This window comes from Salvelinus fontinalis, chromosome 6 (assembly GCF_029448725.1).
Source record: "Salvelinus fontinalis isolate EN_2023a chromosome 6, ASM2944872v1, whole genome shotgun sequence".
Lineage (NCBI taxonomy): Eukaryota > Metazoa > Chordata > Actinopteri > Salmoniformes > Salmonidae > Salvelinus > Salvelinus fontinalis.
Window position 1 is genome coordinate 69,696,810 of NC_074670.1, and position 72,089 is coordinate 69,768,898.

The window sequence follows — 72,089 nt, forward strand, 5'->3', positions numbered from 1 at the left end:
AACTTTCTGGATACCATATTCACTCACAGTAAAGAAGGCATCAATCTAGCAGTAAAAACATCAACTATATATTCAGGCAACGGAAAAAGAAGCACAACTGAAATGGATAAAAAACAAAAACAAAAAAGACCACAGATGACAACTGGTTTGATGCAGATTGTAAAATTATAAGGAAAAAACTTAGAACACTATCCAACCAAAAGCACAGAGACCCAAATAATGGTGAATTACGCCTTCATTACTGTGAGATTTAAAAACTCTATGAACCTACACTCAGAACCAAAAAAGCACAGTACAACAGCAAGCAGCTGACACTAATTGAGGTGTCCATAAACACAAACAAATTCTGGCAAAATTGGAAAAAAACAAAAAATATCGAAGCGAGGAATTAGCGATACAAAATGGTGACATATGGACAACCCATTTTAAAACACTCTACAACAAATTGACACAAACGCAGAGCAATGCTAAATTCATGAGAAGTTGAATGGATTAGAAAAAGCTATAAAGGACAATCAAAATCATTTGTGTGAACAGTAACCTGGGGAAGGTTTTCTGTAGTATTATAAATGTAAGAGTTCTAAACTTCTTTAATAAGCACAATGTCTTGAGTAAAAGCCAAATTGGATTTATACCAAAACATCGCACGACTGATCATATTTACACCCTACACACCCTGATAGATAAACATGTCCACCAAAATAATACAAATATATAAGCTTGCTTTATCGACTTCCAAATAGCATTTGATTCTATTTGTCATACAGGACTGTTCTACAAAGTTATTGAAAGTGGTGTAGGGGGTAAAACATATGACATAATTAAATCAATGTATACTGGCAATACGTGCAGCATTAAAATCGGCAAGAAAATAACAGAATTCTTTAACTAGGGGAGGGGCCTTCGCCAGGGTTGCAATCTGAGCCCGGCACTCTTCAATATTTACATCAACGAATTGGCCACAATTCTAGAAAACTTCTCAGCCCCTGGTGTTAGTCTCGACAATTCAGAGGTTACATGCCTACTCTTCGCAGATGACCTATGCCTGCTGTCACCCACAGCACATGGCCTACAGCAGAGCCTGGACCTGCTAGAGCAGGACTGCCAGACCTGGGCCCGGACAGTAAACCCCAAAAAGACTAAAATAATGATTTTCCAGAGAAGATCCAGATCTCAGGGAATTAGACCAAAGTTCTCAATTGGTACAAAATATAAAGAGTACTGCACACACTACAATTACTTATGTTTAAAAATAAACTCAACTGGACACCTTAATGATGCAGTGAATGAACTGAGGGAGAAATCACGCGGGTCATTCTACGCCATTAAAAAACAAATTCAAATTGAAATACCTATTAAAAGTTGGATTGTAACGGGTGACGCTCTCCTCATCCTCGGATGAGGTGAGGAGAGAAGGATCCTCAGACCAAAATGCGGAGTCAGGGAAATAAGCCATCTTTATTTAACAACGATGATGGCAACACGAAACGAAACAAAACACTTTCAAACTACAAAACAAGAAAACGACGTTGAACGAAACCTGAACATAAACTTACATAACTAAACATAAACTTACGTACAGGAAACGGACGACATCGAAACGAAACAAACAAACGCTACAGTCCCATGTGGTACGAACATACATACAGACATAGGAGACAATCACCCACAAACAAACAGTGAGAATGCCCTACCTAAATATGACTCTTAATTAGAGGCAAACGCAAACCACCTGCCTCTAATCAAGAGCCATACCAGGCAAACCGAAACCAACATAGAAACAGATAACATAGAATGCCCACCCAACCTCACGTCCTGACCAACTAACACACAAAAACTAACATAAATAGGTCAGGAACGTGACAGTACCCCCCCCACAAGGTGCGAACTCCGGACGCACCAGCACAAAGTCTAGGGGAGGGTCTGGGTGGGCATCTAACCACGGTGGTGGCTCAGGCTCCGGGCGCGGTTCCCACCCCACCATAATCCATCCTAGCCCCCTCCCTTCAAGAATGTCCACCCTCTTACTTCCCCCACAAAATCCTCCTAATAACAAATCTAATAATGACAATACCGGGACAGAGAGATAAACCAAGACAGAGGGATAGATAAGACTATAGAGGTAGATAAAGATAGAGAGGGAGATCAGGATAGAGGGGCAACTCCGGACTGAAAGGCAGCTCCGGACAGAGAGACAGCTCTGGACTGATGGGCAGTTCTGGGTATCTAGCCTTTTCAGGCTGAAGGGCAGCTCATGGCTGACTGACGACTCTCGATGCTCATGGCTGGCTGACGGCTCTCGACGCTCATGGCAGGCTGACGGCTCTCGACGCTCATGGCAGGCTGACGGCTCTCGACGCTCATGGCAGGCTGACGGCTCTCGACGCTCATGGCAGGCTGACGGCTCTCGACGCTCATGGCAGGCTGACGGCTCTCGACGCTCATGGCAGGCTGACGGCTCTCGACGCTCATGGCGCTCTGACGGCTCTGGCTGCTCATGGCGCTCTGACGGCTCTGGCTGCTCATGGCGCTCTGACGGCTCTGGCTGCTCATGGCGCTCTGACGGCTCTGGCTGCTCATGGCTCGCTGGCGGCTCTGGCTGCTCATGGCTCGCTGGCGGCTCTGGCAGATCCTGTCTGGTTGGCGGCTCTGGCAGATCCTGTCTGGTTGGCGGCTCTGGCAGATCCTGTCTGGTTGGCGGCTCTGGCAGATCCTGTCTGGTTGGCGGCTCTGGCAGATCCTGTCTGGTTGGCGGCTCTGGCAGATCCTGTCTGGCTGACGGCTCTAGCGGCTCCTGTCTGGCTAATGGCTCTAGCGGCTCCTGTCTGGCTGACGGCTCTGTAGGCTCATGGCAGACGGGCGGCTTTGCAGGCTCATGGCAGACGGGCGGCTTTGCAGGCTCCTGGCAGACGGATGGCTCAGACTGCGCTGGGGAGACGGATGGCTCAGATGGCGCTGGGGAGACGGATGGCTCAGATGGCGCTGGGGAGACGGATGGCTCAGATGGCGCTGGGGAGACGGATGGCTCAGATGGCGCTGGTGAGACGGATGGCTCTGGCCGGATATGGCGCACTGTAGACCTGGTGCGTGGTGCCGGAACTGGAGGCACCGTGCTAATGATAAGCACCTTCCTACTAGTGCGGGGAGCAGGGACAGGGCACACTGTATTCTCAAAGCCTACTCTATCCCTGATGCGTGGTACCGGCACTGGTGACACCGGGCTGAGGACAAGCACATCAGGATTAGTAGGGGGAGAAGATACAGTGGGTTCAGGGCTCTGGAGACGCACAGGTAGCTTAGTGCGTGGACCCGGAACTGGAGGCACCGGGCTAGATACACGCACTACAGGGAGAGTGCGTGGAGGAGGAACAGGGCTCAGGATACGCACTGGTAGCCTAGTGCGTAGTGTATACACTGTAGGTACTAGGCTGGGGCGGGGAGGTGGTGCCGGAAATACCGGACCGTGGAGGCGTACTGGCTCTCTTGAGCATTGAGCCTGCCCAACCTTACCTGGTTGAATGCTCCCGGTTGCCCGACCAGTGCGGGGAGGTGGAATAACCCGCACCGGCCTATGTAGGCGAACCGGAGAAACCATGCGTAAGGCCGGTGCCATGTATGCCGGCCCGAGGAGACGCACTGGAGACCAGACGCGTTGAGCCGGCCTCATGACACCTGGCTCAATACCCAATCTAGCCCTACCAGTGCGGGGAGGTGGAATAACCCGCACTGGGCTATGCACTCGTACAGGAGACACCGTGCGCTCTACTGCGTAACACGGCGCCTGCCCGTACTCCCGCTCTCCACGGTAAGCCTGGGAAGTGGGCGCAGGTCTCCTACCTGCCCTTGGCCCACTATCTCCTAGCCCCCCCCCAAGAAATTTTTGGGAATTACTTACGGGCTTTTTTGGCTTCCGTGCCAGACGCGTTCCCTCATAGCTCCGGTTCCTCTCCCCGGTAGCCTCTGCTCTCCTCCGTGCCTCCAGCTCAGCTTTGGGACGGCGATATTCTCCCTGCTGTGCCCATGGACCTTCTCCATTCATTATCTGTTCCCATGTCCAGAAATCCTTGTTTTGTCCCTTACTCCGTTTCGTTTTCCCTTGCCGCTTGGTCTTAGCTTGGTGGGTGATTCTGTAACGGGTGACGCTCTCCTCATCCTCGGATGAGGTGAGGAGAGAAGGATCCTCAGACCAAAATGCGGAGTCAGGGAAATAAGCCATCTTTATTTAACAACGATGATGGCAACACGAAACGAAACAAAACACTTTCAAACTACAAAACAAGAAAACGACGTTGAACGAAACCTGAACATAAACTTACATAACTAAACATAAACTTACGTACAGGAAACGGACGACATCGAAACGAAACAAACAAACGCTACAGTCCCATGTGGTACGAACATACATACAGACATAGGAGACAATCACCCACAAACAAACAGTGAGAATGCCCTACCTAAATATGACTCTTAATTAGAGGCAAACGCAAACCACCTGCCTCTAATCAAGAGCCATACCAGGCAAACCGAAACCAACATAGAAACAGATAACATAGAATGCCCACCCAACCTCACGTCCTGACCAACTAACACACAAAAACTAACATAAATAGGTCAGGAACGTGACATGGATAAAACGAATTGAATGTGTCATTGAAATAATTGCACTTTATGCCAGCGAGGTGTGGGGTCCACTTGCAAAACAAGATTTCACCAAATAGGACAAACACCCAATTGAAACCCTGCATGCAGAGTTCTGTAAGATTCTCCTACATGTCCAGAGGAAAACTACAAACAATGTATGCAGGGCAGAATTAGGCCAATATCCACAAACAATAAAAACTCAAAAAAGAGCAATTCAGTTTTGGAAACATCTAAAATACAGTGACCCCCTCTCATATCATTACCAAGCCCTGCAATGTCAAGTGCTGAGCAAAGAAAATAGTACCCTCATCCAGCTAGTCTTGGGGCTTAGTTCACAAACCTGTTCTACTAACACACTGAAGCCTCAGGACCGGAACATCCAATCAATCAGAATAAAACTACATTGCTTATTGGGAAACACAAGCACAAAGCAAAATGCAGTGCTATCTGGCCCTAAATCGACAGTACACCGTGGCTAACTATTTGACCATGGTTACTGATCAAAACCTTAGAAAAACCTTGACAAAGTACAGGCTCAGTGAGCACAGCCTTGCCATTGAGAAGGGTAGACACAGGAAAACCTGGCTCCCTGTAGAGGAAAGGCTGTGCAACCACTGCACCACAGCAGAACCTGAGACAGAGTTGCATTTCCTGACAAAATGTCAAAAATATAAAACAATTAGAGAATGTAATTTTCCCAAATTTGAAACGCTTATTCAAGGTTTCAAAGACCTCTCTGATGAGGATAGGCTACCCGTCCTGTTGGGGGAGGACGCAGAGAGCTGTGGGTTGGCAGCGCACTGCAATGCTGCTTGCCATAAGATGAGGGACAGTGTCTGACAAACTAATCAACCTGCACATGTCCTCTACTGTATGCTTGTTGTTATTGTTGAATGTATGGTTATTTTGACACTTGGTTATTGTTGTTACTGTTGTACCGTTGACAATTTTGATTCTTATTATCTTAATATCTTAATATCCAAAGTATGCTTTGGCAATATGCACATTGTTACATCATGCCAATAAAGCAAATTGAATTGAATAGAATTGAATTGCGAGAGAGAGGTAGAGAGAGATAGAGACAAAGGGAGAGAGGTAGAGAGCGGTAGAGAGAGAGGTAGAGAGGTAAGAGAGAAAGAGAGAGACAGAGAGAGAGAGAGAGAGAGAGAGAGAGAGAGAGAGGTAGAGCCAGAAGAGGACTGGCCACCCCTCATAGCCTGGTTCCTCTCTAGGTTTCTTCCTAGGTTTTGGCCTTTCTAGGGAGTTTTTCCTAGCCACCGTGCTTCTACACCTGCATTGCTTGCTGTTTGGGGTTTTAGGCTGGATTTCTGTACAGCACTTCGAGATATTAGCTGATGTACGAAGGGCTATATAAAATAAACTTGATTTGATTTGATTTGATTTAGAGAGAGAGGTAGAGCGGTAGAGAGGTAGAGAGAGGTAGAGAGGTAGAGGTAGAGAGGTAGAGAGGTAGAGAGAGAGGTAGAGAGGTATAGAGGTAGGGAGAGAGGTAGAGAGGTAGAGAGGTAGAGAGTTAGAGAGGTAGAGAGGTAGAGGTAGAGAGGTAGAGGTAGAGAGGTAGAGAGAGAGGTAGAGATGTAGAGAGAGAGAGGTAGAGAGGTAGAGGTAGAGAGAGAGAGGTAGAGAGGTAGAGGTAGAGAGAGAGCGGTAGAGAGGTAGAGAGGTAGACTGGTAGAGAGGTAGAGGTAGAGAGGTAGAGAGGTAGAGGTAGAGAGAGAGAGGTAGAGAGGTAGAGGTAGAGAGAGAGAGGTAGAGAGGTAGAGAGGTAGAGAGTTAGCGAAAGAGAGGTAGAGAGGTAGAGAGGTAGAGAGAGAGAGGTAGAGAGGTATAGAGGTAGAGAGGTAGAGAGGTAGAGAGAGAGCTAGAGAGGTAGATGTAGAGAGGTAGAGAGGTAGAGAGGTAGAGAGGTAGAGAGGTAGAGAATGAGAGGTAGAGAGAGAGGTAGAAATGTGAGAGAAAGAGAGAGACAGAGAGAGAGAGAGAGAGAGAGAGAGAGAGAGAGAGAGAGAGAGAGAGAGAGAGAGGTAGAGAGGTAGAGAGGTAGAGCCAGAAGAGGACTGGCCACCCCTCATAGCCTGGTTCCTCTCTAGGTTTCTTCCTAGGTTTTGGCCTTTCTAGGGAGTTTTTCCTAGCCACCGTGCTTCTACACCTGCATTGCTTGCTGTTTGGGGTTTTAGGCTGGATTTCTGTACAGCACTTCGAGATATTAGCTGATGTACGAAGGGCTATATAAAATAAACTTGATTTGATTTGATTTAGAAAGAGAGGTAGAGCGGTAGAGAGGTAGAGAGAGGTAGAGAGGTAGAGAGAGGTAGAGAGAGAGGTAGAGCGGTAGAGAGGTAGAGAGGTAGAGAGAGAGAGGTAGAGCGGAGAGAGGTAGAGAGAGAGAGGTAGAGAGGTAGAGAGGTAGAGAGAGGTAGGGAGGTATAGAGAGAGAGGTAGAGAGGTAGAGAGGTAGAGAGAGAGAGAGGTAGAGAGAGAGGTAGAGAGAGAGGTAGAGAGAGAGAGGTAGAGAGGTAGAGAGAGAGATGTAGAGAGGTAGAGCGGTAGAGAGGTAGAGCGGTAGAGAGGAAGAGCAAGCGAGGTAGAGAGAGAGAGGTAGAGAGGTAGAGAGAGAGGTAGAGAGAGAGGTAGAGAGAGAGAGAGAGGTAGAGAGGTAGAGCGGTAGAGAGGTAGAGCGGTAGAGAGGTAGAGCAAGAGAGGTAGAGCAGTAGAGAGGTAGAGAGAGAGAGAGAGAGGTAGAGAGAGAGAGGTAGAGAGGTAGAGAGAGAGGTAGAGAGGTAGAGAGAGAGAGGTAGAGGTAGAGAGAGAGAGAGGTAGAGAGAGAGAGGTAGAGCGGTAGAGAGGTAGAGAGGTAGAGAGGTAGAGCGGTAGAGAGGTAGAGCGGTAGAGAGGAAGAGCAAGAGAGGTAGAGAGAGAGAGGTAGAGAGGTAGAGAGAGAGGTAGAGAGAGCGGTAGAGAGGTAGAGAGGTAGAGAGGTAGAGCGGTAGAGAGGTAGAGCGGTAGAGAGGAAGAGCAAGAGAGGTAGAGAGAGAGAGGTAGAGAGGTAGAGAGAGAGGTAGAGAGAGAGAGAGGTAGAGAGGTAGAGCTGTAGAGAGGTAGAGCGGTAGAGAGGTAGAGCAAGAGAGGTAGAGCGGTAGAGAGGTAGAGAGAGAGAGAGAGAGGTAGAGAGAGAGAGGTAGAGAGGTAGAGAGAGAGGTAGAGAGGTAGAGAGAGAGAGGTAGAGGTAGAGAGAGAGAGAGGTAGAGAGAGAGGTAGAGCGGTAGAGAGGTAGAGAGGTAGAGAGAGAGAGGTAGAGCGGTAGAGAGGTAGAGAGGTAGAGAGAGAGAGGTAGAGAGGTAGAGCGAAAGAGAGGTAGAGAGGTAGAGAGGTAGAGAGGTAGAGGTAGAAAGGTAGAGAGGTAGAGGTAGAGAGAGAGGTAGAGAGGTAGAGAGGTAGAGAGGTAGAGAGGTAGAGGTAGAAAGGTAGAGAGGTAGAGGTAGAGAGAGAGAGGTAGAGAGAGAGAGGTAGTTAGGTAGAGAGGTAGAGAGGTAGAGAGGTAGAGAGGTAGAGAGGTAGAGAGAGGTAGAGAGAGGTAAAGAGAGAGGTAGAGAGAGAGGTAGAGAGGTAGAGAGGTAGAGAGGGGTAGAGAGGTAGAGAGGTAGAGAGGTAGAGAGGTAGAGAGGTAGAGAGAGGTAGAGAGAGAGGTAGAGAGGTAGAGAGAGGTAGGGAGGTAGAGAGAGAGAGGTAGAGGTAAAGAGGTAGAGAGGTAGAGAGGTAGAGAGGTATAGGTAGAGAGAGAGGTAGAGAGGTAGAGGTAGAGAGAGAGGTAGAGAGGTAGAGAGGTAGAGAGGTAGAGGTAGAGAGAGAGGTAGAGAGGTAGAGAGGTAGAGAGGTAGAGAGGTAGAGGTAGAGAGAGAGAGGTAGAGAGGTAGAGAGGTATAGAGGTAGAGAGGTAGAGGTAGAGAGAGAGGTAGAGAGGTAGAGAGGTAGAGGTAGAGAGGTAGAGAGGTAGAGAGGTAGAGAGAGAGAGGTAGAGAGGTAGAGAGGTAGAGAGGTAGAGGTAGAGAGAGAGAGGTAGAGAGGTAGAGAGAGAGAGGTAGAGAGGTAGAGAGGTAGAGCGGTAGAGAAGTAGAGAGAGAGAGGTAGAGAGAGAGAGGTAGAGAGAGAGAGCTAGAGAGGTAGAGAGGTAGAGAGAGAGAGGTTGAGCGGTAGAGAGGTAGAGAGGGAGAGGTAGAGAGAGAGAGAGGTAGAGAGAGAGAAAGGTAGAGAGGTAGAGAGGTATAGGTAGAGAGGTAGAGGTAGAGAGAGAGAGGTAGAGCGGTAGAGAGGTAGAGAGGTAGAGAGAGAGAGAGGTATAGCGGTAGAGAGGTAGAGAGAGAGGTAGAGAGGTAGAGGTAGAGAGAGAGCGGTAGAGAGGTAGAGAGGTAGACAGGTAGAGAGGTAGAGGTAGAGAGGTAGAGAGGTAGAGGTAGAGAGAGAGAGGTAGAGAGGTAGAGGTAGAGAGAGAGAGTTAGAGAGGTAGAAAGGTAGAGAGTTAGCGAAAGAGAGGTAGAGAGGTAGAGAGGTAGAGAGGTAGAGAGGTAGAGAGGTATAGAGGTAGAGAGGTAGAGAGGTAGAGAGAGAGCTAGAGAGGTAGATGTAGAGATGTAGAGAGGTAGAGAGATAGAGAGGTAGAGAGGTAGAGAATGAGAGGTAGAGAGAGGTAGAAATGTAAGAGAGAAAGAGAGAGACAGAGAGAGAGAGAGAGAGAGAGAGAGAGAGAGAGAGAGAGGTAGAGAGGTAGAGAGGTAGAGAGAGAGAGGTAGAGAGGTAGAGAGGTAGAGAGGTAGAGGTAGAGAGAGAGAGGTAGAGAGGTAGAGAGAGAGAGGTAGAGAGGTAGAGAGGTAGAGCGGTAGAGAAGTAGAGAGAGAGAGGTAGAGAGAGAGAGGTAGAGAGAGAGAGCTAGAGAGGTAGAGAGGTAGAGAGAGAGAGGTTGAGCGGTAGAGAGGTAGAGAGGGAGAGGTAGAGAGAGAGAGAGGTAGAGAGAGAGAGAGGTAGAGAGGTAGAGAGGTATAGGTAGAGAGAGAGGTAGAGCGGTAGAGAGGTAGAGAGGTAGAGAGAGAGAGAGGTATAGCGGTAGAGAGGTAGAGAGAGAGGTAGAGAGGTAGAGGTAGAGAGAGAGCGGTAGAGAGGTAGAGAGGTAGACAGGTAGAGAGGTAGAGGTAGAGAGGTAGAGAGGTAGAGGTAGAGAGAGAGAGGTAGAGAGGTAGAGGTAGAGAGAGAGAGGTAGAGAGGTAGAGAGGTAGAGAGTTAGCGAAAGAGAGGTAGAGAGGTAGAGAGGTAGAGAGAGAGAGGTAGAGAGGTATAGAGGTAGAGAGGTAGAGAGGTAGAGAGAGAGCTAGAGAGGTAGATGTAGAGAGGTAGAGAGGTAGAGAGGTAGAGAGGTAGAGAATGAGAGGTAGAGAGAGAGGTAGAAATGTAAGAGAGAAAGAGAGAGACAGAGAGAGAGAGAGAGAGAGAGAGAGAGAGGTAGAGAGGTAGAGAGGTAGAGCCAGAAGAGGACTGGCCACCCCTCATAGCCTGGTTCCTCTCTAGGTTTCTTCCTAGGTTTTGGCCTTTCTAGGGAGTTTTTCCTAGCCACCGTGCTTCTTACACCTGCATTGCTTGCTGTTTGGGGTTTTAGGCTGGATTTCTGTACAGCACTTCGAGATATTAGCTGATGTACGAAGGGCTATATAAAATAAACTTGATTTGATTTGATTTGATTTAGAGAGAGAGGTAGAGCGGTAGAGAGGTAGAGAGAGGTAGAGAGGTAGAGAGAGGTAGAGAGAGAGGTAGAGCGGTAGAGAGGTAGAGAGGTAGAGAGAGAGAGGTAGAGCGGAGAGAGGTAGAGAGAGAGAGGTAGAGAGGTAGAGAGGTAGAGAGAGGTAGGGAGGTAGAGAGAGAGAGGTAGAGAGGTAGAGAGGTAGAGAGAGAGAGAGGTAGAGAGAGAGGTAGAGAGAGAGGTAGAGAGAGAGAGGTAGAGAGGTAGAGAGAGAGATGTAGAGAGGTAGAGCGGTAGAGAGGTAGAGCGGTAGAGAGGAAGAGCAAGAGAGGTAGAGAGAGAGAGGTAGAGAGGTAGAGAGAGAGGTAGAGAGAGAGAGAGAGGTAGAGAGAGGTAGAGCGGTAGAGAGGTAGAGCGGTAGAGAGGTAGAGCAAGAGAGGTAGAGCGGTAGAGAGGTAGAGAGAGAGAGAGAGAGGTAGAGAGAGAGAGGTAGAGAGGTAGAGAGAGAGGTAGAGAGGTAGAGAGAGAGAGGTAGAGGTAGAGAGAGAGAGAGGTAGAGAGAGAGGTAGAGCGGTAGAGAGGTAGAGAGGTAGAGAGGTAGAGCGGTAGAGAGGTAGAGCGGTAGAGAGGAAGAGCAAGAGAGGTAGAGAGAGAGAGGTAGAGAGGTAGAGAGAGAGGTAGAGAGAGAGGTAGAGAGAGAGAGAGAGGTAGAGAGGTAGAGCGGTAGAGAGGTAGAGCGGTAGAGAGGAAGAGCAAGAGAGGTAGAGAGAGAGAGGTAGAGAGGTAGAGAGAGAGGTAGAGAGAGAGGTAGAGAGAGAGAGAGGTAGAGAGGTAGAGCGGTAGAGAGGTAGAGCGGTAGAGAGGTAGAGAGAGAGAGAGAGAGGTAGAGAGAGAGAGGTAGAGAGGTAGAGAGAGAGGTAGAGAGGTAGAGAGAGAGAGGTAGAGGTAGAGAGAGAGAGAGGTAGAGAGAGAGGTAGAGCGGTAGAGAGGTAGAGTGGTAGAGGTAGAGAGGTAGAGAGGTAGAGGTAGAGAGGTAGAGAGGTAGAGGTAGAGAGAGAGAGGTAGAGAGGTAGAGAGGTATAGAGGTAGAGAGGTAGAGGTAGAGAGAGAGGTAGAGAGGTCGAGAGGTAGAGGTAGAGAGGTAGAGAGGTAGAGAGAGAGAGGTAGAGAGGTAGAGAGGTAGAGAGGTAGAGGTAGAGAGAGAGAGGTAGAGAGGTAGAGAGAGAGAGGTAGAGAGGTAGAGAGGTAGAGCGGTAGAGAAGTAGAGAGAGAGAGGTAGAGAGAGAGAGGTAGAGAGAGAGAGCTAGAGAGGTAGAGAGGTAGAGAGAGAGAGGTTGAGCGGTAGAGAGGTAGAGAGGGAGAGGGGTAGAGAGAGGTAGGGAGGTATAGAGAGAGAGGTAGAGAGGTAGAGAGGTAGAGAGAGAGAGAGGTAGAGAGAGAGGTAGAGAGAGAGGTAGAGAGAGAGAGGTAGAGAGGTAGAGAGAGAGATGTAGAGAGGTAGAGCGGTAGAGAGGTAGAGCGGTAGAGAGGAAGAGCAAGCGAGGTAGAGAGAGAGAGGTAGAGAGGTAGAGAGAGAGGTAGAGAGAGAGGTAGAGAGAGAGAGAGAGGTAGAGAGGTAGAGCGGTAGAGAGGTAGAGCGGTAGAGAGGTAGAGCAAGAGAGGTAGAGCAGTAGAGAGGTAGAGAGAGAGAGAGAGAGGTAGAGAGAGAGAGGTAGAGAGGTAGAGAGAGAGGTAGAGAGGTAGAGAGAGAGAGGTAGAGGTAGAGAGAGAGAGAGGTAGAGAGAGAGAGGTAGAGCGGTAGAGAGGTAGAGAGGTAGAGAGGTAGAGCGGTAGAGAGGTAGAGCGGTAGAGAGGAAGAGCAAGAGAGGTAGAGAGAGAGAGGTAGAGAGGTAGAGAGAGAGGTAGAGAGAGCGGTAGAGAGGTAGAGAGGTAGAGAGGTAGAGCGGTAGAGAGGTAGAGCGGTAGAGAGGAAGAGCAAGAGAGGTAGAGAGAGAGAGGTAGAGAGGTAGAGAGAGAGGTAGAGAGAGAGAGAGGTAGAGAGGTAGAGCTGTAGAGAGGTAGAGCGGTAGAGAGGTAGAGCAAGAGAGGTAGAGCGGTAGAGAGGTAGAGAGAGAGAGAGAGAGGTAGAGAGAGAGAGGTAGAGAGGTAGAGAGAGAGGTAGAGAGGTAGAGAGAGAGAGGTAGAGGTAGAGAGAGAGAGAGGTAGAGAGAGAGGTAGAGCGGTAGAGAGGTAGAGAGGTAGAGAGAGAGAGGTAGAGCGGTAGAGAGGTAGAGAGGTAGAGAGAGAGAGGTAGAGAGGTAGAGCGAAAGAGAGGTAGAGAGGTAGAGAGGTAGAGAGGTAGAGGTAGAAAGGTAGAGAGGTAGAGGTAGAGAGAGAGGTAGAGAGGTAGAGAGGTAGAGAGGTAGAGAGGTAGAGGTAGAAAGGTAGAGAGGTAGAGGTAGAGAGAGAGAGGTAGAGAGAGAGAGGTAGTTAGGTAGAGAGGTAGAGAGGTAGAGAGGTAGAGAGGTAGAGAGGTAGAGAGAGGTAGAGAGAGGTAAAGAGGTAGAGAGGTAGAGAGGTAGAGAGGTAGAGAGGGGTAGAGAGGTAGAGAGGTAGAGAGGTAGAGAGGTAGAGAGGTAGAGAGAGGTAGAGAGAGAGGTAGAGAGGTAGAGAGAGGTAGGGAGGTAGAGAGAGAGAGGTAGAGGTAAAGAAGTAGAGAGGTAGAGAGGTAGAGAGGTATAGGTAGAGAGAGAGGTAGAGAGGTAGAGGTAGAGAGAGAGGTAGAGAGGTAGAGAGGTAGAGAGGTAGAGGTAGAGAGAGAGGTAGAGAGGTAGAGAGGTAGAGAGGTAGAGAGGTAGAGGTAGAGAGAGAGAGGTAGAGAGGTAGAGAGGTATAGAGGTAGAGAGGTAGAGGTAGAGAGAGAGGTAGAGAGGTAGAGAGGTAGAGGTAGAGAGGTAGAGAGGTAGAGAGAGAGAGGTAGAGAGGTAGAGAGGTAGAGAGGTAGAGGTAGAGAGAGAGAGGTAGAGAGGTAGAGAGAGAGAGGTAGAGAGGTAGAGAGGTAGAGCGGTAGAGAAGTAGAGAGAGAGAGGTAGAGAGAGAGAGGTAGAGAGAGAGAGCTAGAGAGGTAGAGAGGTAGAGAGAGAGAGGTTGAGCGGTAGAGAGGTAGAGAGGGAGAGGTAGAGAGAGAGAGAGGTAGAGAGAGAGAAAGGTAGAGAGGTAGAGAGGTATAGGTAGAGAGGTAGAGGTAGAGAGAGAGAGGTAGAGCGGTAGAGAGGTAGAGAGGTAGAGAGAGAGAGAGGTATAGCGGTAGAGAGGTAGAGAGAGAGGTAGAGAGGTAGAGGTAGAGAGAGAGCGGTAGAGAGGTAGAGAGGTAGACAGGTAGAGAGGTAGAGGTAGAGAGGTAGAGAGGTAGAGGTAGAGAGAGAGAGGTAGAGAGGTAGAGGTAGAGAGAGAGAGGTAGAGAGGTAGAAAGGTAGAGAGTTAGCGAAAGAGAGGTAGAGAGGTAGAGAGGTAGAGAGGTAGAGAGGTAGAGAGGTATAGAGGTAGAGAGGTAGAGAGGTAGAGAGAGAGCTAGAGAGGTAGATGTAGAGATGTAGAGAGGTAGAGAGATAGAGAGGTAGAGAGGTAGAGAATGAGAGGTAGAGAGAGGTAGAAATGTAAGAGAGAAAGAGAGAGACAGAGAGAGAGAGAGAGAGAGAGAGAGAGAGAGAGAGAGAGGTAGAGAGGTAGAGAGGTAGAGAGAGAGAGGTAGAGAGGTAGAGAGGTAGAGAGGTAGAGGTAGAGAGAGAGAGGTAGAGAGGTAGAGAGAGAGAGGTAGAGAGGTAGAGAGGTAGAGCGGTAGAGAAGTAGAGAGAGAGAGGTAGAGAGAGAGAGGTAGAGAGAGAGAGCTAGAGAGGTAGAGAGGTAGAGAGAGAGAGGTTGAGCGGTAGAGAGGTAGAGAGGGAGAGGTAGAGAGAGAGAGAGGTAGAGAGAGAGAGAGGTAGAGAGGTAGAGAGGTATAGGTAGAGAGAGAGGTAGAGCGGTAGAGAGGTAGAGAGGTAGAGAGAGAGAGAGGTATAGCGGTAGAGAGGTAGAGAGAGAGGTAGAGAGGTAGAGGTAGAGAGAGAGCGGTAGAGAGGTAGAGAGGTAGACAGGTAGAGAGGTAGAGGTAGAGAGGTAGAGAGGTAGAGGTAGAGAGAGAGAGGTAGAGAGGTAGAGGTAGAGAGAGAGAGGTAGAGAGGTAGAGAGGTAGAGAGTTAGCGAAAGAGAGGTAGAGAGGTAGAGAGGTAGAGAGAGAGAGGTAGAGAGGTATAGAGGTAGAGAGGTAGAGAGGTAGAGAGAGAGCTAGAGAGGTAGATGTAGAGAGGTAGAGAGGTAGAGAGGTAGAGAGGTAGAGAATGAGAGGTAGAGAGAGAGGTAGAAATGTAAGAGAGAAAGAGAGAGACAGAGAGAGAGAGAGAGAGAGAGAGAGAGAGGTAGAGAGGTAGAGAGGTAGAGCCAGAAGAGGACTGGCCACCCCTCATAGCCTGGTTCCTCTCTAGGTTTCTTCCTAGGTTTTGGCCTTTCTAGGGAGTTTTTCCTAGCCACCGTGCTTCTTACACCTGCATTGCTTGCTGTTTGGGGTTTTAGGCTGGATTTCTGTACAGCACTTCGAGATATTAGCTGATGTACGAAGGGCTATATAAAATAAACTTGATTTGATTTGATTTGATTTAGAGAGAGAGGTAGAGCGGTAGAGAGGTAGAGAGAGGTAGAGAGGTAGAGAGAGGTAGAGAGAGAGGTAGAGCGGTAGAGAGGTAGAGAGGTAGAGAGAGAGAGGTAGAGCGGAGAGAGGTAGAGAGAGAGAGGTAGAGAGGTAGAGAGGTAGAGAGAGGTAGGGAGGTAGAGAGAGAGAGGTAGAGAGGTAGAGAGGTAGAGAGAGAGAGAGGTAGAGAGAGAGGTAGAGAGAGAGGTAGAGAGAGAGAGGTAGAGAGGTAGAGAGAGAGATGTAGAGAGGTAGAGCGGTAGAGAGGTAGAGCGGTAGAGAGGAAGAGCAAGAGAGGTAGAGAGAGAGAGGTAGAGAGGTAGAGAGAGAGGTAGAGAGAGAGAGAGAGGTAGAGAGAGGTAGAGCGGTAGAGAGGTAGAGCGGTAGAGAGGTAGAGCAAGAGAGGTAGAGCGGTAGAGAGGTAGAGAGAGAGAGAGAGAGGTAGAGAGAGAGAGGTAGAGAGGTAGAGAGAGAGGTAGAGAGGTAGAGAGAGAGAGGTAGAGGTAGAGAGAGAGAGAGGTAGAGAGAGAGGTAGAGCGGTAGAGAGGTAGAGAGGTAGAGAGGTAGAGCGGTAGAGAGGTAGAGCGGTAGAGAGGAAGAGCAAGAGAGGTAGAGAGAGAGAGGTAGAGAGGTAGAGAGAGAGGTAGAGAGAGAGGTAGAGAGAGAGAGAGAGGTAGAGAGGTAGAGCGGTAGAGAGGTAGAGCGGTAGAGAGGAAGAGCAAGAGAGGTAGAGAGAGAGAGGTAGAGAGGTAGAGAGAGAGGTAGAGAGAGAGGTAGAGAGAGAGAGAGGTAGAGAGGTAGAGCGGTAGAGAGGTAGAGCGGTAGAGAGGTAGAGAGAGAGAGAGAGAGGTAGAGAGAGAGAGGTAGAGAGGTAGAGAGAGAGGTAGAGAGGTAGAGAGAGAGAGGTAGAGGTAGAGAGAGAGAGAGGTAGAGAGAGAGGTAGAGCGGTAGAGAGGTAGAGTGGTAGAGGTAGAGAGGTAGAGAGGTAGAGGTAGAGAGGTAGAGAGGTAGAGGTAGAGAGAGAGAGGTAGAGAGGTAGAGAGGTATAGAGGTAGAGAGGTAGAGGTAGAGAGAGAGGTAGAGAGGTCGAGAGGTAGAGGTAGAGAGGTAGAGAGGTAGAGAGAGAGAGGTAGAGAGGTAGAGAGGTAGAGAGGTAGAGGTAGAGAGAGAGAGGTAGAGAGGTAGAGAGAGAGAGGTAGAGAGGTAGAGAGGTAGAGCGGTAGAGAAGTAGAGAGAGAGAGGTAGAGAGAGAGAGGTAGAGAGAGAGAGCTAGAGAGGTAGAGAGGTAGAGAGAGAGAGGTTGAGCGGTAGAGAGGTAGAGAGGGAGAGGTAGAGAGAGAGAGAGGTAGAGAGAGAGAGAGGTAGAGAGGTAGAGAGGTATAGGTAGAGAGAGAGGTAGAGCGGTAGAGAGGTAGAGAGGTAGAGAGAGAGAGAGGTATAGCGGTAGAGAGGTAGAGAGAGAGGTAGAGCGGTAGAGCGGTAGAAAGAGAGGTAGAGCGGTAGAGAGGTAGAGAGGTAGAGAGAGAGAGAGAGAGGTAGAGAGAGAGAGAGGTATAGCGGTAGAGAGGTAGAGAGGTAGAGAGAGAGGTAGAGCGGTAGAGAGGTAGCGAGGTAGAGAGAGAGGTAGAGCGGTAGAGAGGTAGAGAGAGAGAGGTAGAGAGAGGTAGAGAGGTAGAGAGGTAGAGAGGTAGAGAGGTAGAGAGGTAGAGAGCGGTAGAGAGAGAGAGGTAGAGAGGTAGAGAGAGAGAGGTAGAGAGCGATGTAGAGAGGTAGAGGTAGAGAGAGAGGTAGAGCGAGAGGCAGAGAGGTAGAGAGAGAGAGGTAGAGGTAGAGAGGTAGAAAGGTAGAGGTAGAGAGAGAGAGATAGAGAGGTAGAGAGGTAGAGGTAGAGAGAGAGGTAGAGAGGTAGAGGTAGAGAGAGAGGTAGAGAGGTAGAGAGGTAGAGGTAGAGAGAGAGGTAGAGAGGTAGAGAGGTAAAGGTAGAGGTAGAGAGGTAGAGAGGTAGAGGTAGAGGTAGAGAGGTAGAGAGGTAGAGAGGTAGAGGTAGAGAGGTAGAGAGGTAGAGAGTTAGAGAGGTAGAGAGGTAGAGAGAGAGGTAGAGCGGTAGAGAGGTAGAGAGGTAAAGAGAGAGAGATAGAGAGGTAGAGGGGTAGAGAGGTAGAGAGGTAGAGAGAGAGAGGTAGAGAGAGAGGTAGAGCGGTAGAGAGGTAGAGGTAGAGAAGTAGATAGAGAGGTAGAGAGGTAGAGAGAGAGGAAAAGAGATAGAGAGAGAGAGGAAGAGAGGTAGAGAGACAGAGGTAGAGAGGTAGAGAGAGAGGCGGAGAGAGAGAGGTAGAGAGGTAGAGAGGTATAGAGGTAGAGAGGTAGAGGTAGAGAGAGAGGCAGAGAGGTAGAGAGGTAGAGGTAGAGAGGTAGAGAGGTAGAGAGAGAGAGGTAGAGAGGTAGAGAGGTAGAGAGGTAGAGGTGTAGAGAGAGAGGTAGAGAGGTAGAGAGCGAGAGGTAGAGAGGTAGTGGTAGAGAGAGAGAGGTAGAGAGAGGTAGAGAGGGAGTGGTAGAGAGGTAGAGAGGGAGAGGTAGAGAGAGAGAGAGGTAGAGAGAGAGAGGTAGAGAGGTAGAGAGGTATAGGTAGAGAGAGGTAGAGAGGTAGAGAGGGAGAGGTAGAGAGAGAGAGAGGTAGAGAGAGAGAGGTAGAGAGGTAGAGAGGTATAGGTAGAGAGAGGTAGAGAGGTAGAGAGCGGTAGAGAGGTAGAGAGGTAGAGAGAGAGAGGTAGAGCGGTAGAGAGGTAGCGAGGTAGAGAGAGAGGTAGAGCGGTAGAGACGTAGAGAGAGAGAGGTAGAGAGAGGTAGAGAGGTAGAGAGGTAGAGAGGTAGAGGTAGAGAGGTAGAGAGGTAGAGAGGTAGAGAGGTAGAGAGGTAGAGAGAGAGAGGTAGAGAGAGAGGTAGAGAGAGATGTAGAGAGGTAGAGGTAGAGAGAGAGGTAGAGCGAGAGGCAGAGAGAGGTAGAGAGGTAGAGAGAGAGAGGTAGAGCGGTAGAGAGGTAGCGAGGTAGAGAGAGAGGTAGAGCGGTAGAGACGTAGAGAGAGAGAGGTAGAGAGAGGTAGAGAGGTAGAGAGGTAGAGAGGTAGAGGTAGAGAGGTAGAGAGGTAGAGAGGTAGAGAGGTAGAGAGGTAGAGAGAGAGAGGTAGAGAGAGAGGTAGAGAGAGATGTAGAGAGGTAGAGGTAGAGAGAGAGGTAGAGCGAGAGGCAGAGAGGTAGAGAGAGAGAGGTAGAGGTAGAGAGGTAGAGAGGTAGAGGTAGAGAGAGAGAGATAGAGAGGTAGAGAGGTAGAGGTAGAGAGAGAGGTAGAGAGGTAGGTAGAGAGAGAGGTAGAGAGGTAGAGAGGTAGAGAGGTAGAGAGGTAGAGGTAGAGAGAGAGGTAGAGAGGTAGAGAGGTAGAGGTAGAGGTAGAGAGGTAGAGAGGTAGAGGTAGAGGTAGAGAGGTAGAGAGGTAGAGAGGTAGAGGTAGAGAGGTAGAGAGGTAGAGAGGTAGAGAGAGAGGTAGAGCGGTAGAGAGGTAGAGAGGTAAAGAGAGAGAGGTAGAGAGGTAGAGCGGTAGAGAGGTAGAGAGGTAGAGAGAGAGAGGTAGAGAGAGAGGTAGAGAGGTAGAGAGGTAGAGGTAGAGAAGTAGATAGAGAGGTAGAGAGGTAGAGAGAGAGGAAGAGAGATAGAGAGAGAGAGGAAGAGAGGTAGAGAGACAGAGGTAGAGAGGTAGAGAGAGAGGCGGAGAGAGAGAGGTAGAGAGGTAGAGAGGTAGGGAGGTAGAGAGGTAGAGGTGTAGAGAGAGAGGTAGAGAGCGAGAGGTAGAGAGGTAGTGGTAGAGAGAGAGAGGTAGAGAGAGGTAGAGAGAGAGTGGTAGAGAGGTAGAGGTAGAGAGAGAGAGGTAGAGAGAGAGAGGTAGAGAGAGAGAGGTTGAGAAGTAGAGGTAGAGAGAGGGAGAGGTAGAGAGAGGTAGAGAGGTAGTGGTAGAGAGAGAATGGTAGAGAGAGGTAGAGAGAGAGTGGTAGAGAGGTAGAGGTAGAGAGAGAGAGGTAGAGAGAGAGAGGTAGAGAGAGAGAGGTTGAGAAGTAGAGGTAGAGAGAGGGAGAGGTAGAGAGAGGTAGAGAGGTAGAGAGGTAGAGAAGAAGAGGTAGAGAGGTAGAAAGAGAGGTAGAGCGGTAGAGAGGTAGAGAGGTAGAGAGAGAGAGAGAGAGGTAGAGAGGTAGAGAGGTATAGCGGTAGAGAGGTAGAGAGGTAGAGAGAGAGAGGTAGAGCGGTAGAGAGGTAGCGAGGTAGAGAGAGAGGTAGAGCGGTAGAGAGGTAGAGAGAGAGAGGTAGAGAGAGGTAGAGAGGTAGAGAGGTAGAGAGGTAGAGGTAGAGAGGTAGAGAGGTAGAGAGGTAGAGAGGTAGAGAGAGAGAGGTAGAGAGGTAGAGAGAGAGAGGTAGAGAGAGATGTAGAGAGGTAGAGGTAGAGAGAGAGGTAGAGCGAGAGGCAGAGAGGTAGAGAGAGAGAGGTAGAGGTAGAGAGGTAGAGAGGTAGAGGTAGAGAGAGAGGTAGAGAGGTAGAGGTAGAGAGAGAGGTAGAGAGGTAGAGAGGTAGAGAGGTAGAGAGGTAGAGGTAGAGAGAGGTAGAGAGGTAGAGGTAGAGAGAGGTAGAGAGGTAGAGAGGTAGAGGTAGAGAGGTAGAGAGGTAGAGGTAGAGAGAGAGGTAGAGAGGTAGAGAGGTAGAGAGGTAGAGGTAGAGAGAGAGGTAGAGAGGTAGAGAGGTAGAGGTAGAGGTAGAGAGGTAGAGAGGTAGAGGTAGAGGTAGAGAGGTAGAGAGGTAGAGAGGTAGAGGTAGAGAGGTAGAGAGGTAGAGAGGTAGAGAGAGAGGTAGAGCGGTAGAGAGGTAGAGAGGTAAAGAGAGAGAGGTAGAGAGGTAGAGCGGTAGAGAGGTAGAGAGGTAGAGAGAGAGAGGTAGAGAGAGAGGTAGAGAGGTAGAGAGGTAGAGGTAGAGAAGTAGATAAAGAGGTAGAGAGGTAGAGAGAGAGGAAGAGAGATAGAGAGAGAGAGGAAGAGAGGTAGAGAGACAGAGGTAGAGAGGTAGAGAGAGAGGCGGAGAGAGAGAGGTAGAGAGGTAGAGAGGTAGAGAGGTAGAGAGGTAGAGGTGTAGAGAGAGAGGTAGAGAGCGAGAGGTAGAGAGGTAGTGGTAGAGAGAGAGAGGTAGAGAGAGGTAGAGAGAGAGTGGTAGAGAGGTAGAGGTAGAGAGAGAGAGGTAGAGAGAGAGAGGTAGAGAGAGAGAGGTTGAGAAGTAGAGGTAGAGAGAGGGAGAGGTAGAGAGAGGTAGAGAGGTAGAGAGGTAGAGAAGAAGAGGTAGAGAGGTAGAGGTAGAGAGAGAGAGGTAGAGAGGTTGAGAGGTAGAGAGGTAGAGGTAGAGAGAGAGAGGTAGAGAGAGGTAGAGAGGTAGTTAGGTAGAGAGGTAGAGAGGTAGAGAGGTAGAGAGGTAGAGAGGTAGAGAGGTAGAGAGGTAGAGAGAGGTAGAGAGGTAGAGAGGTAGAGAGGTAGAGAGGTAGAGCGGTAGAGGTAGAGAGGTAGAGAGGTAGAGGTAGAGAGAGAGAGGTAGAGAGAGAGAGGTAGAGAGGTAGAGAGGTAGAGAGGTAGAGGTAGAGAGAGAGGCAGAGAGGTAGAGAGGTAGAGGTAGAGAGGTAGAGAGGTAGAGAGAGAGAGGTAGAGAGGTAGAGAGGTAGAGAGGTAGAGGTAGAGAGAGAGAGGTAGAGAGGTAGAGAGAGAGAGGTAGAGAGGTATAGAGGTAGAGCGGTAGAGTAGAGAGAGAGAGGTAGAGAGAGAGAGGTAGAGAGAGAGAGCTAGAGAGGTAGAGAGGTAGAGAGAGAGAGGTTGAGCGGTAGAGAGGTAGAGAGGGAGAGGTAGAGAGAGAGAGAGGTAGAGAGAGAGAGAGGTAGAGAGGTAGAGAGGTAGAGAGGTATAGGTAGAGAGAGAGGTAGAGCGGTAGAGAGGTAGAGAGGTAGAGAGAGAGAGGTATAGCGGTAGAGAGGTAGAGAGAGAGGTAGAGCGGTAGAGAGGTAGAAAGAGAGGTAGAGCGGTAGAGAGGTAGAGAGGTAGTGAGAGAGAGAGAGAGGTAGAGAGAGAGAGAGGTATAGCGGTAGAGAGGTAGAGAGGTAGAGAGAGAGAGGTAGAGCGGTAGAGAGGTAGCGAGGTAGAGAGAGAGGTAGAGCGGCAGAGAGGTAGAGAGAGAGAGGTAGAGAGAGGTAGAGAGGTAGAGAGGTAGAGAGGTAGAGAGGTAGAGGTAGAGAGGTAGAGAGGTAGAGAGGTAGAGAGAGGTAGAGAGAGTGAGGTAGAGAGGTAGAGAGAGAGAGGTAGAGAGAGATGTAGAGAGGTAGAGGTAGAGAGAGAGGTAGAGCGAGAGGCAGAGAGGTAGAGAGAGAGAGGTAGAGGTAGAGAGGTAGAGAGGTAGAGGTAGAGAGAGAGAGATAGAGAGGTAGAGAGGTAGAGGTAGAGAGAGAGGTAGAGAGGTAGAGAGGTAGAGAGGTAGAGGTAGAGAGAGAGGTAGAGAGGTAGAGAGGTAGAGGTAGAGGTAGAGAGGTAGAGAGGTAGAGGTATAGGTAGAGAGGTAGAGAAGTAGAGAGGTAGAGGTAGAGAGGTAGAGAGGTAGAGAGAGAGGTAGAGCGGTAGAGAGGTAGAGAGGTAAAGAGAGAGAGGTAGAGAGGTAGAGCGGTAGAGAGGTAGAGAGGTAGAGAGAGAGAGGTAGAGAGAGAGGTAGAGAGGTAGAGAGGTAGAGGTAGAGAAGTAGATAGAGAGGTAGAGAGGTAGAGAGAGCTGAAGAGAGATAGAGAGAGAGAGGAAGAGAGGTAGAGAGACAGAGGTAGAGAGGTAGAGAGAGAGGCGGAGAGAGAGAGGTAGAGAGGTAGAGAGGTAGAGAGGTAGAGAGGTAGAGGTGTAGAGAGAGAGGTAGAGAGCGAGAGGTAGAGAGGTAGTGGTAGAGAGAGAGAGGTAGAGAGAGGTAGAGAGAGAGTGGTAGAGAGGTAGAGGTAGAGAGAGAGAGGTTGAGAAGTAGAGGTAGAGAGAGGGAGAGGTAGAGAGAGGTAGAGAGGTAGAGAGGTAGAGAAGAAGAGGTAGAGAGGTAGAGGTAGAGAGAGAGAGGTAGAGAGGTAGAGAGGTAGAGAGGTAGAGGTAGAGAGAGAGGTAGAGAGGTAGAGAGGTAGAGAGCGGTAGAGAGGTAGAGAGGTAAAGAGAGAGAGGTAGAGAGGTAGAGCGGTAGAGAGGTAGAGAGAGAGAGAGGTAGAGAGAGAGGTAGAGAGGTAGAGAGGTAGAGGTAGAGAAGTAGATAGAGAGGTAGAGAGGTAGAGAGAGAGGAAGAGAGATAGAGAGAGAGAGGAAGATAGGTAGAGAGAGAGAGGTAGAGAGGTAGAGAGAGAGGCGGAGAGAGAGAGGTAGAGAGGTAGAGAGAGAGAGGTAGAGAGGTAGAGGTAGAGAGAGGTAGAGAGGTAGAGAGGTAGAGGTAGAGAGAGAGAGGTAGAGAGAGGTAGAGAGGTAGAGAGGTAGAGGTGTAGAGAGAGAGGTAGAGAGAGAGAGGTAGAGAGGTAGTGGTAGAGAGAGAGAGGTAGAGAGAGGTAGAGAGAGAGAGGTAGAGACGTAGAGGTAGAGAGAGAGAGGTAGAGAGAGAGAGGTAGAGAGATAGAGGTAGAGAGAGAGAGGTAGAGAAGTACAGGTAGAGAGATGGAGAGGTAGAGAGAGGTAGAGAGGTAGAGAGGTAGAGAAGAAGAGGTAGAGAGGTAGAGAGGTAGAGAGAGAGAGGTAGATAGGTAGAGGTAGAGAGGTAGAGAGGTAGAGAGAGAGGTAGAGAGGTAGGGAGAGAGGTAGAGAGGTAGAGAGGTAGAGAGGTAGAGAGGTAGAGAGTTAGAGAGGTAGAGAGGTAGAGGTAGAGAGGTAGAGAGGTAGAGGTAGAGAGGTAGAGAGAGAGGTAGAGAGGTAGAGAGAGAGAGGTAGATAGGTAGAGGCAGAGAGAGAGAGGTAGAGAGGTAGAGGTAGAGAGAGAGAGGTAGAGAGGTAGAGAAGTATAGGTAGAGAGAGAGGTAGAGCGGTAGAGAGGTAGAGAGGTAGAGAGAGAGAGAGGTATAGCGGTAGAAAGGTAGAGAGAGAGGTAGAGCGGTAGAGAGGTAGAAAGAGAGGTAGAGCGGTAGAGAGGTAGAGAGGTAGAGAGAGAGAGAGAGAGGTAGAGAGAGAGAGAGGTATAGCGGTAGAGAGGTAGAGAGGTAGAGAGAGAGAGGTAGAGCGGTAGAGAGGTAGCGAGGTAGAGAGAGAGGTAGAGCGGTAGAGAGGTAGAGAGGTAGAGAGGTAGAGAGGTAGAGGTAGAGAGGTAGAGAGGTAGAGAGGTAGAGAGGTAGAGAGGTAGAGAGGTAGAGAGGTAGAAAGGTAGAGAGATGTAGAGAGAGAGAGGTAGAGAGGTAGAGAGAGAGGTAGAGAGAGATGTAGAGAGGTAGAGGTAGAGAGAGAGGTAGAGCGAGAGGCAGAGAGGTAGAGAGAGAGAGGTAGAGGTAGAGAGGTAGAGAGGTAGAGGTAGAGAGAGAGAGATAGAGAGGTAGAGAGGTAGAGGTAGAGAGAGAGGTAGAGAGGTAGAGGTAGAGAGAGAGGTAGAGAGGTAGAGAGGTAGAGAGGTAGAGGTAGAGAGAGAGGTAGAGAGGTAGAGAGGTAGAGGTAGAGGTAGAGAGGTAGAGAGGTAGAGGTAGAGGTAGAGAGGTAGAGAGGTAGAGAGGTAGAGAGGTAGAGGTAGAGAGGTAGAGAGGTAGAGAGGTAGAGAGAGAGGTAGAGAGGTAAAGAGAGAGAGGTAGAGAGGTAAAGAGAGAGAGGTAGAGAGGTAGAGCGGTAGAGAGGTAGAGAGGTAGAGAGAGAGGTAGAGAGAGAGGTAGAGAGGTAGAGAGGTAGAGGTAGAGAAGTAGATAGAGAGGTAGAGAGGTAGAGAGAGAGGAAGAGAGATAGAGAGAGAGAGGAAGAGAGGTAGAGAGACAGAGGTAGAGAGGTAGAGAGAGAGGCGGAGAGAGAGAGGTAGATAGGTAGAGAGGTAGAGAGGTAGAGGTGTAGAGAGAGAGGTAGAGAGCGAGAGGTAGAGAGGTAGTGGTAGAGAGAGAGAGGTAGAGAGAGGTAGAGAGAGAGTGGTAGAGAGGTAGAGGTAGAGAGAGAGAGGTAGAGAGAGAGAGGTATAGAGAGAGAGGTTGAGAAGTAGAGGTAGAGAGATGGAGAGGTAGAGAGAGGTAGAGAGGTAGAGAGGTAGAGAAGAAGAGGTAGAGAGGTAGAGGTAGAGAGAGAGAGGTAGAGAGGTAGAGAGGTAGAGAGGTAGAGGTAGAGAGAGAGGTAGAGAGGTAGAGAGCGGTAGAGAGGTAGAGAGGTAAAGAGAGAGAGGTAGAGAGGTAGAGCGGTAGAGAGGTAGAGAGAGAGAGAGGTAGAGAGAGAGGTAGAGAGGTAGAGAGGTAGAGGTAGAGAGAGGTAGAGAGGTAGAGGTAGAGAGAGGTAGAGAGGTAGAGAGGTAGAGAGAGGTAGAAAGGTAGAGAGGTAGAGGTGTAGAGAGAGAGGTAGAGAGAGAGGTAGAGAGGTAGTGGTAGAGAGAGAGAGGTAGGGAGAGAGAGGTAGAGAGATAGAGGTAGAGAGAGAGAGGTAGAGAAGTACAGGTAGAGAGAGGGAGAGGTAGAGAGAGGTAGAGAGGTAGAGAGGTAGAGAAGAAGAGGTAGAGAGGTAGAGAGGTAGAGAGAGAGAGGTAGATAGGTAGAGGTAGAGAGGTAGAGAGGTAGAGAGAGAGGTAGAGAGGTATAGAGGTAGGGAGAGAGGTAGAGAGGTAGAGAGGTAGAGAGTTAGAGAGGTAGAGAGGTAGAGGTAGAGAGGTAGAGAGGTCGAGGTAGAGAGGTAGAGAGAGAGGTAGAGAGGTAGAGAGAGAGAGGTAGAGAGGTAGAGGTAGAGAGAGAGAGGTAGAGAGGTAGAGGTAGAGAGAGAGCGGTAGAGAGGTAGAGAGGTAGACAGGTAGAGAGGTAGAGAGGTAGAGGTAGAGAGAGAGAGGTAGAGAGGTAGAGGTAGAGAGAGAGAGGTAGAGAGGTAGAGAGTTAGCGAAAGAGAGGTAGAGAGGTAGAGAGGTAGAGAGGTAGAGAGGTAGAGAGAGAGAGGTAGAGAGGTATAGAGGTAGAGAGGTAGAGAGGTAGAGAGAGAGCTAGAGAGGTAGAGGTAGAGAGGTAGAGAGGTAGAGAGGTAGAGAGGTAGAGAGGTAGAGAATGAGAGGTAGAGAGAGAGGTAGAGGTAGAGAGGTAGAGAGGTAGAGAGGTAGAGGTAGAGAGGTAGAGAGGTAGAGAGGTAGAGAGGTAGAGGTAGAGAGGTAGAGAGGTAGAGAGAGAGAGGTAGAGAGGTATAGAGGTAGAGAGGTAGAGAGGTAGAGGTAGAGAGGTAGAGAGGTAGAGGTAGAGAGGTAGAGGTAGAGAGGTAGAGAGGTAGAGGTAGAGAGGTAGAGAGGTAGAGAGGTAGAGAGGTAGAGGTAGAGAGACAGAGAGGTAGAGAGGTAGAGAGAGAGGTAGAGAGGTAGAGGTAGAGAGAGAGAGCGGTAGAGAGAGAGGTAGAGAGGTAGAGAGAGAGGTAGAGAGGTAGAGAGGTAGAGAGAGAGGTAGAGAGGTAGAGGTAGAGAGGTAGAGAGGTAGAGAGGTAGAGGTAGAGAGAGAGAGGTAGAGAGGTAGAGAGGTAGAGAGGTAGAGAGGTAGAGGTAGAGAGAGAGAGGTAGAGAGGTAGAGAGGTAGAGAGGTAGAGAGAGAGGTAGAGAGGTAGAGAGGTAGAGAGAGAGAGAGGTTGAGGTAGAGAGGTAGAGAGAGAGGTAGAGAGAGAGGTAGAGAGGTAGAGAGAGAGGTAGAGAGGTAGTGGTAGAGAGAAAGGTAGAGAGGTAGAGAGAGAGGTAGAGAGGTAGAGAGAGAGGTAGAGAGGTAGAGAGGGAGAGGTAGAGAGAGAGAGGTAGAGAGAGGTAGAGAGGTAGAGAGGTAGAGAGATAGAGAGAGAGAGGTAGAGAGAGAGAGAGGTAGAGAGAGAGGTAGAGAGGTAGAGAGAGAGAGGTAGAGAGAAAGAGGTAGAGCGAGGTAGAGAGATAGAGAGGTAGAGAGGTAGAGAGATAGAGAGAGAGAGGTAGAGAGAGAGAGAGGTAGAGAGAGAGGTAGAGAGGTAGAGAGAGAGAGGTAGAGATGTAGAGAGGTAGAGAGGTAGAGAGAGAGGTAGAGAGGTAGAGAGGTAGAGAGGTAGAGAGAGAGGTAGAGAGGTAGAGAGGTAGAGGTAGAGAGGTAGAGAGAGAGAGAGGTAGAGAGAGGTAGAGAGAGAGGTAGAGAGGTAGAGAGGTAGATCGGTAGAGAGGTAGAGAGGTAGAGAGAGAGGTAGAGAGGTAGAGAGGTAGAGAGGTAGAGAGAGAGGTAGAGAGGTAGAGAGGTAGAGAGGTAGAGAGAGAGGTAGAGAGGTAGAGAGGTAGAGGTAGAGAGGTAGAGAGAGAGAGAGGTAGAGAGAGGTAGAGAGGTAGAGAGGTAGAGAGGTAGATCGGTAGAGAGGTAGAGGTAGAGAGAGAGGAGAAATATATTAGCTAAACAAATCAATAGAGCATTAAGGCCTCCTAAAGAAGAGTGATTCCCAGACTCTCTCTCACACACACACACACACACACACACACACACACACACACACACACACACACACACACACACACACACACACACACACACACACACACACACACACACACACACACACACACACACACACACACACACACACACACACACACACACACACAGCACCCGGCCCTGCCCTGTTGTATAGTCCACTCTGCCAGGCGCTTGCTGAGTAAATCTATGAAGTCTGGGGGCGATCCATTACTGTGCTGATGGGGAATTTTATTACCAGAGCAATGAGGGGAACGGTAGAGGACTACTGTGGGCCAGTCACCTCTCTGCCAGGCTCTAGTGGATGTGCCCAGGGAGAAACTGAGAGACCATGAAGGATCCCAGGGCTCCACTCCATCTAACAGCCACATAAGGCATCTGGCTTGAGTGTTATAGATAATTCTTAACCCAAGGGGCCAATACAGTAGCTTTAGCAACACGCAAACCTCACCAGCTAGGTTGTATGCGCAGGCGTTGTAAAATAAATATACGCATACATGTTATTCAATCATTTCACACAAACCGCTCGCGTGCATGAACAGGCATCTCCGTAGCAAAGGGCTAAAATATAACTCTGTCCCCTCCTTATTGGATGTCAGGAGGATACAAATCCATGTGGATGCTTAAAAGATGATTTAAAGATATCTAAAAACTAACTAGGTTTCCCTTTTTATCTATGGAGAAATCATTGGAGTAGAGAAACACACGGTTTTGTATGACTCCAGGTCAAAATAAAAATAAAAAAATGCTAAAAGAAGACCATATGCATGTCAGGTAAAATGACAACCCAATGTTCATCTCCCAGGACAGCTAAATGTCCGTGAATGTTTCATGTGTGTTTTGACCTGCCCCCAAAGGAATGACGTTGTTGGGGGGGTTAAGGTGAGGAGGATTATTTAAGATACTGTTTGAAGAGGTAGGGTTTCAGATGTTTTCAGAAGATGGGCAGGGACTCTGCTGTTCTAGCTTCAGGGGGAGGCCATTGGGGTGCCAGGACAGAGAAGAGCTTGGACTGAGCTGAGCGGGAACCACCCTCCCGTAGGGGTGGGTTTACCAAGAGACCAGAGGTGACAGAACAGAATGCTCGGGTTGGGGTGTAGGGTTTGAGCCGGAAGGTAGGGAGGGACAGTTCCTCTTGTTGTTATGTAGGTTAGCACAATGGTCTTATAGGGGATGCGCCGCTTCCTGTGTGAGGTAGGGTCGTACTCACCACCTCTGGTCTTTACGGATGTTGTAGAGCATGAACCTGCAGGAGCGAGTCAATCCTTTGATATTTGCAGAGAACAACAGGGTGATGTCCAGGGTCACGCCAAGGTTCTTTGCACTCTGGTCGGGCGACACTGTGGAGTTGTCAACCATGATGGAGAGGTCTAAATAGGAAGCAGGGTGCCGTTCAGGCTTGATTTAGAGCAAGTTTAAAGAACTGCTTCATTGTCTCTTGAAGAGAAGACAATTCAGCTGAATTATTGCCCTCTACAGACCCACAGGTCAGTGAACACTAGCACTGCTCCACTAACTCAGGTAATCCATGGCCATTCATTCAGGGACCGGAGTGGTGATCTAGGTTCAGGTCCCCCCCTCTTATTCATTATAATGTTAATAACTTGAGCTGTGCGAAGGGATGACCGTGTCCACCAACATCCAGGAACAAGATCTTCAGATGGAGCCTTGAAACTACTGAGCGTATGATGACCAAAAGATAATCTGTCAAGCCATTTCTAAACACCTAGTAACCCATGAGCCATCAGGGAATCATCCATTCCTCTCCAATGTCACCAAACGTTTGTGGCGGGAGAATCAGAATTAGCTCGGTAACATAGATAATGAAGATGTCTTATCTGCTTTATATTCTTATATGATTAAAACTGTTGAACTCTTGTTATTAGAATATATTCCTTCGGACTCTGGTGTTGGCAGTTGCACTTCCTCACTCATATGGGCCTCAGTCACCTGTGGCCCAAAGAGGGGAGAAGTCAGGCTTGTCTATCACATGTCCCTGTTGCTATGCAGAATATCAGAAAGAGAAGACGACAGGAGGGAACATTGTCTTCATATGTTGATATGTATCTTTACCTATTACAAATCATGTGAAGGGATGGCGTGATTAATGGGGAACCAATTACCTGTCTCCACAATGTCTGTGCACCAGTCACTCCCTCCGGTTTTTGTGGAGATAAGGTCTGAGACAGGATGTGTGGGGTAGTGTCTGGAACCATTGTACGTCATCTCTGATGTTGCACTTATCCTCGGATAGTGTATGACCTAGAGGCTCACTCCCCTCAGTGAGCTTGTCCAGGCGTGTGGCCAAGGACATGGATTTTACTTGAGATAGGGGTATCTGGAGTTGACAATTAATTTATGCCATAGAATGAGTTGGTGTTTCTGTACTATGAAGTATCAGGGACGAGATCAGAGAATTGTTTTAGGGGCCAAAGTCTGTACAATAAGATCAGTCTTCATAGCAAATGCTATCTGGCTGGGTGATACTCCTTTCTCATGTATCAAGTCTCACCTTGTGACCCATTCCACACATCTGTTGTTTGTCATGTAGACTAAGGGGGTGGAACCTTGCTAGAAAAATTTGTGTCGGGGGTCTCAACAATCCTGAGGGTGGTTCGTCGACCAGCCATCGCTATTGCAGAGCTCTCACTAATACATATTCAGTTGAAGTATAACTCTGACTTGTGTGATAAGTTTGTGTCTCCTCATTTGATAATACAGAAATTAACCACCACACGTTACAGAAATAAGTTATTGAATCCAGGTGATCCTAGTGGGAATTATCAAGCTATTTTATTATAGTGATTAGAGAAGAATACTCCAAGAGAGACTTTTGATTTCAGTGTGCCCCACATCGCTATTAATGAATTGTTCCTGTTGCAGCTGAGAGAGAGAGAGAGAGCGAGGCAGAAAGGGAAACACCCCCTGAGACAGTTGCAGGAGGAAGAGAGGAAGAATTAGGTAATTACCAGAGTTTAGAGCCCTTTTCTGACAAGCTGCCTGGACATTCACAAAGCTTCTCAAAGTAGGAGTGCTGATAAACAAAACTTTGACACACGTGTCATGAATTCACCATGTCTGTACTACGTCAGTTGGATGTTCAGGACATCTTGGGAATACCACAGGCATAATCTGTGTAATGTGATTTGTTCTAGGTAGTCACTGATTCAACTCAACCATAACAAGCCTTAATTTGGTTACACAAACCAATTATCGATAAAACCTACTGGTCTTACAAACAGTGTCGCTTCTCGCCGCCCCAAATCAATAACAGAGCTTTTCTACACTGATGAATGTCTTGGACGGCAGAAACATACACAACCTATCACTGCTACTGTTACTGATCCCCTTCCTATCCGACAACCTATCACTGCTACTGTTACTGATCCCCTTCCTATCCCCCAACCTATCACTGCTACTGTTACTGATCCCCTTCCTATCCCACAACCTATCACTGCTACTGTTACTGATCCCCTTCCTATCCCCCAACCTATCACTGCTACTGTTACTGATCCCCTTCCTATCCCACAACCTATCACTGCTACTGTTACTGATCCCCTTCCTATCCCACAACCTATCGCTGCTACTGTTACTGATCCCCTTCCTATCCCACAACCTATCACTGCTACTGTTACTGATCCCCTTCCTATCCCCCAACCTATCACTGCTACTGTTACTGATCCCCTTCCTATCCCACAACCTATCACTGCTACTGTTACTGATCCCCTTCCTATCCCCCAACCTATCACTGCCACTGTTACTGATCCCCTTCCTATCCCACAATCAATCAATCAATCAATCAATTTTATTTGATATAGCCCTTCGTACATCAGATAATATCTCGAAGTGCTGTACAGAAACCCAGCCTAAAACCCCAAACAGCTAGAATGCAGGTGTAGAAGCACGGTGGCTAGGAAAAACTCCCTAGAAAGGCCAAAACCTAGGAAGAAACCTAGAGAGGAACCAGGCTATGAGGGGTGGCCAGTCCTCTTCTGGCTGTGCCGGGTGGAGATTATAACAGAACTATGCCAAGATGTTCAAAAATGTTCATAAGTGACAAGCATGGTCAAATAATAATCATGAATAATTTTCAGTTGGCTTTTCATAGCTGATCATTAAGAGTTGAAAAACAACAGGTCTGGGACAGGTGGCGGTTCCATAACCGCAGGCAGAACAGTTGAAACTGGAATAGCAGCAAGGCCAGGCGGACTGGGGACAGCAAGGAGTCACCACGGGCGGCAGTCCCGACGCATGGTCCTAGGGCCCAGGTCCTCCGAGAGAAAGAAAGAGAGAAGGAGAAAATTAGAGAGAGCCAAGATTTTCAAAATGTTCATAAATGACAAGCATGGTCAAATAATAATCAGGAATAAATCTCAGTTGGCTTTTCATAGCCGATCATTAAGAGTTGAAAACAGCAGGTCTGGGACAGGTAGGGGTTCCATAACCGCAGGCAGAAGAGTTGAAACTGGAATAGCAGCAAGGCCAGGCGGACTGGGGGCAGCAAGGAGTCACCACGGCCGGTAGTCCCGACGTATGGTCCTAGGGCTCAGGTCCTCCGAGAGAAAGAGAGAAGGAGAAAATTAGAGAGAGCCAAGATTTTCAAAATGTTCATAAATGACAAGCATGGTCAAATAATAATCAGGAATAAATCTCAGTTGGCTTTTCATAGCCGATCATTAAGAGTTGAAAACAGCAGGTCTGGGACAGGTAGGGGTTTCGTAACCGCAGGCAGAAACAGTTGAAACTGGAATAGCAGCAAGGCCGGGCGGACTGGGGACAGCAAGGTGTCAGCATGCCCGGTAGTCCTGACGTATGGTCCTAGGGCTCAGGTTCTCAGAGAAAAAGAGAGAACGAGAGAATTAGAGAGAGCATACTTAAATTCACACAGGACACTGGATAAGACAGGAGAAGTACTCCAGGTATAACCAACTGACCCTAGCCCCCCGACACATAAACTACTGCAGCATAAATACTGGAGGCTGAGACAGGAGCGGTCAGGAGACACTGTGGCCCCATCCGAAGAAACACCCGGACAGGGCCAAACAGGAAGGATATAACCCCACCCACTCTGCCAAAGCACAGCCCCCACACCACTAGAGGGATATCCTCAACCACCAACTTACAATCCTGAGACAAGGCCGAGTATAGCCCACAAAGGTCTCCACCACAGCACAACCAAGGGGGGGCGCCAACCCAGACAGGAAGTTCACGTCAGTAACTCAACCCACTCAAGTGACGCACCCCTCCTAGGGACGGCATGAAAGAGCACCAGCAAGCCAGTGACTCAGTCCCAGTAACAGGGTTAGAGGCAGAGAATCCCAGTGGAGAGAGGGGAACCGGCCCTGGAGAGACAGCAAGGGCGGTTCGTTGCTCCAGAGCCTTTCCGTTCACCTTCACACTCCTGGGCCAGACTACACTCAATCATATGACCTACTGAAGAGATAAGTCTTCAGTAAAGACTTAAAGGTTGAGACCGAGTCTGCGTCTCTCACATGGGTAGGCAGACTGTTCCATAAAAATGGAGATCTATAGGAGAAAGCCCTGCCTCCAGCTGTTTGCTTAGAAATTTTAGGGACAATTAGGAGGCCTGCGTCTTGTGACCGTAGCGTACGTGTAGGTATGTACGGCAGGACCAACTCGGAAAGATAGGTAGGAGCAAGCCCATGTAACGCTTTATAGGTTAACAGTAAAACCTTGAAATCAGCCCTTGCCTTAACAGGAAGCCAGTGTAGGGAAGCTAGCACTGGAGTAATATGATCAAATTTCTTGGTTCTAGTCAGGATTCTAGCAGCCGTATTTAGCACTAACTGAAGTTTATTTAGTGCTTTATCCGGGTAGCCGGAAAGTAGAGCATTGCAGTAGTCTAACCTAGAAGTAACAAATGCATGGATTAATTTTTCTGCATCATTTTTGGACAGAAAATTTCTGATTTTTGCAATGTTACGTAGATGGAAAAAAGCTGTCCTTGAAACAGTCTTGATATGTTCATCAAAAGAGAGATCAGGGTCAAGAGTAACGCCGAGGTCCTTCACAGTTTTATTTGAGACGACTTTACAACCATCAAGATGAATTGTCAGATTTAACAGAAGATCTCTTTGTTTCTTGGGACCTAGAACAAGCATCTCTGTTTTGTCCGAGTTTAAAAGTAGAAAGTTTTCAGCCATCCACTTCCTTATGTCTGAAACACAGGCTTCTAGCGAGGGAAATTTTGGGGCTTCACCATGTTTCATTGAAATGTACAGCTGTGTGTCATCCGCATAGCAGTGAAAGTTAACATTATGTTTTCGAATAACATCCCCAAGAGGTAAAATATATAGTGAAAACAATAGTGGTCCTAAAACGGAACCTTGAGGAACACCGAAATGTACAGTTGATTTGTCAGAGGACAGACCATTCACAGAGACAAACTGATATCTTTCCGACAGGTAAGATCTAAACCAGGCCAGAACTTGTCCGTGTAGACCAATTTGGGTTTCCAGTCTCTCCAAAAGAATGTGGTGATCGATGGTGTCAAAGGCAGCACTAAGGTCTAGTAGCACGAGGACAGATGCAGAGCCTCGGTCTGACGCCATTAAAAGGTCATTTACCACCTTCACAAGTGCAGTCTCAGTGCTATGATGGGGTCTAAAACCAGACTGAAGCATTTTGTATACATTGTTTGTCTTCAGGAAGGCAGTGAGTTGCTGCGCAACAGCTTTTTCTAAAATTTTTGAGAGGAATGGAAGATTCGATATAGGCCGATAGTTTTTTATATTTTCCGGGTCAAGGTTTGGCTTTTTCAAGAGAGGCTTTATCACTGCCACTTTTAGTGAGTTTGGTACACATCCGGTGGATAGAGAGCTGTTTATTATGTTCAACATAGGAGGGCCAAGCACAGGAAGCAGCTCCTTCAGCAGTTTTGTAGGAATAGGATCCAGTATGCAGCTTGAAGGTTTAGAGGCCATGATTATTTTCATCATTGTGTCAAGAGATATAGTACTAAAACACTTAAGTGTCTCTCCCGATCCCAGGCCCTCGCAGAGCTGTGCAGATCCAGGACAGCTAAGCCCTGGAGGAATACGCAGATTCAAAGAGGAGTCCGTAATTTGCTTTCTAATGGTCATGATCTTTTCCTCAAAGAAGTTCATGAATTTATTACTGCTGAAGTGAAAGCCATCCTCTCTTGGGGAATGCTGCTTTTTAGTTAGCTTTGCAACAGTATCAAAAAGAAATTTTGGATTGTTCTTATTTTCCTCGATTAAGTTGGAAAAGTAGGATGATCGAGCAGCAGTGAGGGCTCTTCGGTACTGCACGGTACTGTCTTTCCAAGCTAGTCGGAAGACTTCCAGTTTTGTGTGGCGCCATTTCCGTTCCAATTTCCTGGAAGCTTGCTTCAAAGCTCGGGTATTTTCTGTATACCAGGGAGCTAGTTTCTTATGACAAATGTTTTTCGTTTTTAGGGGTGCAACTGCATCTAGGGTATTGCGCAAGGTTAAATTGAGTTCCTCAGTTAAGTGGTTAACTGATTTTTGTCCTCTGACGTCCTTGGGTAGGCAGAAGGAGTCTGGAAGGGCATCAAGGATTTTTTGTGTTGTCTGAGAATTTATAGCACAACTTTTGATGCTCCTTGGTTGGGGTTTGAGCAGATTATTTGTTGCGATTGCAAACGTAATAAAATGGTGGTCCGATAGTCCAGGATTATGTGGAAAAACATTAAGATCTACAACATTTATTCCATGGGACAAAACTAGGTCCAGAGTATGATTGTGGCAGTGAGTAGGTCCAGAGACATGTTGGACAGAACCCACTGAGTCGATGATGGCTCCGAAAGACTTTTGGAGTGGGTCTGTGGACTTCTCCATGTGAATATTAAAATCACCAAAAATTAGAATATGATCTGCTATGACTACAAGGTCTGATAGGAATTCAGGAAACTCAGAGAGGAATGCTGTATATGGCCCAGGAGGCCTGTAAACAGTAGCTATAAAAAGTGATTGAGTAGGCTGCATAGATTTCATGACTAGAAGCTCAAAAGACGAAAACGCCATTTTTTTTTTTGTAAATTGAAATTTGCTATCGTAGATGTTAGCAACACCTCCGCCTTTGCGGGATGCACGGGGGATATGGTCACTAGTGTAACCAGGAGGTGAGGCCTCATTTAACACAGTAAATTCATCAAGCTTAAGCCATGTTTCAGTCAGGCCAATCACATCAAGATTATGATCAGTGATTAGTTCATTGACTATGACTGCCTTTGAAGTGAGGGATCTAACATTAAGTAACCCTATTTTGAGATGTGAGGTATCACGATCTCTTTCAATAATGGCAGGAATGGAGGAGGTCTTTATCCTAATAAGATTGCTAAGGCGAACACCGCCATGTTTAGTTTTGCCCAACCTAGGTCGAGGCACAGACACAGTCTCAATGGGTATGGCTGAGCTGACTACACTGACTGTGCTATTGGCAGACTCCACTAAGCTGGCAGGTTGGCTAACAGCCTGCTGCCTGGCCTGCACCCTATTTCATTGTGGGGCTAAAGGAGTTAGAGCCCTATCTATGTTGGTAGATAAGATGAGAGCACCCCTCCAGGTAGGATGGAGTCCGTCACTCCTTAGCAGGTCAGGCTTGGTCCTGTTTGTGGGTGAGTCCCAGAAAGAGGGCCAATTATCTACAAATTCTATCTTTTGGGAGGGGCAGAAAACAGTTTTCAACCAGCGATTGAGTGCTGAGACTCTGCTGTAGAGCTCGTCACTCCGCCTAACTGGGAGGGGGCCAGAGACAATTACTCGATGCCGACACATCTTTCTAGCTGATTTACACGCTGAAGCTATGTCGCACTTGGTGACCTCTGACTGTTTCATCCTAACATCGTTGGTGCCGACGTGGATAACAATATCTCTATACTCTCTACACTCGCCAGATTTAGCTTTAGCCAGCACCATCTTAAGATTAGCCTCAACGTCGGTAGCCCTGCCCCCTGGTAAACAGTGTATGATCGCTGGGTGATTCGTTTTAAGTCTAATACTGCGGGTAATGGAGTCGCCAATGACTAGGGTTTTCAATTTGTCAGAGCTAACGGTGGGAGCCTTCGGCGTCTCAGACCCCGTAACGGGAGGAGTAGAGACAAGAGAAGACTCAGACTCAGACTCCGACTCGCTACATAATGGGGAAAACCGGTTGAAAGTTTCTGTCGGCTGAATGAGCGACACCGGTTGAGCATTCCAACAGCATTTCCCTCCAGAAGCCATGAGAAAGTTGTCCGGCTGCGGGGACTGTGCGGGGGGATTTATACTAACGTTACTATCTGTACTTACTGGTGGCACAGACGCTGTTTCTTCCTTTCCTACACTGAAATTACCCTTGCCTAACGATTGCGTCTGAAGCTGGGCTTGCAGCACAGCTATTTTCGCCGTAAGGCGATCGTTCTCCTGTATATTATGAGTACAGCGACTGCAATTCCACAACCTATCACTGCTACTGTTACTGATCCCCTTCCTATCCCCCAACCTATCACTGCTACTGTTACTGATCCCCTTCCTATCCCACAACCTATCACTGCTACTGTTACTGATCCCCTTCCTATCCCCCAACCTATCACTGCTACTGTTACTGATCCCCTTCCTATCCCACAACCTATCACTGCTACTGTTACTGATCCCCTTCCTATCCCACAACCTATCACTGCTACTGTTACTGATCCCCTTCCTATCCCCCAACCTATCACTGCTACTGTTACTGATCCCCTTCCTATCCCCCAACCTATCACTGCTACTGTTACTGATCCCCTTCCTATCCCCCAACCTATCACTGCTACTGTTACTGATCCCCTTCCTATCCCCCAACCTATCACTGCTACTGTTACTGATCCCCTTCCTATCCCCCAACCTATCACTGCTACTGTTACTGATCCCCTTCCTATCCCCCAACCTATCACTGCTACTGTTACTGATCCCCTTCCTATCCCCCAACCTATCACTGCTACTGTTACTGATCCCCTTCCTATCCCACAACCTATCACTGCTACTGTTACTGATCCCCTTCCTATCCCACAACCTATCACTGCTACTGTTACTGATCCCCTTCCTATCCCCCAACCTATCACTGCTACTGTTACTGATCCCCTTCCTATCCCCCAACCTATCACTGCTACTGTTACTGATCCCCTTCCTATCCCCCAACCTATCACTGCTACTGTTACTGATCCCCTTCCTATCCCCCAACCTATCACTGCTACTGTTACTGATCCCCTTCCTATCCCACAACCTATCACTGCTACTGTTACTGATCCCCTTCCTATCCCACAACCTATCACTGCTACTGTTACTGATCCCCTTCCTATCCCCCAACCTATCACTGCTACTGTTACTGATCCCCTTCCTATCCCCCAACCTATCACTGCTACTGTTACTGATCCCCTTCCTATCCCTCAACCTATCACTGCTACTGTTACTGATCCCCTTCCTATCCCTCAACCTATCACTGCTACTGTTACTGATCCCCTTCCTATCCCCCAACCTATCACTGCTACTGTTACTGATCCCCTTCCTATCCCACAACCTATCACTGCTACTGTTACTGATCCCCTTCCTATCCCCCAACCTATCACTGCTACTGTTACTGATCCCCTTCCTATCCCCCAACCTATCACTGCTACTGTTACTGATCCCCTTCCTATCCCCAACCTATCACTGCTACTGTTACTGATCCCCTTCCTATCCCCCAACCTATCACTGCTACTGTTACTGATCCCCTTCCTATCCCACAACCTATCACTGCTACTGTTACTGATCCCCTTCCTATCCCACAACCTATCACTGCTACTGTTACTGATCCCCTTCTTATCCCCCAACCTATCACTGCTACTGTTACTGATCCCCTTCCTATCCCACAACCTATCACTGCTACTGTTACTGATCCCCTTCCTATCCCCCAACCTATCACTGCTACTGTTACTGATCCCCTTCCTATCCCACAACCTATCACTGCTACTGTTACTGATCCCCTTCCTATCCCACAACCTATCACTGCTACTGTTACTGATCCCCTTCCTATCCCACAACCTATCACTGCTACTGTTACTGATCCCCTTCCTATCCCCCAACCTATCACTGCTACTGTTACTGATCCCCTTCCTATCCCACAACCTATCACTGCTACTGTTACTGATCCCCTTCCTATCCCACAACCTATCACTGCTACTGTTACTGATCCCCTTCCTATCCCCCAACCTATCACTGCTACTGTTACTGATCCCCTTCCTATCCCCCAACCTATCACTGCTACTGTTACTGATCCCCTTCCTATCCCCCAACCTATCACTGCTACTGTTACTGATCCCCTTCCTATCCCACAACCTATCACTGCTACTGTTACTGATCCCCTTCCTATCCGACAACCTATCACTGCTACTGTTACTGATCCCCTTCCTATCCCACAACTGCAGCTTCACTATCTTAAGTGGAATCCTGTGGGGTTATATGGAACCACATGCTGAATGCTAGAAGCATTTGTATTGATGTAATTACAGGGATTCTAGAGGGCAGCGACACATTCGGAATCCCATTACCCCCCCCCCCCCCCCCTCAACCCGAGCATGCATTTATTTCACTTTTGTTTATTATCTACTTCACTTGCTTTGGAAATGTTAACATGTGTTTCCCATGCCAATAAAGACCTTGAATTGAAAATGGAATCGTTTTTGAATTATTTACTCCTGTGATTAACATAGTGGGGGGGGGGGGGGGGGGGGGGGGGGTGTAGAAGGAGAAGAGCAGGGAGGTGTGAGGGGAAAAGAAGGAAGGATTTTGTAGTTCTTTTATTTTGACATGGAGAGGAATAGAGAAGGGAGGGAGGGGGACAGGTGAGGAGGAGAATAGAGAGAGAGATCCTGGAAAGGAGAGGGAGAGGAGGAGAGGGAGAGAGGGAGAGGAGGAGAGAGGAAGATGATGGGAAGGGAGAGCCAGGAGAATTCTGTATGAAGAGGGCCTGGGGGTGATTGTAATCAGCTCTCCTACACCACTGCATAATGCAGGCAGAGGAGGAATCTATAAACAGACTTCTTCTGTGTTCAGATAGAGAGGGGAGATAGGAGGGAGAGTGAAAGAGAAAGAGAGAGAGAGGGAGAGAGAGAGAGAGGGGGGAGTCAGAGAGTTATAGAGAGTGAGAGATAGAAAGGCAGGGGATAAGGGATTGAGAATGAAAGAGAGAGAGGGGGAGAGAGAGAGGGAGAGAGAGAGAAAGGGGGGAGTCAGAGAGTTATAGAGAGTGAGAGATAGAAAGGCAGGGGATAAGGGATTGAGAATGAAAGAGAGAGAGAGGGAGAGAGGGAGAAAAGAGAGAGAGAAAGAGGAAGCTGCTGTTTGAATCCAGATTCTTTTCAATCCATGTTCATTCCATTACCAGGAGAAAGAAAGAGCATTGAGAAGAAGTGAGAATCCATGTTCTTCTAGGATAATATCACCTTTCTCCTCCACTCAAATTCTGTTTTATATGGTCCAACATGTACAGAAACAGTCAGTCCAGTCATATTTATTAATGTATGTTTGCTCTGGGGGCTGGTTGGGAGGCTATTTTGAGTGCATATAGGTTGGAGATTGTATTGTGCTATAAAGTTAGGAAGGACAATGCTAGCCAAAGGCAGTGTGTGTATGGTATGTTAGTTATATTCCATAATTATAATTGATGTGAAATGTCACAATGTACGGTTTGGTTCAATGGTAAAAAAAAGTTTAATCAGAGTAGCACTGTGTGTGTGTGTGTGTGTGTGTGTGTGTATGTGTGTGTGTGTGTGTGTGTGTGTGTGTGTTTGTGTGAGAGAGAGATAGTGTGTGTGTGAGAATTCATCCATTTATAGTGTCTACAGGTTTATGGCAGGAGCTAAGATTAGAGCGTGGACTTTCCTCCACCTTAGTAGAAGTCAGGCTCTCTGCAGAGCGTAATAAAGGCCTGTCTGGGAACGGGACTCTTGATGTGCTGACAGTTCCAGAGACAAAGATAATGGAATTTTAGATCAAAGGGGAAAAAGAAACATACCAAGATAAGTATTCCAATTTGGCTATCACACATTTAATTAAAAATGTCCCTATTTGATCTGACAGGAAGAAGGGAAGAAGGGATTTTGAGGGTAAGGTAATGCAACAAGGTCAGTCTGAAATTCATCCAACGCCCATCTCTCTCTCACCCACATAAATGATCAGTGGTCAAAGTCAAAAGGAAATACTAAGATAAGATGGAAGGGAGATGGAGGAAATTAGGGATCTCGCTCCTGTAAAAAAAAAAGGCAAAGTCACAAACCAAAAAATAAATAAAAATAAAATAAACTTCTTCAAGTGGAAATAAAAGCACCACTCGACTTGTCCTTCATAATGGTCCTGGGTAAATGAACAATGGGCCGTTTCAACAATGGAGAGAGAATGTGGTTTATTACGACGAGAGCTTTCGTCAGGAACACTGGAGGGGTAGAAAGAGTGAGCCTTCGTGTAAGAACAAACGGGCACGGGCACACACACACACATGCATGCATGCACGCACGCACATACACACACACACACATCAACACACACACACACACACACACACACACACACACACACACACACACACACACACACACACACACACACACACACACACACACACACACACACACACACACACACACACACACACACACACACACACACACACACACACAGAATGGTGGTTCTGTACAGATGACTAGCAGAGCCAACATGCTGTGTTGCGAGTGTCTGAGCCACGGGGAAACAAGTTTAACAGATTACTGTTACTTTTGGGGGAAATATTGTAATTGCGCATAAACAGTGTCACATTTGTTTTAAGAGTAGTCTCAGAAGACGGAATCAAGGAACGATGGTTTCTTCAAAAATAATAATGTTGGAATTATTTATAGATTATTTTTAACCTTTATTTAACTAAGCAAGTCAGTTAAGAACAAATTCTTATTTACAATGACGGCCTACCAAAAGGCAAAAGGCCTCCTGCGGGGACGGGGGCTGGGATTAGAAATAAAAATACAGGACAAAACACACATCATGACAAGAGAGACACCACAACACTACATAAAGAGAGACCTAAGACGACAACACAGCATGGCAGCAACACATGAAAACACAGCATGGTAGCAACACAACATGGCAGCAGCACAACATGGTAGCAGCACAAAACATGCTACAAACGTTATTGGGGACAGACAACAGCACAAAGAGCAAGAAGGTAGAGACAACAATACATCACGCGAAGCAGCCACAACTGTCAGTAAGAAATTCCATGATTGAGTCTTTGAATGAAGAGATGGAGATAAAACTGTCCAGTTTGAGTGTTTGTTGCAGCTCATTCTAGTCGCTAGCTGCAGCGAACTGAAAGAGGAGCGACCCAGGGATGTGTGTGCTTTGGGGACCTTTAACAGTATGTGACTGGCAGAACGGGTGTTGTATGTGGAGGATGAGGGCTGCAGTAGATATCGCAGATGGGGGGGAGTGAGGCCTAAGATGGTTTTATAAATAAGCATCAACCAGTGGGTATTGCGACGGGTATACAGCAATGCCAGTTTACAGAGGAGTATAGAGTGCAGTGATGTGTCCTATATGGAGCATTGGTGGCAAATCTGATGGCCGAATGGTAAAGAATACCTATCTGCTCAAGAGCACCCTTACCTTCCGATCTATACATTATGTCTCCGTAATGTAGCACGGGTAGGATGGTCATCTGAATCAGGGTTAGTTTGGCATTTGGGGTGAAACAGGAGCGATTACTATAGACGAAACCAAGTCTAGATTTAACCTTAGCCTGCAGCTTTGATATGTGCTGAGAGAAGGACAGTGGACTGTCTAGCCATACTCCTAAGTACTTGTATGAGGTGACTACCTCAAGCTTTAAACCCTCAGAGGTAGCAATCACACCGGTGGTGAGAGGGGCAATCTTCTTGCAGAACCAGATGACCTTTGTTTTGGAGGTGTTCAGGACAAGGTTAAGGGCAGAGAAAGCTTGTTGGACACTAAGAAAACTTTGTTGAATAGCATTTAACACAAAATCCGGCGAGTGGCTGTATAAGTATAAGACTGAGTATAAGGCTATATCATTTGCATATAAATGGATGACAGAGCTTCCTACTGCTTGAGCTATGTTGTTGATGTAAATTGAGAAGAGCGTGGGGCCTAGGATTGAGCCTTGGGGTACTCCCTTGTTGACAGGCAGTGGCTGAGAGCAGATGTTCTGACTTTACACACTGCACTCTTTGAGAGAGGCAGTTCACAAACCAGACCAAAAACCCCTCAGACACACCAATACTCCATAGCCTGCCAACAAGAATGGAATGGTCTACCGTGTCAAAAGCTTTGGCCAAGTCAAAAAAAATAGCAGCACAACATTGCTTAGAATCAATCATTTAGGACCTTTAAGGTTGCAGTGACACATCCATAACCTGAGCGGAAACCAGATTGCATACCAGCGAGAATACTCTAGACATCAAGAAAACCAGTCAGTTGATTATTGAGAAGTTTTTCTAACACTTTTGATAAACAGCGCAAAATAGAATTTGGTCTATAAGAGTTAGGATCAGCTTGAGCTCCCCTTTTAAATAAAGGACCCACCGTGGCTGCCTTCCAAGCAATGGGAACCTCCCCAGAGAGGAGAGACAGGTTAAAAAGGTCAGAGATAGATTTGGCGATGATAGGGCTGAAACCTTAAGGAAGAAAGGATCTAACCCAACTGACCTAGATGTATTTTGGGGGCCAAGTTTATGGAGCTCCTTTGGCACCTCAGACTCAGTGACCACCTGCAGGGAGAAACTTTGTAGCGGGGCATGGGGGAAAGAGTGAGGAGCATCAGACCTAGTCGCATTAGAAGGGCTGGGAGATGAGGAAATGTTGGACGTGCAATGAGCCACGGCTGAGTCAAATAGGAATCCTGACTTAATGAAGTGGTGATTAAAGAGCTCAGCCATGTGCTCCTTGTCAGTTAAAACCACATCATCAACATTAAGGGACATGGGCAGCTGTGAGGAGGAGGGTTTATTCTCCAGGTCTTTAACCATTTCCAGAACTTCTTGGGGTTAGACCCATAGAGAGAGAACTGGAAGTATTAACAAATATTTGTGTGTGGGATTTTTTTGAAACCCCTTTAAAACAATACTGATACTGTAACGGCAGCCTTCCTCCTCTTCACGTGAAGAGAAGGTGTAGCAAGGATCGGACCAACACGCAGCGTAGCCAGTGCTCAACATGTTTAATACGAAACTGTGAACACTTAACAATTACAAAATAATAAATGTGGCAAACCGATACAGCCCTATCTGGTTCAGAGAAAACACAAAGACAGGAAACAACCACCCACAAAATCCCAGCACAAAACAAGCCACCTATGTATGATTCTCAATCAGGGACAACGATTGACAGCTGCCTCTGATTGAGAACCATATTAGGCCGAACACAGAAACAGACAAACTAGACACACAACATAGAATGCCCACCCAGCTCACGTTCTGACCAACACTAAAACAAGCAAAACACATACGCACTATGGTCAGGACGTGACAGATACCCCTTTTTTGTATCCCAGATAGGGAATAGGTTACCCAGATAGGGAATAGGCTACCCAGATAGGGAATAGGTTACCCAGATAGGGAATAGGTTACCCAGATAGGGAATAGGTTACCATTTGGGATATAACTACTTTATTTCTTGGTCTAGGGCTGTTGACGTGACCATATTACCGTCTCACCAGCAGTCATGACCGCAGTAAAATTACAAATGACCACTGAGTCACGTGTATCTTCTTTTATGTACTCTGGACATGCTTTGGTAGTACCCAACATGCTAACTACCATCAGATCGCTAATGACCTGGTACTCATGTCTCTATAGTTCCTCTGACCACTCTGACATCAATGCAAATATAATCGAAAATCACATCAAACACTTGTCATCAAAACAGTAGGCCTATTGTACTTTTAAAACTCACATCACTGCGATGATCAACTTGAAGAAATAAGTTCAACAGCAGGTTGAAACAGTGTAAAACATGGTTGTTGTGGATGTTGTTTCAAAGCCTAACACAATGAAACGGACAGCGTTTCCTAAGGTGAGGATTAATTCAAAACACCCGTACGCATATTAGTGTTCATGCATAGGTTTATGAGACCAAAGAACTGAATTAATACTATGATTGTGCCCTTATACAATACATAGCCTACTGAATATTACTCATGGCAGAAAAAACATCAAATAATACTGATTTACGATCTTTGGTACATAATTGGTCTAGCCTGTTCTCCAAAATTAAACAAATTAGAGTAACCGTCTTTGACTGTGGGCTGTATTATTATGCATACATGTCTGTCCATGAGTCTGGGAGAGAACGTACAGTCCCAGGTGATGCTGTTGGTTGATTGATTGTGCAGGGCGGCTTACAGTTCGCCTACAATTAGTAAATTTGTATTTGATTTTAAATAGCCTAATAACAGGGATTTTTCATAATTCATTCAGTGACATTACCTTTAGCTATACAGAATATCTCACCACCGTGTGTCATCTCCTCTCTCTCTCTTTTATTCCTTTCATGAGCAGCGCAGACGGGCTGTCAACAGTTTAGTGAAATATGTTTCGCTGCGAAAACATGTTACTATTGATGTTCCTGAACAGATTTCACTTGGTTTCCCAAATTAAGCACTGGGTAGCTGCAGGAACAAGGTTGGAGAGCCCATAGCATACAGAGTGTGGGTGGTATATCACCTGTCGCGCAGCGAGAGCATGCTCCTCAAACAGTCGTGTGAAATAAGTGTTCTTATATTAATTTCTCAGCTGCTCATATTTAGGACATGCTCCGCTATAAAAACGGACCTGCGGGAAAGCGCTTGGCCTCCATTCGCTATTCGAGTGCATACACCTGACACGTATTTTTCCTCCTGCCCATTTCATAATGGTCCATTCTAAATCGAAACTAAGACAAGATTAAACTGAGAATCGTCTCATGTGAAAATATGATTGATGAGAGAACAGCTGTGCAGCCTGAGACAAGGAACAGTGCACAAGCCTTTTTTTGCTACTTTTTCAAATCATCGAAAGCCTACAGTCGCACCATGCACCCCATATAAAGTGTCTTCAGAAAGCATTCATTTTCCACATTTTGTTATGTTACAGCCTTAATTTAAAATTGATTCAATGGTTTTATCGTCATCAATCTACACACAATACCCCATAAATAACAAAGCAAAAACTGTTTTTTAGAAATTTTAGCTAATTTACTAGAAATAAAAATTGGAAATATCACAGTTACATAAGTATTCAGACCCTTCACTCAGTACTTTGTTGAAGCACCTTTGGCAGCGATTACAGCCTCGAGTCTTCTTGGGTATGACGCTACAAGCTGGGCACATCTGTATTTGGGGAATTTCTCCCATTCTTCTCCGCAGATCCTCTCAAGCTCTGTCAAGTTGGATGGGGAGCGTTGCTGCATAGCTATTTTCAGGTCTCTCCAGAGATGTTCAATCAGATTCTGGCTCAGCCACTCAAGGACATTCAGAGACTTGTCTCTAAGCCACTCCTGCGTTGTCTTGGCTGTGTGCCTAGGGTCGTTATCCTGTTGGAAGGCGAACCTTAGCCCCAGTCTGAGGTCCTGAGCACTCTGGACGATGTTTTCATCAGTGTTAGTCTCGAGGTCCCTGCCGCTGAAAAACTTCCCCAAAGCCTGATGCTGCCACCATAATGCTTCACCATAGGGATGGTGCCAGATTTCCTCCAGACATGACACTTGGCATTCAGGCCAAAGAGTTCAATCTTGGTTCCATCACACGATCAAATCTTGTTTCTCATGGTCTGAGCCTTTAGGTGCCTTTTAGCAAACTCCAAGCTGGCTGTGATGGGCCTTTTACTGAGGAGTGGCTTCTGTCTGGCCACTCTACCATAAAGAACTGATTGGTGGAGTGCTGCAGAGATGGTTGTCCTCCCATCTCCACAGAGGAACTCTAGAGGTCTGTCAGAGTGACCATTGGGTTCTTGATCACCTCCCTGACTAAGTCTTTCTCCCCTGATTGCCAAACTTCTTCCATTTAAGAATGATGGAGGCCACTCTGTTCTTGGGGACCTTCAATGCTGCAGACATTTTTGGTACCCTTGCCCAGATCTGCGGCTCTGCACAATTCTGTCTCTGAGCTCTACGGACAATTCCTTTGACCTCATGGCTTGGTTTTTGCTCTGACATGCACTGTCAACTGTGTGACCTTACATAGACAGGTGTGTGCATTTCCAAATTATGTCCAATCAATTGAATTTACCACAGGGCGACTCCAATCATGTTGTAGAAATAACTCAATGATGATCAATGGTAACAGGATGCACCAAGCTCAATTTAGAGTCTTATAGCAAAGGGTCTGAATACGTATGTAGATAAGGTTTTTCAGTTTTTTTATTTGTAATAAATGCGCAAAAATGTCTAAAAATCTGTTTCGCTTTGTCAACATGGGGTATTGATAAGGATTTTTTTGATATATGTCACAGATCCCTCCGGAACTTTCATTATGCACACCTGTCCCCTGTTTCCACTGAGTAGTATGTGTATAAGTGTGTCCTTTGGTTTCCAGTGGGCTGTCGATTATTGTTACACTGTCCATCGGTGCGTGTGAGTACCTGTGCTGTGTGTTTTGGCTTTCGTTCCCTTGTGGATTGTGCAGATGATTACTGGTCTCGTCCCGTGTGTTAATCATTGTGGATTGTGCAGATGTTTACTGGTCTCGTCCCGTGTGTTAATCATTGTGGATTGTGCAGATGTTTACTGGTCTCGTCCCGTGTGTTAATCTTTGTGGATTGTGCAGATGTTTACTGGTCTCGTCCCGTGTGTTAATCATTGTGGATTGTGCAGATGATTACTGGTCTCGTCCCGTGTGTTAATCATTGTGGATTGTGCAGATGTTTACTGGTCTCGTCCCGTGTGTTAATCATTGTGGATTGTGCAGATGTTTACTGGTCTCGTCCCGTGTGTTAATCATTGTGGATTGTGCAGATGATTACTGGTCTCGTCCCGTGTGTTAATCATTGTGGATTGTGCAGATGTTTACTGGTCTCGTCCCGTGTGTTAATCATTGTGGATTGTGCAGATGATTACTGGTCTCGTCCCGTGTGTTAATCATTGTGGATTGTGCAGATGATTACTGGTCTCGTCCCGTGTGTTAATCATTGTGGATTGTGCAGATGTTTACTGGTCTCGTCCCGTGTGTTAATCATTGTGGATTGTGCAGATGATTACTGGTCTCGTCCCGTGTGTTAATCATTGTGCGCGTGTGTTATTTATTCAAGGTACTCCTCGCTCTTTTTGTTTGGGTTTCAACCCTGTGTTTTGTTATGTGTTTGTTTGGTCTTTGTCCCCGTGCCTTTACACGGCACAACCGTAATTTGGGCTAAATAAAAAACCCTATTACGCATTCCGTCTCTGTAGATGAGTGGAGGTGTGGAGATGCTAAACGTCTTTATAGTAATTAACAGTCAATTACCGTGAGACTAACAGTATTTTGCATGACAATAACCGGTGGACAAAATGTCATGACAGCCACAGCCCTAGCTGGGTCTCTAGTAAACTCTCCTAATTATCTCCTCCCCCAGAGAGCTCTCTCCTCTCCTCCAGATGTAACAGGTGTTTATTCAGCATTTAGTGCAGTTAGCTTAGTTTAGCGTATTACGGCCTGTCGGAGGGCAGGTCCTCCCTGTTTCCTTTTCCCTGCCCCTTCCATGGTCCTGTGTGATCAGCCAGGCCTTTGATTCTAGCCCAGAGTTCCTGGTTCTCCTGCCAACGCATGCACGCACCCACATGCAAATGCATGCATGTGCACACGCGCACACACACACACAAACACACACTCCTGGTTTTCTTGTTCTCCTGCCAACAGAACAGTAAATAATTAAAGACCTTCTGGATTGATCATTAGCAGGCCGAGGCCCTCCTACACAATCAGTAGGGATGGTGTGTGTGTGTGTGTGTGTTTCAATGGCAACATCCCACCATTTTGTTACCTTGTCAGGATTTAGTCATTTTCTAGAATAAAATAGGACAGGACTTTATCAGATATGGAAAACTGTTACCTCATGACCAAAAATAGACAGAAGAATCAATGAATGGAAATGGTTATTGTTTGGCATGTGTTAAACCTGTGTACTGATAAACATCAGCCAATAGTGTGAATTGTTTCATCTTTGAAATGCCCAGATGTGTCCTCTCCCACCAGGAAGAGACAGACATAGACATGCCCAGATGTGTCCTCTCCTTCCAGGAAGAGACAGACATAGACATGCCCAGATGTGTCCTCTCCTTCCAGGAAGAGACAGACATAGACATGCTCAGATGTGTCCTCTCCTTCCAGGAAGAGACAGACATAGACATGCCCAGATGTGTCCTCTCCTTCCAGGAAGAGACAGACATAGACATGCCCAGATGTGTCCTCTCCCACCAGGAAGAGACAGACATAGACATGCCCAGATGTGTCCTCTCCCACCAGGAAGAGACAGACATAGACATGCCCAGATGTGTCCTCTCCTTCCAGGAAGAGACAGACATAGACATGCCCAGATGTGTCCTCTCCTTCCAGGAAGAGACAGACATAGACATGCCCAGATGTGTCCTCTCCTTCCAGGAAGAGACAGACATAGACATGCCCAGATGTGTCCTCTCCCTCCAGGAAGAGACAGACATAGACATGCCCAGATGTGTCCTCTCCCTCCAGGAAGAGACAGACATAGACATGCCCAGATGTGTCCTCTCCTTCCAGGAAGAGACAGACATAGACACGCCCAGATGTGTCCTCTCCTTCCAGGAAGAGACAGACATAGACATGCTCAGATGTGTCCTCTCCTTCCAGGAAGTGACAGACATAGACATGCCCAGATGTGTCCTCTCCCACCAGGAAGAGACAGACATAGACATGCTCAGATGTGTCCTCTCCCACCAGGAAGAGACAGACATAGACATGCCCAGATGTGTCCTCTCCTTCCAGGAAGAGACAGACATAGACATGCCCAGATGTGTCCTCTCCCTCCAGGAAGAGACAGACATAGACATGCTCAGATGTGTCCTCTCCTTCCAGGAAGAGACAGACATAGACATGCCCAGATGTGTCCTCTCCTTCCAGGAAGAGACAGACATAGACATGCCCAGATGTGTCCTCTCCTTCCAGGAAGAGACAGACATAGACATGCCCAGATGTGTCCTCTCCTTCCAGGAAGAGACAGACATAGACATGCCCAGATGTGTCCTCTCCTTCCAGGAAGAGACAGACATAGACATGCCCAGATGTGTCCTCTCCCTCCAGGAAGAGACAGACATAGACATGCTCAGATGTGTCCTCTCCTTCCAGGAAGAGACAGACATAGACATGCCCAGATGTGTCCTCTCCTTCCAGGAAGAGACAGACATAGACATGCCCAGATGTGTCCTCTCCTTCCAGGAAGAGACAGACATAGACATGCCCAGATGTGTCCTCTCCTTCCAGGAAGAGACAGACATAGACATGCCCAGATGTGTCCTCTCCTTCCAGGAAGAGACAGACATAGACATGCCCAGATGTGTCCTCTCCTTCCAGGAAGAGACAGACATAGACATGCTCAGATGTGTCCTCTCCTTCCAGGAAGAGACAGACATAGACATGCCCAGATGTGTCCTCTCCCTCCAGGAAGAGACAGACATAGACATGCCCAGATGTGTCCTCTCCTTCCAGGAAGAGACAGACATAGAAGCAACATACAGTAAATGAACACTCTCTCTCTCTCTCTCTCTCTCTCTCTCTCTCTCTCTCTCTCTCTCTCTGTCAAATTCAAATTCAAGCTGCTTTATTGGCATGAAAAACATTGTGTCAATATTGCCAAAGCAACAATGTATACAATATACATTGTAATACAATTAAAACAATGACAAACAATAATATAGAATGGCAGTAAATAATAATACAAAATTAAATATAAAAATAGTAACAATAAAATGGTAGCAGTCAATAGTCGAATGTAATGTATGGTGTAATGCACCACTACCACCACCACCATCATTAAACTGCTATCATTACCATTACCACCCATACCATTACTATTTGGAATGATAAACAACAATAATAATACTAATAACAATAACAGTAATAACAATAACAGTCATAATAAGTAAGTTACTGCTTACTATGCAGATGTTATTATTCAGTGTCCCTCAGGCTATGGCAGGTAAATACATATTTGGCTGCAAGAGAAGCCATTGCTCCTTCGCCCATGAGTATTTTTAGTTTTTCCTCTGGGTTTAATAAGTTAAAATTTGGAATAAATGTAGTCATTTCTGTGAATAATGAATCTCTTGGTGAGGAATATTTATCACAGTAAAGGAGAAAGTGCATCTCTGTTTCTACGTCCCCTGTCAGGCAGTGACCACATACACGCTCCTCTTTGGGTAGCCATGTCTTTTTATGTCTGCCGGTTTCTATTGCCAATCGGTGGTCACGCAGCCAGTACTTGGTAAGGATCTCTCTCTGCTTCGAATCTCTGACAGAGTAGAGATATTCAGCCAATTCATATTCTCTGTTTAGGGTCAGATAACAATTTAGTCGGCTTTGGGATTTTGTTTCGTTTTTCCAATGTTGTAAATATGAGTCCTTTGATTGGTTCATGATTTTGTTTATTGGAATTCTTTCTTTTGAAGCAGTGCTGGTGTCAGCTTGGTTGGTTAGGTCCAACACCAGCTGACTGAGAGGGCTCGTTTCTGGGCTCAGCTCTTGGGTTTGAAGTGCTTTAAATTGCAGACTCGAATTTGGACTTGAATTTAGATGTAGCCAAAATTTTAATGATCTTTTCTGTATTTTCATTATTATTGGAAAGCGGCCCAATTCTGCCCTACATGCATTAGTTGGTGTATTTCTCTGGACTTTTAGGATTTTTCGACAGAATTCTGCATGTAGGGTTTCAATTGGATGTTTGTCCCACATTTTGAAAGTCCAGTTTATTGAGTGGCCCCCAAACCTTACTTCCGTAAAGAGCTATTGGAAGGATTACACTTTCAAATATTTTGGTCCAAATTCTAATTGGGATGTTGATTTTGAATAATTTCATTTTTATTGCATACAATGCTCTGCGGGCTTTTTCTTTGAGTGCATTCACTGCCCTATTAAAGTTTCCCGATGCAGATATGGTCAGACCAAGGTAGGTGTAATTTTTTGTGTGTTCAATGATGGTGTTGTTCAGGGTGAATTTATATTTGTGTTTCTGACATCTGTTTTGTTTTTGGAAAATCATGATTTTAGTTTTTGGGAAATTTACTGCCAGGGCCCAATTATGGCAATATTGCTCTAGAATATTAATGTTCTGTTGAAGACCTTCTTTGGTTGGTGATAGAAGTACCAAGTCATCAGCATATAGCAGGTATTTCACCTCTGTGTCAAATAGTGTGAGTCCTGGGGCTGGAGAATTGTCCAACATGTCTGCTAATTCATTGATATAAATGTTGAAAAGATTTGGACTCAAACTACAGCCTTGTCTCACACCTCGACATTGTGAAAATAATTCTGTTCTTTGGTTTTTGATTTTTATTGCACACTTGTTTTCTGTGTACATACATTTTCTCTCTCTCTCTCTCCTGTCTCTCTCTCTCTCTCTCTCTGTCTCTCTCTCTGTCTCTCTCTCTCTCTCTCTCTCTCTCTCTCTCTCTCTCTCTCTGTCTCTCTCTCTCTTTCACTCTCTCTCTCTCTCTCTCTCTCTCTCTCTCTCTGTCTCTCTCTCTCTCTCTCTCTCTCTCTCTCTGTCTCTCTCTTTCTTTCTCTCTCTCTCTCTCTCTCTCTCTCTCTCTCTCTCTCTCTCTGTCTCTCTCTCTCGGTCTCTCTCTCTCTCTCTCTCTCTCTCAATTCAATTCAATTCAATTGACTTTATTGACATGGTAGGTTCGTTATTACTTACATTGTCAAAGTATACATATCGAAAAATAAAAATCAAATATATATGTATATATATACAAAATATATATATATTTATATATAAATAAATGGTGGGACCAACAGCAATAATAACAGTAGTAGTGGACATGGGATTACCATTAACAACAACAACAATATTAATCAGAACAACAATAAATTAAAGCAACAGTAGTAGACCAGTGTCAATATGACTTGAGAAGACATATGACCTGGTATGAAAGACAAAACAAAACTAAGCTAAATGGGAAATATTATCAATATTACTTTGCATTTTTCACTGGCTGTCCCTCAGGCTGTGGCAGGAGGACACATATTTGGCTGCCAAAACTGCACATTTTGGCTTTTCACCCAATAAATATTTGATTTTTTCTTCATCTTTTATAGTTTCAAATTCTTTGTATTGAGTTATAATTTTGGGAAAGAAATATGCTCTTAGATCTGAGTATTTGTCACAGTGTAGTAGGAAATGCACCTCTGTCTCTACCTCTCCTCTGGAGCAGAGTGAGCACAGCCTGTCCTCTCTGGGCAGCCAGGTTTGTCTGTGACGACCGGTCTCTATAGCCAGACGGTGCTCACTGAGTCTGTACCTAGTCAATGTTTTCCTCAGTTTTCTATCAGTCACAGTGGTCAGATAGTCTGCCACCATGTACTGTCTGTTTAGAGCCAAATAGCATTGAAGTTTACTTTGATTTTTTGTGGTGTCTTTCCAATTGGTTATATATTTTTCTTTTTGTTTTGTGATGATTTGGTTGGGCCAGATTTTCTGAGGGCTGTCCCGAGGCTCTATGGGGTTGGTTTGGGTTGGTGAACTGAGCCTCAGAACCAGCTGGCTGAGGGGACTCTTCTCTGGTTTCATCTCTCTGTCTCTGTCTCTGTCTCTGTCTCTGTCTCTGTCTCTGTCTCTGTCTCTGTCTCTCTGTCTCTCTGTCTCTCTGTCTCTCTGTCTCTCTGTCTCTCTCTCTCTCTCTCTCTCTCTCTCTCTCTCTCTCTCTCTCTCTCTCTCTCTCTCTCTCTCTCTCTCTCTCTCTCTGTCTCTGTCTCTGTCTCTGTCTCTTTCTCTGTCTCTGTCTCTGTCTCTGTCTCTGTCTCTGTCTCTCTCTGTCTCTGTCTCTGTCTCTCTCTGTCTCTGTCTCTCTCTGTCTCTGTCTCTGTCTCTCTGTCTCTGTCTCTGTCTCTGTCTCTCTGTCTCTCTGTCTCTGTCTCTGTCTCTGTCTCTGTCTCTGTCTCTGTCTCTGTCTCTCTCTCTGTCTCTCTCTCTCTGTCTCTCTCTTTCTCTCTCTCTCTCTCCTCTCTCTCTCTCCTCTCTCTCTCTCTCCTCTCTCTCTCTCTCTCTGTCTCTCTCTCTCTCTCTCTCTGTCTCTGTCTCTGTCTCTCTCTCTCTCTCTCTCTCTCTCTCTCTCTCTCTCTCTGTCTCTCTCTCTCTCTCTCTCTCTCTCTCTCTCGCTCTCTCGCTCTCTCTCTCGCTCTGTTCCATTAGTGTTCCCTAACCAGTGTTTATCTCAGTGACATCCCAGGTCTGCACGGTCAAGTGTCTTCAATGACTCAAACAAATGTGTTCTCCCCAGAAGAGTGCTCTGTGTGTGTGTGTGCTTGTGTATGTGTGTGTCTAGTGGTGGAAAAAGTACCCAATTGTCATATTTGAGTAAAAGTAAAGATATCTTAATATAAAATGACTCAAGTAAAAGTGAAAGTCACCCAGTAAAATACTACTTGAGTAAAGATAAAAAGTATTTGGTTTTAAATATACTTAAGTATCAACAGTAAAAGTACAAATCATTTCAAAATCCTTTTTATAATCCTTTTTATATGTTATATATTCTTTTACCGTTAGCCAGCGGCACACTCTGACATAATTTTACAAACTAAGCATTTGTGTTTAGTGTGTCTGCTTGATTAGAGATAGTTGGGATGACCAGGGATGTTCTCTTGATAAGTATATGAATTAGACCATTTCCCTGCATGCAAAATGTAATGTGTACTTTTGGGTGTCAGGGAAAATGTATGGAATAAAAAGTACATTATTTTCATTAAGAATGTAGTGGAGTGAAAGTAAAATTTGTCAAAAATATAATTAGTAAAGTAAAGTACAGATACCCCAAAAAACACTTAAGTAGACTTTCAAGTATTTTTACTTAAAAGTACTTTACAGTATTGTGCGTGTGCACGTGTATTTGTGTCTCATCATATGTGACTGACCGGCTTAATTTGGTATTATGTAACAACATGAAACAACATGTGTTTTTTTTACATTGGATAAAGTAGAGACTCAGAGCTAGAAAATGGTACAATGGGAAAGTAATTCTGATTTGAAAGTTGGTAAACTTGTAATCTCACTTTTGAGAAAATGGCCCTTGAATGTTTTGATTGCTCTTTTTTGTCTACACCCATTCAGCATTGTTCACACCATCTTTAGCCTTAGCCCCACCCATCTCTTTAAGGCTTCACGTGAGGCCATGTATTAAACAACCAAAGACTAAGACTAAAGGCCGGTTTATACTACGTCTGTCGACAGTTGTCGCAGTGACATCATGAACATTCTATTGTTATCCGACATCAAACTTGTCGTTGTCGTTATGAAAAAGTATAAACACAAAACTACAGGCTGCCTGACATCAGCAGCCTGGTGGTACAAAATAGCATAGCTAGTGTATTTTAACACCAATAAACCCATCCATTTAAAAATGAATTTAGTAAATGTCAATCTAGCAAACCAGGCAACTAAAAGCAAATTTCTAAACAATGCTATGGTTAGTTTCTAGTTGTTAGCTAGCTACCTAATGTAAAGTTAGCTGTCTAGACAGTTCAAAAAATGACCATATCATATAGCTGACAACATCTTCACTAGAGCTCATTTGTCTTCATTATTACAGGACAATAAACTCCCAACAAGATCATTATTTACAAGTTAATGCGAGCTAATTATAGAAAATAGATTATGGTTGTGAGTGTGACGAGATAAAAGCAGGGCGTTCTACCAGAGAATTTTAGAACTTGGACACTGTCTCATTGGCCTAACGTTACATTCTAAATTGACTTTCGTGCAGGTCATGTACTTCACATTACCATCTCTGGTAAACACATACTAACTAGCTAAACAATGAACCATAATCCCAACTCATGACGTTACTACCCTAAATGAATCTGCAGGTAGCTAACCAACCAGGTTCAATGTTAGCTAGCTAGCTAACATCAGGCTATAGCTAACAATGCAACTGAGAGAGAGAGAGAGAGAGAGAGAGACAGAGAGAGAGAGAGAGAGAGAGAGAGAGAGAGAGAGAGAGAGAGAGAGAGAGAGAGAGAGAGAGAGAGAGAGAGAGAGAGAGAGAGAGAGAGAGAGAGAGAGAGAGAGTGAAAGAGAGTTATTGAATCTGGAGGTAGTCAGCAGGGGAGTCCATGACTCTCCCTCTCTCTCTCCCCCTCTCTCTCTCTCTCTCTCTCTCCCTTTCTCTCTCTCTCTCTCTCTCTCTCTCTCTCCCCTGCTCTCTGGCTGCATCTGAAATGGCACCCTATTCCTTATATAGTGTATTACTGTTGACCATGGCTCACAGCGACGTACCCTCCGTCTCTGTCCTCACGCTAGCAGCAAGATGTGTGTCTGGTGAACTCAAGTCTGTCCATGTGTATTTAGATGCTGCTTTCAGGACTTCTGCATAGATTCACAATTGTCAGTGTGTGGCCACATACCATATGCTTCTATTAACAGAAACTGTTACCTCCTCACAAGCATAGAAACCTATTGTTAAAGAGCCATTGTAACTATGTCTTTACGGTAACATGTACAAATGTCATGAGAACACTGGAATGTATTCTAGAGACTATATGCAGATGGAGCTTTAGGGAACATGTGCTGTGGTGTTTTAGACGGCATGTGAGGCTTTGCATGCATCCCACATGGCACACTGTTCCCTTATAATGTAATACTTTTCACCTGGGGCACAGGGTCAAAAGTAGTGCACTATATAGGGAATAGGGTGCCATTTGGGATGCATCTTTATCTCTGGCTCTGTCCTCTCTGTGTATATGGCCCTGGCTCTGCTCCTGAGCAGCACTGATCCATCCAGACAGAGCCTGGGGCACACAGAAGTGCCCCCAGATGGGAGGTCCAAGGCTGGGCACAGAGACAAGCATACCCTGCCTCTCTGATGGAAGAACCAGAATGGGGGATTAATCACCATGATGTGGTCAGCATAATACTGGAAGTATGCACACATGCATGCAAACACACAGAAACACATACATTTACTATACAGGACACACACACCATACCGACACACACCATACCGACACACACATATACTGACACACACATATACTGACACACACATATACTGACACACATATACCGACACACATATACCGACACACACCATACCGACACACACATATACTGACACACACATATACCGACACACACATATACTGACACACACATATACTGACACACACATATACTGACACACACCATACCGACACACACATATACTGACACACACATATACCGACACACATATACCGACACACACATATACTGACACACACATATACCGACACACATATACCGACACACATATACCGACACACATATACCGACACACACATATACCGACACACATATACCGACACACACATACCGACACACATATACTGACACACACGTATACCGACACACACATATACCGACACACACATACCGACACACATATACTGACACACACATATACCGACACACATATACCGACACACACATATACTGACACACACATATACCGACACACATATACCGACACACACATATACTGACACACACATATACCGACACACATATACCGACACACATATACCGACACACACATATACCGACACACACATATACCGACACACATATACCGACACACACATACCGACACACATATACTGACACACACATATACCGACACACACATATACCGACACACACATACCGACACACATATACTGACACACATATACCGACACACAAATACCGACACACACATATACTGACACACACATATACCGACACACATATACCGACACACATATACCGACACACACATATACCGACACCGAGACACACACAAACCGACACCGACACACACATACATACATACCGACACCGAGACACACATATAACGACATACACACACATACCGACACCGACACACACACATACCGACACTGACACACACACATATACCAACACAGACACACACATTTACCGACACCGACACACACATACATACATACCGACACCGAGACACACATGTAACGACATACACACACATACCGACACCGACACACACACATACCGACACTGACACACACACATATACCAACACAGACACACACATTTACCGACACCGACACACACATATACTGACACACACATATACCGACACCGAGACACATACCGACACCGACACACACACATATACCGACACCGAGACACACACATATACCGACACCGACACACACACATATACCGACACCGAGACACACACATATACCGACACCGAGACACATACATACTGACACACACATATACCGACACCGAGACACATACATACTGACACACACATATACCGACACCGACACACACACATATACCGACACCGACACACACACATATACCGACACCGAGACACACACATATACCGACACCGAGACACACACATATACCGACACCGAGACACACACATATACCGACACCGAGACACACACATATACCGACACCGAGACACACACATATACCGACACCGAGACACATACATACCGACACCGAGACACACACATATACCGACACCGAGACACACACATATACCGACACCGACACACACACATATACCGACACCGAGACACATACATATACCGACACCGAGACACACATATACCGACACCGAGACACACATATATCGACACCGACACACACACATATACCGACACCGACACACACATATACCGACACCGACACACACATATACCGACACCGAGCACACACACATATACCGACACCGACACATACATATACCGACACCGAGACACACATATACCGACACCGACACACACACATATACCGACACCGACACACACACATATACCGACACCGACACACACACATATACCGACACCGACACATACATATACCGACACCGAGACACACATATACCGACACCGACACACACACATATACCGACACCGACACACACATATACCGACACCGACACACACATATACCGACACCGACACACACACATATACCGACACCGACACATACATATACCGACACCGAGACACACATATACCGACACCGACACACACACATATACCGACACCGACACACACATATACCGACACCGAGACACATACATACCGACACCGAGACACACACATATACCGACACCGAGACACACACATATACCGACACCGACACACACACATTTACCGACACCGAGACACATACCGACACCGACACACACACATATACCGACACCGAGACACACACATATACCGACACCGAGACACACACATATACCGACACCGAGACACACACATATACCGACACCGAGACACATACATATACCGACACCGAGACACATACCGACTCCGAGACACACACATATACCGACACCGAGACACACACATATACCGACACCGACACACACATATACCGACTCCGAGACACACACATATACCGACTCCGACACACACACATATACCGACACCGAGACACACACATATACCGACTCCGAGACACACACATATACCGACACCGAGACACACACATATACCGACTCCGAGACACACACATATACCGACACCGAGACACACACATATACCGACACCGAGACACATACATATACCGACACCGAGACACATACCGACTCCGAGACACACACATATACCGACACCGAGACACACACATATACCGACTCCGAGACACACACATATACCGACACCGAGACACACACACATACCGACTCCGAGACACATACATATACCGACACCGAGACACACACATATACCGACACACACATATACCGACACACACATACTGACACACACATATACCGACACACAAATACCGACACACACATATACTGACACACACATATACCGACACACATATACCGACACACACACATATACCGACACCGAGACACACACATATACCGACACACACATATACCGACACACACATATACCGACACACATATACCGACACACACATACCGACACACATATACTGACACACACATATACCGACACACACATATACCGACACACACATACCGACACACATATACTGACACACACATATACCGACACACAAATACCGACACACACATATACTGACACACACATATACCGACACACATATACCGACACACATATACCGACACACACATATACCGACACCGAGACACACACAAACCGACACCGACACACACATACATACATACCGACACCGAGACACACATATAACGACATACACACACATACCGACACCGACACACACACATACCGACACTGACACACACACATATACCAACACAGACACACACATTTACCGACACCGACACACACATATACTGACACACACATATACCGACACCGACACACACATATACCGACACCAAGACACATACATACCGACACCGACACACACATATACCGACACCGAGACACACACATATACCGACTCCGAGACACACACATATACCGACACCAAGACACACATATATACCGACACCGAGACACACATATATACCGACACCAAGACACATACCGACACCAAGACACATACATACCGACACCAAGACACACACATACCGACACACATATACCGACACACAAATACCGACACACACATATACTGACACACACATATACCGACACACAAATACCGACACACACATATACTGACACACACATAAACCGACACACAAATACCGACACCAAGACACATACATACCGACACCAAGACACACACATACCGACACCAAGACACACACATATACCGACACACAAATACCGACACACACATATACTGACACACACATATACCGACACACATATACCGACACACACATATACTGACACACACATATACCGACACACATATACCGACACACATATACCGACACACACATATACTGACACACACATATACCGACACACACATACCGACACACACATATACCGACACACACATATACCGACACACACATATACCGACACACATATACCGACACACACATATACCGACACACACATATACCGACACACACATATACCGACACACACATATACCGACACACACATATACCGACACACACATATACCGACACACATATACCGACACACACACATACCGACACACACATATACTGACACACACATATACCGACACACAAATACCGACACACACATATACTGACACACACATATACCGACACACATATACCGACACACACATATACTGACACACACATATACCGACACACATATACCGACACACACATATACTGACACACACATATACCGACACACACATACCGACACACACATACCGACACACATATACTGACACACATATACCGACACCGAGACACACACAAACCGACACCGACACACACATACATACATACCGACACCGAGACACACATATAACGACATACACACACATACCGACACCGACACACACACATACCGACACTGACACACACACATATACCAACACAGACACACACATTTACCGACACCGACACACACATACATACATACCGACACCGAGACACACATGTAACGACATACACACACATACCGACACCGACACACACACATACCGACACTGACACACACACATATACCAACACAGACACACACATTTACCGACACCGACACACACATATACTGACACACACATATACCGACACCGAGACACATACCGACACCGACACACACACATATACCGACACCGAGACACACACATATACCGACACCGACACACACACATGTACCGACACCGAGACACATACATACTGACACACACATATACCGACACCGAGACACATACATACTGACACACACATATACCGACACCGAGACACATACCGACACCGACACACACACATATACCGACACCGAGACACACACATATACCGACACCGACACACACACATATACCGACACCGAGACACATACATACTGACACACACATATACCGACACCGAGACACATACATATACCGACACCGACACACACATATACCGACACCGAGACACACACATATACCGACACCGACACACACATATACCGACACCGAGACACATACATACCGACACCGAGACACACATATATACCGACACCGAGACACACACATATACCGACTCCGAGACACACACATATACCGACACCGAGACACATACATATACCGACACCGAGACACATACCGACTCCGAGACACACACATATACCGACACCGAGACACACACATATACCGACACCGAGACACACACATATACCGACACCGAGACACACACATATACCGACACCGAGACACATACATATACCGACACCGACACACACATATACCGACACCGAGACACACACATATACCGACACCGAGACACACACATATACCGACACCGAGACACATACATACCGACACCGAGACACACATATATACCGACACCGAGACACACACATATACCGACACCGAGACACACACATATACCGACACCGACACACACACATATACCGACACCGAGACACACACATATACCGACACCGACACACACACATATACCGACACCGAGACACATACATATACCGACACCGAGACACACACATATACCGACACCGAGACACACACATATACCAACACAGACACACACACATATACCGACACCGACACACACATATACCGACACCGAGACACATACCGACACCGACACACACACATATACCGACACCGAGACACACACATATACCGACACCGAGACACACACATATACCAACACAGACACACACACATATACCGACACCGACACACACATATACCGACACCGAGACACATACCGACACCGACACACACACATATACCGACACCGAGACACACACATATACCGACACCGAGACACACACATATACCGACACCGAGACACACACATATACCGACACCGACACACACATATACCGACACCGAGACACATACATACCGACACCGAGACACACACATATACCGACACACAAATACCGACACACACATATACTGACACACACATATACCGACACACATATACCGACACACACATATACTGACACACACATATACCGACACACATATACCGACACACATATACCGACACACACATATACTGACACACACATATACCGACACACACATACCGACACACACATATACCGACACACACATATACCGACACACACATATACCGACACACATATACCGACACACACATATACCGACACACACATATACCGACACACACATATACCGACACACACATATACCGACACACACATATACCGACACACACATATACCGACACACATATACCGACACACACACATACCGACACACACATATACTGACACACACATATACCGACACACAAATACCGACACACACATATACTGACACACACATATACCGACACACATATACCGACACACACATATACTGACACACACATATACCGACACACATATACCGACACACACATATACTGACACACACATATACCGACACACACATACCGACACACACATACCGACACACATATACTGACACACATATACCGACACCGAGACACACACAAACCGACACCGACACACACATACATACATACCGACACCGAGACACACATATAACGACATACACACACATACCGACACCGACACACACACATACCGACACTGACACACACACATATACCAACACAGACACACACATTTACCGACACCGACACACACATACATACATACCGACACCGAGACACACATGTAACGACATACACACACATACCGACACCGACACACACACATACCGACACTGACACACACACATATACCAACACAGACACACACATTTACCGACACCGACACACACATATACTGACACACACATATACCGACACCGAGACACATACCGACACCGACACACACACATATACCGACACCGAGACACACACATATACCGACACCGACACACACACATGTACCGACACCGAGACACATACATACTGACACACACATATACCGACACCGAGACACATACATACTGACACACACATATACCGACACCGAGACACATACCGACACCGACACACACACATATACCGACACCGAGACACACACATATACCGACACCGACACACACACATATACCGACACCGAGACACATACATACTGACACACACATATACCGACACCGAGACACATACATATACCGACACCGACACACACATATACCGACACCGAGACACACACATATACCGACACCGACACACACATATACCGACACCGAGACACATACATACCGACACCGAGACACACATATATACCGACACCGAGACACACACATATACCGACTCCGAGACACACACATATACCGACACCGAGACACATACATATACCGACACCGAGACACATACCGACTCCGAGACACACACATATACCGACACCGAGACACACACATATACCGACACCGAGACACACACATATACCGACACCGAGACACACACATATACCGACACCGAGACACATACATATACCGACACCGACACACACATATACCGACACCGAGACACACACATATACCGACACCGAGACACACACATATACCGACACCGAGACACATACATACCGACACCGAGACACACATATATACCGACACCGAGACACACACATATACCGACACCGAGACACACACATATACCGACACCGACACACACACATATACCGACACCGAGACACACACATATACCGACACCGACACACACACATATACCGACACCGAGACACATACATATACCGACACCGAGACACACACATATACCGACACCGAGACACACACATATACCAACACAGACACACACACATATACCGACACCGACACACACATATACCGACACCGAGACACATACCGACACCGACACACACACATATACCGACACCGAGACACACACATATACCGACACCGAGACACACACATATACCAACACAGACACACACACATATACCGACACCGACACACACATATACCGACACCGAGACACATACCGACACCGACACACACACATATACCGACACCGAGACACACACATATACCGACACCGAGACACACACATATACCGACACCGAGACACACACATATACCGACACCGACACACACATATACCGACACCGAGACACATACATACCGACACCGAGACACACACATATACCGACTCCGAGACACACACATATACCGACACCGAGACACACACATATACCGACACCGAGACACATACATATACCGACACCGAGACACATACCGACTCCGAGACACACACATATACCGACACCGAGACACACACATATACCGACACCGACACACACATATACCGACTCCGAGACACACACATATACCGACTCCGACACACACACATATACCGACACCGAGACACACACATATACCGACTCCGAGACACACACATATACCGACACCGAGACACACACATATACCGACTCCGAGACACACACATATACCGACACCGAGACACACACATATACCGACACCGAGACACATACATATACCGACACCGAGACACATACCGACTCCGAGACACACACATATACCGACACCGAGACACACACATATACCGACTCCGAGACACACACATATACCGACACCGAGACACACACACATACCGACTCCGAGACACATACATATACCGACACCGAGACACACACATATACCGACACACACATATACCGACACACACATACTGACACACACATATACCGACACACAAATACCGACACACACATATACTGACACACACATATACCGACACACATATACCGACACACACACATATACCGACACCGAGACACACACATATACCGACACACACATATACCGACACACACATATACCGACACACATATACCGACACACACATACCGACACACATATACTGACACACACATATACCGACACACACATATACCGACACACACATACCGACACACATATACTGACACACACATATACCGACACACAAATACCGACACACACATATACTGACACACACATATACCGACACACATATACCGACACACATATACCGACACACACATATACCGACACCGAGACACACACAAACCGACACCGACACACACATACATACATACCGACACCGAGACACACATATAACGACATACACACACATACCGACACCGACACACACACATACCGACACTGACACACACACATATACCAACACAGACACACACATTTACCGACACCGACACACACATATACTGACACACACATATACCGACACCGACACACACATATACCGACACCAAGACACATACATACCGACACCGACACACACATATACCGACACCGAGACACACACATATACCGACTCCGAGACACACACATATACCGACACCGAGACACACATATATACCGACACCAAGACACATACCGACACCAAGACACACACATACCGACACCAAGACACACACATACCGACACACATATACCGACACACAAATACCGACACACACATATACTGACACACACATATACCGACACACAAATACCGACACACACATATACTGACACACACATAAACCGACACACAAATACCGACACCAAGACACATACATACCGACACCAAGACACACACATACCGACACACATATACCGACACAAAAATACCGACACACACATATACTGACACACACATATACCGACACACATATACCGACACACACATATACTGACACACACATATACCGACACACATATACCGACACACATATACCGACACACACATATACTGACACACACATATACCGACACACACATACCGACACACACATATACCGACACACACATATACCGACACACACATATACCGACACACATATACCGACACACACATATACCGACACACACATATACCGACACACACATATACCGACACACACATATACCGACACACACATATACCGACACACACATATACCGACACACATATACCGACACACACACATACCGACACACACATATACTGACACACACATATACCGACACACAAATACCGACACACACATATACTGACACACACATATACCGACACACATATACCGACACACACATATACTGACACACACATATACCGACACACATATACCGACACACACATATACTGACACACACATATACCGACACACACATACCGACACACACATACCGACACACATATACTGACACACATATACCGACACCGAGACACACACAAACCGACACCGACACACACATACATACATACCGACACCGAGACACACATATAACGACATACACACACATACCGACACCGACACACACACATACCGACACTGACACACACACATATACCAACACAGACACACACATTTACCGACACCGACACACACATACATACATACCGACACCGAGACACACATGTAACGACATACACACACATACCGACACCGACACACACACATACCGACACTGACACACACACATATACCAACACAGACACACACATTTACCGACACCGACACACACATATACTGACACACACATATACCGACACCGAGACACATACCGACACCGACACACACACATATACCGACACCGAGACACACACATATACCGACACCGACACACACACATGTACCGACACCGAGACACATACATACTGACACACACATATACCGACACCGAGACACATACATACTGACACACACATATACCGACACCGAGACACATACCGACACCGACACACACACATATACCGACACCGAGAGACACACATATACCGACACCGACACACACACATATACCGACACCGAGACACATACATACTGACACACACATATACCGACACCGAGACACATACATATACCGACACCGACACACACATATACCGACACCGAGACACACACATATACCGACACCGACACACACATATACCGACACCGAGACACATACATACCGACACCGAGACACACATATATACCGACACCGAGACACACACATATACCGACTCCGAGACACACACATATACCGACACCGAGACACATACATATACCGACACCGAGACACATACCGACTCCGAGACACACACATATACCGACACCGAGACACACACATATACCGACACCGAGACACACACATATACCGACACCGAGACACACACATATACCGACACCGAGACACATACCGACACCGACACACACACATATACCGACACCGAGACACACACATATACCGACACCGAGACACACACATATACCGACACCGAGACACATACATACCGACACCGAGACACACATATATACCGACACCGAGACACACACATATACCGACACCGAGACACACACATATACCGACACCGACACACACACATATACCGACACCGAGAAACACACATATACCGACACCGACACACACACATATACCGACACCGAGACACATACATATACCGACACCGAGACACACACATATACCGACACCGAGACACACACATATACCGACACCGAGACACACATATACCGACACCGAGACACATACCGACACCGACACACACACATATACCGACACCGAGACACACACATATACCGACACCGAGACACACACATATACCAACACAGACACACACACATATACCGACACCGACACACACATATACCGACACCGAGACACATACCGACACCGACACACACACATATACCGACACCGAGACACACACATATACCGACACCGAGACACACACATATACCGACACCGAGACACATACATACCGACACCGAGACACACACATATACCGACACCGAGACACACACATATACCGACACCGAGAAACACATATATACCGACACCGACACACACACATATACCGACACCGAGACACACATATACCGACACCGAGACACACATATATACCGACACCGACACACACACATATACCGACACCGAGACACACACATATACCGACACCGAGACACACACATATACCGACACCGAGACACACATATATACCGACACCGACACACACACATATACCGACACCGAGACACACACATATACTGACACCGAGACACACATATATACCGACACCGACACACACACATATACCGACACCGAGACACACACACATACCGACACCGAGACACACACATATACCGACACCGAGACACATATATACCGACACCGAGACACATACATACCGACACCGAGACACATACATATACCGACACCGAGACACACACACATATACCGACACCGAGACACACACATATATACCGACACCGAGACACACACATATACCGACACCGAGACACACACATATACCGACACCGAGACACATACATACCGACACCGAGACACACACATATACCGACACCGAGACACACACATATACCGACACCGAGACACACACATATACCGACAACGAGACACACACATATACCGACAACGAGACACACACATATACCGACACCGAGACACACATATATACCGACACCGAGACACACACATATACCGACACCGAGACACACACATATACCGACACCGAGACACAGACATATACCGACACCGAGACACACACATATACCGACACCGAGACACACACATATACCGACACCGAGACACACACATATACCGACACCGAGACACACACATATACCGACACCGAGACACACACATATACCGACACCGAGACACACACATATACCGACACCGAGACACACACATATACCGACACCGAGACACACATATATACCGACACCGAGACACACATATATACCGACACCGAGACACACATATATACCGACACCGACACACACACATATACCGACACCGACACACACACATATACCGACACCGAGACACATACATATACCAACACCGAGACACACATATATACCGACACCGAGACACACACATATACCGACACCGAGACACACATATATACCGACACCGACACACACATATACCGACACCGACACACACACATATACCGACACCGACACACACACATATACCGACACCGAGACACATACATATACCAACACCGAGACACACATATATACCGACACCGAGACACACACATATACCGACACCGAGACACACATATACCGACACCGAGACACACATATACCGACACCGAGACACACACATATACCGACACCGAGACACACATATACCGACACCGAGACACATACATATACCAACACCGAGACACACATATATACCGACACCGAGACACACACATATACCGACACCGAGACACACATATACCGACACCGAGACACACACATATACCGACTCCGACACACACACATATACCGACACCGAGACACACACATATACCGACACCGACACACACATACATACCGACACCGAGACACACACATATACCGACACCGAGACACACACATATACCGACACCGAGACACATATATACCGACACCGAGACACACATATATACCGACACCGAGACACACACATATACCGACACCGAGACACACATATATACCGACACCGAGACAAACACATACCGACACACATATACCGACACCAAGACACATACATACCGACACCAAGACACACACATACCGACACACATATACCGACACACAAATACCGACACACACATATACTGACACACACATATACCGACACACAAATACCGACACACACATATACTGACACACACATAAACCGACACACAAATACCGACACCAAGACACATACATACCGACACCAAGACACACACATACCGACACACATTTACCGACACACAAATACCGACACACACATATACTGACACACACATATACCGACACACATATACCGACACACACATATACTGACACACACATATACCGACACACATATACCGACACACATATACCGACACACACATATACTGACACACACATATACCGACACACACATACCGACACACACATATACCGACACACACATATACCGACACACACATATACCGACACACATATACCGACACACACATATACCGACACACACATATACCGACACACACATATACCGACACACACATATACCGACACACACATATACCGACACACACATATACCGACACACATATACCGACACACACACATACCGACACACACATATACTGACACACACATATACCGACACACAAATACCGACACACACATATACTGACACACACATATACCGACACACATATACCGACACACACATATACTGACACACACATATACCGACACACATATACCGACACACATATACCGACACACACATATACTGACACACACATATACCGACACACACATACCGACACACACATACCGACACACATATACTGACACACATATACCGACACCGAGACACACACAAACCGACACCGACACACACATACATACATACCGACACCGAGACACACATATAACGACATACACACACATACCGACACCGACACACACACATACCGACACTGACACACACACATATACCAACACAGACACACACATTTACCGACACCGACACACACATACATACATACCGACACCGAGACACACATGTAACGACATACACACACATACCGACACCGACACACACACATACCGACACTGACACACACACATATACCAACACAGACACACACATTTACCGACACCGACACACACATATACTGACACACACATATACCGACACCGAGACACATACCGACACCGACACACACACATATACCGACACCGAGACACACACATATACCGACACCGACACACACACATGTACCGACACCGAGACACATACATACTGACACACACATATACCGACACCGAGACACATACATACTGACACACACATATACCGACACCGAGACACATACCGACACCGACACACACACATATACCGACACCGAGACACACACATATACCGACACCGACACACACACATATACCGACACCGAGACACATACATACTGACACACACATATACCGACACCGAGACACATACATATACCGACACCGACACACACATATACCGACACCGAGACACACACATATACCGACACCGACACACACATATACCGACACCGAGACACATACATACCGACACCGAGACACACATATATACCGACACCGAGACACACACATATACCGACTCCGAGACACACACATATACCGACACCGAGACACATACATATACCGACACCGAGGCACATACCGACTCCGAGACACACACATATACCGACACCGAGACACACACATATACCGACACCGAGACACACACATATACCGACACCGAGACACACACATATACCGACACCGAGACACATACATATACCGACACCGACACACACATATACCGACACCGAGACACACACATATACCGACACCGAGACACACACATATACCGACACCGAGACACATACATACCGACACCGAGACACACATATATACCGACACCGAGACACACACATATACCGACACCGAGACACACACATATACCGACACCGACACACACACATATACCGACACCGAGACACACACATATACCGACACCGACACACACACATATACCGACACCGAGACACATACATATACCGACACCGAGACACACACATATACCGACACCGAGACACACACATATACCAACACAGACACACACACATATACCGACACCGACACACACATATACCGACACCGAGACACATACCGACACCGACACACACACATATACCGACACCGAGACACACACATATACCGACACCGAGACACACACATATACCAACACAGACACACACACATATACCGACACCGACACACACATATACCGACACCGAGACACATACCGACACCGACACACACACATATACCGACACCGAGACACACACATATACCGACACCGAGACACACACATATACCGACACCGAGACACACACATATACCGACACCGACACACACATATACCGACACCGAGACACATACATACCGACACCGAGACACACACATATACCGACTCCGAGACACACACATATACCGACACCGAGACACACACATATACCGACACCGAGACACATACATATACCGACACCGAGAC